Here is a 72,089-nt window from a genome sequence, read left to right as displayed (position 1 = left end):
GAATGCTCTTGCTCAATGCCCGGCCAGTTTATACTTTGTACCCGTATTCTTTCGTACCAATCTCTTCAGGCTTTTTCTTGTGTGTTCTATCCTCTTGCAGCATTGTATATTTTTTGTTTGGTATAACATATTTTTATGAGTACTTTATAGTACATTTATGTAATCTTGATTTATAGTATGCTTGTGTATTCGTAGAGCGGACCACGTCACAGCATGCAGTTCATATTAAATATTTGGATCTAAGGTGCTTTGTTATTTTCCTATATGGCCCCGCATAGCATAGTGGCTAACACTCTCACCTTTGGTGCGAGCAGTCTAGGATTTAATTCTCGGTGGGGCAGTCGGTCAATTAGCTAGTCTGAGTGAGGTTTTTCCTGTATTTTCCTCATTCACATAAGGTAAATGCCAGGGTGGTACCTAGCATAATAGTCCCAGGCTACTGCCTATCTTCCCTATTCCTTTCTTCTTCTCCAATTCCCCCGGACAGCGTGTTGTCCGAGGGACGTCATTCCTCATAAGTGTGACGAGCTAACACGGTCATAGATTCCGAAAGCCCAGAAATCTAAATCCTAATCCTAATCCCGTTATTAGTATTACTTTAGATCATCATTAGTATCACTTTAATGGGTCTTATAAAGTTGTAATCTTAAGGTGGATTACCACCCGGAAGTCAGTACATATTTTAGCTCATTGCCTTAACTATTGCGCAATGAAACGTTACATACTATAAATATTGTACTGTAAGATAGAGTAATGTTTCAGCTACAGCACAAGACACTGATTCATTTGGTTGTGTCTCCTGATATTAAAAAATGAAACAAATAAAAGAAAATATTTGATTTGTTTGCAATGAGCACACAAGATGGCACTTGCTGTAAGGTCTTACTAGAAGTGCGCAGTTTTACGAAATGTTTATTTGTGTGTGCAAAGTATTTTAAAGTAACGATCTTATTACGAAAAAGATATATTGTTTGACCGTTTTTCGTGTTATGTTTCATATTTTTTTTAAATATTAATTTACCTTTAAGGAAATAGATTTTGAGACGAAACTTGTGTAGAACGCCAAAATGCGTTGTTGCCAAGTTTGTACGTTTACTGTAATAGTCACAATAACAAATTACTGGATTCTAGCGTTGCAGTTCGAGAAACGGAATTACGGTAAGGGTCGAAAACTAATTTCTCTAGTAAGTATCCAAGCAGAATTCCATGATTACTTCCTTTATTATTTGGCACCAGTAAACACTTGACACTATGTGCCAACGTCGCACTATTCAAGCACCGTTTAGCAGAGCACTAGGAACACCTAGTGATCCGCCTTAATACATACAGACAAACTCCTGGTACACCAAATTGCAACTCATAAACGAAAGTTTTTTTTTTTTTTTAATTCTGTTGTTTGTACTAGATAGCTGGAGTGATTATCTCAGCCAAATTCGTTAACGGAGATAATACGTGAAAATCTTCTTGGATAAGCGTAAGTTTAAGGTGGTTATCCATAATCCATACATTGGAATATGTGGTGAATCTGGTGATGTTAGATTTTTAAGGTTAAAAGGTAAGATATTTTTTGACGTTAAATGCGTATTTACTTTTAACATTTTTGGTAGATTAAACCTCAAAAGATATTGGTGACCTTAAAATTACACATACTCCAGGTATGAGAGGCTATATAAAGCGTAGGTTATTGTTACTGTTTAAACTGATACCAAACAGATGAGCTTCCCAGAGATTACAAGATTTTTTGATTAAAGAAAAAAAAGCATCGGTACATTCTTACATCATTATTCACTTACCTTAATCATAATCTCCGTTAGCCTAAAGGGTAAAAACGTGGGACGTTAAACTGAAAAATTTCATTTTATTTTACAAATTAATTTTGGTTAAACCTAAAAGAATATTGGTGTAGTTAAACCTTCACATACTTGTGGTATGAGATGGTATTTCATAATGACAACTTCAACTACCAGCATTACTACTATCATTTATAAATGTAATTTTCATTTCCCTTTACTAAGTTTATCATCATTCATACATCGAATAGATGGCTTCTTAGTACTTACTACCGACTGAAAGTGTGAAAGTAAACTTCCGACCAAATTATACCGGTTTAGAAGATTTCTCTACCCGGTATGGATTAGCAGAAACATATTTATTGCTTAAACTTAACATCCCTTTCAGCAGCAAGACTATATGAGACGTAAATCTACAGCTTTACGTGAGATCCGAACCGCCAAGAATCGAACCCTGGATCTCCCACTGCAGAAGCCCATACGCCTACTGCTTAGTCACGATGGAGCTCAGTAGAAATATGGCAACACTGCTTATTATTGAAGAGAGAATTATTTTAGATTGTTAACGTTAAATATGTCTAAAAATTGGTAATGTTTTTTGTTGTTGTTGTTGTTAGAAAATATGTCAGAAGGAAAATTTTGATAGTGCCCATGCATTACCATGTTGGGATGGCTTACATACTGTTACAATTTAGTTTAACGTCTCCTTTTATTTCCAGTAGTCGACACAGCTGTACACGATTATCAGACCATTTATTGAAGCTAACCTAAAGACTTAAACGGCAAAAGCGAAGAATAATAGGATTAAGTTGGGTTTCATTAAGAGGAGAGGCAGGCCCACAACCAGAGGGGGGATAGGGGGCCATTTCCCCTAAATTTATCGTGGCTCCTCCAGACCTTAATACAAAATGCTATTATTAATAGAAAAACACAACTTAGCTATTTGTAAGAGAATTTTAATGACTTGCCCCCCCCTAACATATTCATGGTCCCCCAAAACCTCTGTGGCTGGATGTGGGCCTGAGGAGAGGTGTAACTCTCATCTGTAGTTATTATGTAAGCTAATTATTGTTTTCCTTTTTCTAAGTTACATATTGAAAAATGTAATTATGGTTATTATTTTGCTCTTAAATTTACATTTTATTCAAATGCCACGGTGTAAAGTATACGCTTTGGAGGTGTTGGTGAGTTTAAGACTGAACTTTATGTGAAATACCTGTTTTTTCAGGCTGCAAGAGGAAAATTACGGTTAGATTTCGCTGTTTAATAATCGATCGACTAGTCATTTCTGGTGCTCTGTAGGAAGGTATGATCCAGTCATCTAACAAGCATACTGTTATGTTACCAGACATTATTAATCGATCACACTTCTATGGCCTTGAGTTTACTTTGCTTGCCCGCGTTGCTTTGTGCTCTTGAATATTTTATCCTAAAATAGTTTCTGTGGTAAAGCAACATACTTTTAAAAACTATGTTTTTCAATTAGAACTAAAATAGATATAGTAACTTTATTTTATGCAAAAAAAACAAAAAATGTACAGCACCAACTTTGCTGCCCAATTGTGATTAGTTATCAAATTTCGCAGTAATACCAGCAGTAAAATGTCCTTTCCAGAACATGTTGAGACGAATTACCTATATGACGTACCGCATGTTATTTACGTATTCATTTCTGAAGTGTAAACAAAATTACTAGAGGCATTTTTGATAAATTCATCAGTGCAAGACTCGCACCCACGAAAAAAAACACAGTACTTCTGGACTTTTCCAAAAGAAATATGATTTGACATGATCCGAATTTTATCGTCCCGTTCAGCAGCAAAGCTATATGAGACGTGGACCTACAGTTTAACGTGAAATCCTAGCCACATGAGTCCCAGCAGGAAATCAAATCTGTGTTTCCAATGCCAAATGTTCCCACGCTATCCAAATAGTTACAAGGTAGCTCCTAAAACAAATTAATCAAATCATGTTGTAAGGTTGTTACTGAAAATTTATTTTATGAAATAATTAATACATCGTTATTATCTTGGTTATTAAAATGATCTGAATATTTATCACCTGACAACTCTACATAGAGTTTTCCAAACACTTGAATTATGTCATTGTTTTAAGATTTTTTTGAAATGAAATATTCATTTATGAAATAGTACTAAAACAGGACGCACAATTTCGACCAGAAATTTAGAGCTACCGACCAGTGTTCGGTAGGAATCGCTCCTGTCTAAATTTACAAGACCGCACAGTTTCTATTTATCACGAAAATAATTGTCACTGCGGGAGAAAAAACAGCTCCCACGCTATCCAAATAGTTACAAGGTCGCTCACAAAACACCAAATGTGAAGTCTTCACATCGGACATCGAAAATGAAGTTTTCACAACGTAATTCGCTCTTCCTTTCCCACCCTCAATCGAAAGATATAAGATATTTTTAATATGTATATGAATTGTTCAATTCAAAATTTATTATCCTCAATCTAATTGTCTGGTTTTGAAATTATATGCCCTGAATTAATCTCTTTCTTTGTCAACCCAGAAGCAATAGGGAGGACTCGCTCATAATTTGTATGTTGATATACTGGCCACCATCATTTTTGGATTGGCGAGTGCGTCTAATTTTGAAATTTTGCGTCCTGTACTAGAATGCCTGTTCTTAGCGCGAGATGAATAAAGTTTATGGAAAATATATCATCATTTTTTCCTTTCCTGGCTTCAAAGTACTTGTTAATGCAAACTTGATGTTACTAAAGTTAGTAAACTCTTCTGCAACTACATCTAAATGACTATTTCGTTAATGTCTTTTCGCATACTGAAAAATTAGCCAAATTGACTTCTCGTTTGAGATATTTATATTCTGTGCACCAAGTATGTGGTATACAAATTTCGCGGCTGTATGCTGATTACTTCAAAAGGCATTAATAATAATAATAATAATAATAATAATAATAATAATAATAATAATAATAATAATAATAATAATAATAATAATGGGAGAGTTTTAAAGAAACGTATACATCCGTCGGAGTCAGAATAATATAAACTCAGTGTTATACATACTTTAGGATACATAGAGACTATTCTAATAAAAGGGGGCTTGGTGGCTAAGTGGTAGAGCGTTCACCTCCAGTGCTTGGTGTCCCTGGTTCGATCCCAGTTCGTGCCGTGTGGGCTTTGTGGTGGACAAACACCATGCTCGTGGGTTTTCTCGGAGCTCTACCGTTTCCTTCCACTTTCCTCATTCCACCATTTCTTTCATTTCTCATTATCACCGTCTCCTTTAGCCTGGACGTAAGATTTCATTTCATTTTTTCATTTCCTTCCACTTTTAATAGCTGAGTTCTCGAAAATGATAAAAACATGTCCTCAATTAGCTATTTCTAATGAGGGATTAGGGAATGGGATGCACGCGAGACGAGAGTCAAAATTTTTGCGAGACGCGAGACAATTCTAAACCATGCAAGACGAGACTCGGTTAAGTCTCGCACGAGAAATCTCGCGAGACTTCTCGCAGTCTCGCAACATTTATGAATTACATTTTTTGAGTTTTATAAGTTGAGCGTTAATGCCTCCAGGAACAAAAAAGTGATTGGGGCAATAGACATTTTATGAGATTTATTATTATTCAAGGTTGATTTTCAGAATTAAAGCCTTCTTTAGTTTCTAAACATCATTATAAAAGAAAAGCTTTGTAAATTGGAAATTTATAACAGCATTGATTTAGGACTTTATTTTGCGACACAAACACATACACGCGGGCGCGCACGAATACATGAACTTCTGTTTTTGGTCTGAAAAGCAAATAAGACTCCCTATTGCTTCGAAATGTGATATATCTGTTGTTTCTGTCTTTTTCACATTACTAGTAGCGATTCACATTAGTAGTAGCAATTGGGGGATGGCGGGGAAATCCCCTCTCGTCCAAGTTTATCCCCGGCCTGGCTCGCAGAAATAACATGGTATTTTTACATGGGATAAGTATTTTCTTTCTATATATCTGTTAAAAACATCCCCCTCTAGTTCGAAAGTTTAATTCAAAAACTGGTTTGGTAGGATGGCCCTATAGGTTTGGTGGGGATGGTAGGAATGGCCCTATATCTGTCAGTAATTTTATTTTCTAGATCTGGCAACACTACATAAGTTGAAAGCGAAAGGGTTGATAAAATGCGAATTCTGGCAACAGTGTGGTTAGTTCAACAGTATGATCTGGAAATTGATCCAGAAAGCTTTTTTCGTATCAAGTATAGTTTGCTGGATATTTTGATTCTCGCAATTGTTAACATATTGCGTTATCCACAAGTCCGTTGACACAAGTAATGTTATTCCTTGGTGGTTGATGTGAAAGGAGATAGGCGACAATAGATGGCAGCACTGTTCTCCTACACAAGTAACTTTTTTTTAAATATTTTCTCTGCTGCTTCCACAAATTTAATGCTAGAGAGTTTAAACTTTCTGAAAAGAAAGTTCAAACCTATTCTAAGGGAACAATCCGTGTCAATTTTGGATATTGTGACGTTAGAGCATTCCTCGTACTAGAAGCAGGCAAAGACAAGGTTGAAATCCGGTTAAATAAAGACGAAGAAATTTACATATAGATATAGAAAAAGGATCCGGGTTTAGTTCAATGAGTTCAGAAAAACATACGGAAACGTCATATTCTTTATATCCTAATTACATTAGCGACTTTTTTTTCGGGGCAAAAATGTGCCCGCATGGCATACTGGAAAATATTGCTGGAGACCTCGAAGCTGGAAAACAATGTTGGATCCAGTAACAATTTATGCTGGTTTTGCTGTAAATTATGCTACTAATTTGACGAAAATTTATGGTCCAGCAATCAAATTTCACCACAACTTTTCCTTTAATGTGGAGCGGAGGGGACACAAGTTCGGATACCATGTCGAACTCTAGGTTCCGTCTCCTTAGGATGTTATGAACGTTCATCCCATGGAAAGCAATGGCAAACCACCATGGATTCACCTTGCCAAGGGACTTTTAAGTCGAATACCTGCCTTCGGACAGAATATCACATCATCATTCATTAACAGCCATAGAATAACACATTGCAAAATTTTGTCCCAGAATATATGCGAGACTGCGAGTCCATGCGAGAAAGTCTCGCGCGAGACGCGAGATGAGACTCAAAATTTTATGCGAGACGCGAGACGAGACTTCACATTTGCGAGAGGAGACGAGACGCGAGAGAGACCAACATTTGAGGCTGCGAGACGAGACGAGACTTTTCCATTTCTCGTCTCGTCTCGTCTCGCGTGCATCCCTATGAGGGATTTATATACAAAGAGGATGGAAGGAGAGTTCAATCTTCTTAATTTAAGAAATCCGTGAGATATTAGACACGAGATACTGACCTGCGAGATTTGACCTAGCAAAATTTGAACCGCGAAGTTTTGACTAACTAGAGTTTAGCCCATGAGGTTTTAGCCAGGCAAGATTTTGTCCCACGACGTGTCATGACGAGGTTAAGGCTAGGCTAGATATGGGTTCGCAAGACTTTTGGATGGCGATATTTTGCCCTATCCAGAAAATGTCCAAATAGAAAATATCGTGGTTTTCTAGTCAACGGTTCAACAACGATTTCCTTGCTTCAACCATATTAAATTCTCCTTCCTGAATAGTATGAAATTTCCTAAATTCTTGGAAACTGACAAGGGACCATTCCGATTTGGTGAATTCAATTGCTGAAAATAAATTGCTTGCACTGGATTCAGCACCAAAAGATACAGAGAAAAAGACGGTGTTTAGTGGCAGACCATATACAGGGTGGGAGATGAATGAAGGCAAAGTGCAAAGATGGAACGTAGAAAATGTCTAGAAATGCTATGTTAATTTTGAAACGAGTAAATGGACTGAGGTCAAATGTTGAATATGAGGAATGCTGTAGAGACCCACTGATAGGCATAATGTGAACAGTGTTTTGCTGTCAACTGTATGTAGCTGGTTGTAAGAATAGTCACCAGTGTTACAACCGGCACGTTTTGTTGGTTGGGTTAATTAATATACCAGAATCCTAAATGGGACAGGTGTCTGTGCAAGGTTCAACGCCAGTATTTATCCAGCTGAGCTACTTCTTATTCCGTTACACGTTCCAAAAATTATTCTTGATGTTCTAGGGTTCAATTCTATCTCCTGCTACCCCACGTACATACAACGTGCTCATGGACCGTACTACAGCGTCTATAGTTCCTCCTTCACGCAACCTTTACGACAATATTGATACATTGCCATAGCATGGAACGCATCCTGTTACAGAGCTCTTAAACTGTATTGACCCCTATTGATTTCAATAGACGGTGTGCGTCAAGAGCCATATGTCACGGTCATATAAGAAAGTAGTTACAACGGCGTTAGACTCGTGAACTTTGCAAATATCCAAGAACCTTATCGTAAAGAGTGTAAAATTCCCTTCATCGCATCACAGATGGAAAAGCACATACTCAAGTTGATCACGTTTTACTAGATAGAAGAATTCTATCGAGAAATTTGAAGCTTAAATTATACAAATATAATCATGCCTGTTGTTCTGTATGGTTGCGAAAAACATGGTTACTTACTCTGAGGGGGGAATGTGGAATAAAAGCATTTGAGAACAAGATTATGAGACGAATATTCGGACCCAAGAGGAATAGCAAGGGGAATGGGGGAAACTTCATAACGAGGAACTACATAATTTATACGGTTTACCAAAGATTGTTAGAGTCATCAAGTATAGCAAGTTCAAATGGGCAGGTCATGGAAGAATGGAAGACAGAAGGATCGCTTTCAAAGTTTTAACTGGAAGTCCAATCAGAAAGCTACCATTAGGAAAACCTAAGCGCAGATGGGAGGACAATACTAAGATGGATGTCGCAAAAATGGGAATACAAAGTAGAAACTGGATCCAGTTAGGTAAGGACAGATGTCAATGTAGAACTTTTGCAAATGAGGCATTGAATCTACGGATTCCGGCCATAGAATTAGTTACGTAGTTAGAGTTTTATGTTTAAAACTATTAACATTTCATTAACTTGCTTAATTTTGGCAATTCTATCTTAAAAGTAATGGAGAAGGGGGAGTGTAGATATTATTATTATTACTATGACAAAAATATTCTGAAGAAAAATATACCAGTTTCAAATGAGATTCATTAAATACTTATACTTTAAAATTAGATCAATTCGCAATTATTTTAAACTTTGATATACGAAAAAATAGACGAATGTTAACCAAATACTAGTAAAAAAAAGTTTTGAAAGTAGAAAATTGTTCAACAAATATCTAGTTCAATATATTTCAGTAAAGGTTCGCAGATTCAGAACAAGACAAAGAATGATGTACATTGACAGTTGGGTTTGGGTACAAAACCTCGCGGCCAGAACCTCGCGGCGACAACCTCGCGGACCAAAACCTCGCCTGGCCAAAACCTCGCCTCCCAAAACCTCGCGGCCCAAAATCTCGCCAGGCCGAAACCTCGCCTGGCCAAAACCTCGCCGCCCAAAACCTCGCGGGACAAAATCTCGCCGGGCCAAAACCCCGCCTGGCCAAAACCTCGCCGCCCAAAACGTCGCGGGCCAAAATCTCGCGGGGCCAAAACCTCGCCTGGCCAAAACCTCGCCACCCAAAACCTCGCGGGCCAAAATCTCGCCGGGCCAAAACCTCGCGCCCCAAAATATCGCCATACCCAAAATCTCGCCTGACCAAAATGTAAATGTTCCAACAGATGATAAGGATGACGGTATAAAAGACGCTGTTTCAGAAGAAGTATCACGGGTATTTGACCAAGTCCCGCGATACCATATGAAAATTCTATTTCTGTATTAGAGGATTTCAATGTGAAGGTAGGGCGACAGGATGTTTTTAAACTGGTTATAGGGAAAGAAAGTCTGCATAAGGAAAGTAATGACAACTAACGAGGTTAGTTTCGTGAACTTTGGAACATCCAAAAACTTAAAATTTTAACAAAAATCTAATAATATTTATGAAAATATGAAACAATATATGAGTTTTTACGACGTCCTTTGATTATGTCCTATAGGTTAAAGGAGACGTAGATGACCAGGATGAAGGAAATGATCGAATAAAGAAAGTGGGAGGAAACGGGAATAACCCGAGAAAGCCCACGCACACGATGTTTTGTATATTATTATTATTATTATTATTATTATTATTATTATTATTATTATTATTATTATTATTATTATTATTATTATTATTATTATTTGTAATGTGGAATTGCATATTAGGAAACACATTGGGTAAATTTTAAAGAAAAGTTTCATTCGCTGCGAGGTTTTGGCACGGCGAGATTTTGGGCGGCGAGGTTTTGGCCCAACGAGATTTTGTCCCGCGAGGTTTTGGGCGGCGATGTTTTGGCCACGCGAGGTTTTGGGCGGCGATGTTTTGGCCACACGAGGTTTTGGCCCGGCGAGATTTTGTCCCGCGAGGTTTTGGGCGGCGAGGTTTTGGCCACGCGAGGTTTTGGCCCGGCGAGATTTTGTCCCGCGAGGTTTTGGGCGGCGAGGTTTTGGCCACGCGAGGTTTTGGCCCGGCGAGATTTTGTCCCGCGAGGTTTTGGGCGGCGAGGTTTTGGCCACGCGAGGTTTTGGACCGGCGAGATTTTGTCCCGCGAGGTTTTGGCCGGCGAGATTTTGGGCGGCGATGTTTCGGCCGCGAGATTTTGTCCGTATACCTGACAGTTGTTATACGTCTGTTCTTGATAGCATATTAAAAATCTTTTTTTAAAAAATATCAAGAGAGTTTCATTTCGCAAAGTGAAACTATGGAAGATTTCCTAAGCATTGCAATTCACTTATCAAATTTGAAGTAGTATATCTGTAACTGTTGGTTTCAATAGCTTAATACTGTAAGATCAAAGGTGAACCTGTTCCTCAGATACTGAATCCATATCAAAAAGCCATTTCTCGCTATCACCTTAATGTTTTTATTCTGTTAGGATAAAGATTGAAAGTGTAAATCGTTAATTTGAATCACTTTTTTGTTTGAATAGAGAGTGAAAGAAGAAGATTAAATCTATTCTTGGGATTGCCGAATAGATTGCAGAAAACCGCATACTAATATCTCTTACAGTTCTTGCTCTACGGAAATCAGTATTGAAACCGAAACTAGTAGTAAATTTCAATACTTCCGGTTTCGGTATAGTATTACAGGTTGTAATGATATGTTTGCTTGATACCCTAAATCGACTGCAGAAAACCGATTGCCGATATCTATTACCATTTTCGTTCTATGGTGATAAATGTTAAAGCATACTGAGAAAAAAAGGACTAGGATTTCAGTGTGGATACATCGTATTTACGCAGGGGCGCTCCTTAAGTAATGCAATTTCATGTATAAAAGTGCAGCAGGTGAGAACACCATGCCAAGTCTGGAGTTCGGCGTTGAACTAGACTCGCTGTGATTGGATAATGTTATTCATATGATTGATTTCGTGTTAAAAACTATTACTCTCGTAAGGTACTCTCGTAAACTATTACTCTAAGTCACAGATTTAGAAAGAACCAAGAGGGAACACTCGTAGGAAGGTGGTAACAACATTATATACGTAAGTTACCACCGTCGGAATGGGTATGGCGTTAATTCTAGATTTGAAATGGTAGTCCCACAATACACAATTTTCGCTGGACGGTGGTGTAGAGCGTACTACGAGTGAAACAACATTACTTAATGTGGTAACGCGCGTAACCTGGTAAAAACAGCATTTACATGCCGACTGGATTATGCATTTTTCTCCGTGCAGGAAATTCTTAATTTGAAGTGCTTCTGGTTTGAATATAATGTATACGGAGGAGTCGAAACCTACTCTTGGGAAGTTGAATCGATTACAAAAAACTGTAACTCGATAGTAAATTTTAACCACTTCTAGGTTTAGTAGAGTGTTACAAGTTGTGGTGTGTATGTTCTTTGAGACCGTAAATCAGTTGCAGAAAACTGGTTGTCGCTATCTATTATCAGTTTTATTCTATGGTGACAAATGTTGAAACCGGAAATGGTTAATTTGAATTACTTCCGGTTTGAATAGAGGGTTAACGGAGAAGATAGAACATTTTCTTTGGACGCTGAATTGATTGCAAAAAGACGCACCTCGATATCTTTTATCGTTCTCGCTCTGTGGAAATTAGTATTAAAACCAGAAATAATAGTAAATTTGAACTACTTTCGGGTTTTGGTAGTGTTGCGGATAGTCATGGTATGTTGCCTTGCACGGGCGCACCATGGGGTGTCTACGGGTCCTGACCCTTCCCCACAAACTTACTAACTTAACATACATTTGTATACTTTCTGAATAAAACTATACTTGCTTAACAGGGAAATGAATGATGTTACATAAAAAGGGTATAGCCGGATAAGGAGGAGATAAGTGCCCTAACACGGATTGCTGTGATATTTATACCAACGGTATCTCATATTCAAAGATAAATTTGGCCTGAAAATCAACTTCAAATTCCTACCAATTTGAAAGTTATTCTTGAAAATTCGAAAAAAAATTTTTTCAGATCTCGGTTATAACTTGAGTTACGACATTGAAAGAAAATTTGAATATACTATGCTTAAAGGGCCTTCCAGTAAACACGAAACAATATATTTCATCCTTCAAATTTCCAGTAAAAATCGCGTTGAAAATATTCGAATTCAAATCATTTTGCTTTATGTTTGAGTGACCATCATCTATTTTCCACCATAGAAGCAACACCAACCCAACTATAATATATTTTGATCATGGTTTTATACCTTTCGTGCAACTTGCAAGATGAAGAAAACCAAAGTCTGGACGCTGAATTGTCGCCTACATGATAGGCAACCCACGTTACGGCATGTACGCATTGGCCGACACGAATATTGTCAGAAGTCAAAGATTTTGAGTTTCTGACTTGTCATTAATGACTCTACATGGGAATATAGTTCTCATAATACCGCTTCTAGAAACCGCGTGATAGCATTGGTGCAACTAATTTTCAGTCTACCTTAGTAGGATACCAATATTTTAAATCATGATTTACAGAAAACAACATTTCTGCTTATCCTATATATAAAAGATCCCCATATATCATGTACTACATATTATAATGCACAAGATGATGATAGTTTAAAAATATGCAAAATGTGCTTCAATGTCTTTCCTGAATTAGGGAGCATTACAAGGAACATGAAGTACACGGTATCCGCCTGCAAGATTAACTATCCTTGTTAAGAAACAAACTTGTATTTAACGCTGTACGTATTGATATGAATATTGATTTCGTTATTAACATTGTAAGGACTATATATCATTTATAAAAGGATTATATCATTTATAAAAATAACATATTTTTATAATATGTAATATATTATATATTATAAAAATGATTATATCAAAATGATTATATCAATCAATGCTTCTCTCACAAACATTTATTTTAATATTTACGTTGGTCATACTCATAATTTACATAGGTAAAACGTTTATTACTAAAAACCTCAGTCCTACCAGGAGAATGTGGGGATAGTTCCTTCTGTAAGGCCGAGACCTCTGCCTTTCCATATCCTTGCTCCTCCGCTATCCCGGCCTGAGGTTTAGGTATCCAAAGGCCTAAATAAATTACATTCTCCTCATAACAAAACAACTTTACGGCGGAACAGCCCATGAAGGACAACGCTGCTTTTGTGGGAATCACAATATCAGGGTACTGCTGTTCATTGTCATTTTGAGTAGCCTTCCCGGCCAAGTGTACGCTCGGTTCTGAATTTCAGAGGATGGTGGGTTCGATCACTGGTAGGTGGAATTATAAATAAGACCTAGACCGTAATTCAAAGAGTCGGTCAGCCTGCGAATGTGTCGAATACCGTCATTTAAGGTCCTTGTAATGTTTTCTAATTCAGGAAAGACTGAAATAAACACATTTTTTGTATTATCATCATCCTGTGCATTATAACATGTAGTACATTATATATAGGTATACATTATGTATAAGGATAAGGAAAAATGTTGTTTTCTGTAAAACACGATTTTAAATATTGGTTTGGAATCTTACAAAGGCAGACTGAAAATTAGTGGCACTAGCGCTCTCACGCAGTTTCTGGAAGAAGTAAGATTATGATAGTTATGTCCCATGTAGAGCTATTCATGACAAGTCAGATACTCAAAATCTACCATCTTTGACTTGTAACAGCATTGGTGTCGGTCAGTGTATATGATGTAACGTGGGCTGCCTATCTTGTAGGCGGCATTTAGCGCCCCGACTTTAGTTTTCCTCATTTTATACCAAGTTGCACCGAAAGTATCAAATCATGAACAAGAAAAGATTATAGCTGAGTTGGCCCTGATTCTATGGTGGAAAATAGGTGTTCACTCAAACATAAAACAAAATTATATGAATTCGAACATTTTCGACGTGCTTTTCACTAAACATTTCTAAGGCGAACTACATTGTTTCCTGCTTTCTGTAAAGTCCTTCAAGCAAAGCATATTCATATCAACCTCGTAGCTCAAATCGTTTCCGAGATATGAAAAATTTGCTGTTTTCGAAATTTCAACAATAACGTCCAAATTAAAGGAATTTGAGGTTGATATTCTTGTCAAAGTTACCTTTGAATATGCAGTGCCTTTGGTATAAATATCACAGCAATCCGTATAAAAGCACTTTTTACCCCCTTACCCGGCTATACCCTTTGATCTTACACTTCATATGGATTCTTTCTCTTATAAAAACAATCTAGTTTTATCATATCTTTTCTGAAAATATAGATGGAAGTATTTTACAATTGCTTATCGTTTTTTCAGATCCAGAATAATACTCTTTAATACTACATAGACGTAATGGTTTGTAGTATTGGACAATCCCTCCCCCCCCCTGAAAGATTGGACACCTTCCAACAAATCTTTCTGGGTGTGTGCCTGTTGCCTTGAAACGCTTAATCGTTTGTAAGAAAACAGGCTCCCTCTAACTGTTACCGTTTTCTTTCCATGGCGACAAACGTTCTAACAGGAAATGGTTAGTCTGAACCACTCTTAGTTTGAATAGATGGCTAGTGGAGGACATACAACTTATTCTTGTGGTGCTGAATCGATTGCAAAAAAGTCCCATCACAATAATTCTTACCGTTTTCGATCTGGTGCCTGTTGATAGACGGGCAACTAGCAGACTTGAGCGATACTTATGCATAGCATAGTTTAAAGGTCTAAAACTGACCATGATGTAAATTATATTATATCTTCAAACATTTTAAATATATAATATAATGTTAGTATAATCAATATGGTAAGGAATTTTAATTGTAGTAATCTATTTGACACATACCTGTAAGAAAAGAATTTAAGATTTTCTTATCTACATACTCCGTGTTCTTGCAACGCATTTAGTTATTTTGCTGACATGGTGCTGTATTTGACTTATTGCTGTTCCTTGCACCACAAACAAATGATTATTAACTAACTAACTAACTCTATGACTTATGGAAACCGGAAGTTCAATACCGCGTTCACAAAAGCTCTCCATTGACTTCATTCCTTAGTCAACTGGATCCAGTTTCTATTTTGTATTGCTATTTCCGCGAGATCCATCTTAATATTGTCCTCCCATCTGCGCTTAGGTCTTACTAATGGTCGTTTTCCAATTGGACTTCCAGTTAAGACTTTGAAAGCGTTCCTACTTTCTTCCACCTGAGTCTCCAAGACTTGATGACCCTAACAATGCTAACTACATAATTTTTCGTTATGAAGTTTCCGCCATTCCCCATTCCCGTTCGTCTTGTTCGTCATGGGTGCTTATATTCGTCTCAGGATCTTGTTCTCAAACACTTTTAGTGTGCGTTCTTCCCTCAAAGTAAGCGACCATGTTTCGCAACCACACAGAACAACAGGCATGATTATCGTTTTATATATTTTAAGCTTCAAAATAATTCGACAACGAATTCACGACGACAAGAGATTTTGAGCTAAATAATAACACACATTCTCTGCTTGTGCTTACTCGTATCCTTATTATTATTATCCCTAATATAATTTTCTTTATTATTTACTTTATATTAGACATGAAACATTCAGGGAATATTGGAGTCCCTTTAGATTGGAAAGCGTGAGGATGTTTTCAAAACATTTTAATTCCCAAATTAGATGGATTTTCATTGTATCAATTCTCTTATTCACCTCATTTAAAAAATCTATATTTCAATTACCAGAATGAAAATTACTTCATATGAAGTCAGAAACTTAAAAAATAACACGATGAGTTTAGAAAAACTTTTCTTATTTCTATTATTTGATGTTATTCAATACAATATATTGCGTTTCACCGACAAGTTTTAAGTTAATATGCAAATATTTATATAATTTAGAGACCTATACATTTTATTGTGTGTGTGTGTGTGTGTTTTTTTTTTTTAATCTTAGGAAAGTGGAAAGAAAATAATACAAATGGCGGGAAGAAATCAAGTAAGACTCATGAAGATTGGTATGCATGACCTCAGCAACACGTCATTAGCACTACTTTCTGCATGAAGTGACGACATTGACTTTTCATTGGTCAACGTCGATCAACAGCGTGTGATTGGATTAAAAAGTTCCGAAAGGTTGTATTAAAATCTGTTTTAAATATACTGTATTTCCATACCACCCAAAATTTGTCCTTTTTTGTTGTTGAAAGTCCTGTGTGATCTTTTCGTTTTATTTTTGTTTGAAGTAACGAAGAGCTAAAGTAAAAAATACTTAACAAGAACTTTGATGACGCAACAAATGTATTCATCCGCCTACGGGTGTTAGACGAATAGGTTTGCATACGTCCATTGTGTACTCTTGTGCTTCGCAAAGAGTGTTACAGTTTGTACGCAGAATCAGTTGGAAAGGTAAGACAAATTAGCTATATAACTTTTTAACCAACTTTCAACAAAATTTTTGTATTTCTAAATATTTATTCTATTTTTAAATGATTAATGATTACTTTCTATCAAGAATCCTATACATCTAAGTTAAAATAAGTTTTTTTTTTTTTTTTTTTGTTAAGGAACTTGTTTGCTTTAATAATGACCGATATTAATGTTGAATCCATGGTTTTCGGGGTCGCTGAGATGAACAGTGACATTTTAGATGCCGTTTAAATCTAAACTCAGCCCCGCAACTTGGAGGAGGAGAGTGGAAGATATATATATATATAAATGATCGAAAATGACTGATATCAGAGAGTGCTTAAGTAATATTAAAAGTGACTGACTAACCGATTATGTTAATAATTTTTCTTATGTTAACCCAGCAAAGCGGGTAATTAATGCTAGTAATTGTTTAACTTCATTTTAAAATATACGGGAGTACTTCTTCCTAGGTTGTTTTATAATTCTTCTTCCACTTATCAACTGTGCTTACGTGTTTACATTTTATCTTTCGAGAGAATTTTTGTTTAAGTAAAGTTTTCTTTTCGTCAAATTTATCAATACTAGATTATATGTTAGTTATGTATATACTTTTTTTTAGATACGTCAGTATAATTAATTCTGGTCTATTGAGTCGCGTTTATGAAAGTTACTGTACTAATAGATGATTTAGTTCTATCAAAGACGGTCCAAAGCGCCAGAAATGGCGTCGTTATAGGCTAATATAGGTCTACTGCATATTAATCACTCGAGTAACCTATCTTCTCAGTGAAGTCAGCATGAAAGCAATTAGTAAAAGGACTTAAATTCTTCGTGTTAAGAACAATTCACTTTTCTGCTTCCTTCAGTTTAGGGCGTTCACACCTCATTACGAATAGATTAAATATAATGCATTCAAATAATTAGATTTGCATTAGGGTGTTCGATTTTCAGCAAAATAATTTGTGGTAAGCGGTGTACACACAAAATTTCATCAACCGGGCGGAAACATCGAGCTCCGAAGTTCAAAACGTTTCAGGAATTTGTATACATATTTTAATCTGGTATTTATTTATTTATGTATTTTTGAAGGGAGATACTTAAAACCTTGAACCTTCATTGCGTACGCTACTGTCGAAGGATATTTTACCATAAACTGCAAATCGTAGTATTGTTCATAAATTGATCCTTCTTCCTTTTTTCAGTTTGTTTTGTAGTTCCTTCCTTGGAAAAAAAAAATAATTGTCGAATTTGAGAAAGTGAAATAAGAAAAGGTAACTTTGTGTGATTTTTTGAAAATAAGTCTTGATAACTTTTCTTGGAATTCAGCTCTTCCCTCTCAATTAGCTGGCGGTGAAAATGATATCTTTGAGTTTAATATTCCACGATTATGCCTGTTAGGCTAAGAGATAACGATGATTTAGACCAGTGAACCAGTGAATGATGATGCAATAATTGGGGGGATGAAAATGTGGGAGGAAACGGAGTATCCCGAGAAAACCTACGGACATGATGTTGTCCACCACACGTTTATTTGGCCGGGATCGAACCGGGGACCCTACGCACCAGAGGTAAGAGTTGTACTACTGAGCCACTGAATTCCCCTTCTCCGGTAGCTGGCGGTGTGTAGTCGAGCGGTCTGAAGCTTCAGGCTAACGATCGTGAGGTGAAACCCACCGAGGGTTCGAATCCCTCTGAAGAGCATGAACGTTTTTCCAACTGTGCTTGAATTTTCTTTATTCGTGTCTCTGTCATATTGGATTAAGTTAAAAAATAAACAAGATAAATTATAAAACCATGGAGACAAATATTCCATTCTGGTAGATTTAATATATATATATATATATATATATATATATATATATATATATATATATATATATATATATATATATATATATATATATATATGCTAGAAGACGTGCATTTAGTGTACAGAATTCCACGTTTGATTCTCGATGGAAAAGCATAGAAATTTGAGCGCATTATGGTGGTTTGGTATCCAACATATACTCTAGGTTCACGTTTCATACAGCCTCTGTGCTAAAAAGAACGCTAAAATCCAACCCAAACTGGGGAGACAAGGTGGCTCAGTGGTAGAGCGCTTACCTCTGGTGTGTGGGGTTCCTGATTCGATTTCCTGCTAACTAAGTTCGTGGTAGACAACTGTATCCTTCGGTTTTTCTCTTTCATGAAACATAAAAAAAGTAACTTTTTGTTAAAATGTGACTTATTTTAGAAGTTTCCGTCTTTAATTAACGACAAATGTAAAATTAATATACCAATTACCAGTTATCGTGGGTAATCTTCATTGTTGTTAGAAAGAAATTTCAATTATTTTAAAATAACAAGTCAAGGGCTCACTCACGGGACGGAGGTCCACCAGAGCCGGGCCCCGTGTAACTTCCTATCTCGTTAAAATAAAATTATCTTATTTCATTCTCATTTTTTTTCCATCGAAGTTGCGGTGACTTAGTGGTAGAGTGCTCACCTCTGGTGCGTGTAGTCCTAGCTCCTACCAAGTTAGCTTCATGGTGGATAGGCACCTTGTGCGTGGGTTTCCTTGAAGTTCTTGTATTCCCTCTCATTTTCTTTATTTGACCATTTCATTAATAATCATCATATTCCTTAGCCTCGGTGCATAACGTTGGACATAAAAAAAAAAAAAAACTTTCTGATATCTAATCCAGTTGTTTTTGGGATTAAAAATGCAAGTAAGCACAGTAAGCTACAAACTTGTATTCCTCATCAAAAGAATAATTTATATACGTTTTCAGAAAACTGAATTATTTTCGTAGGTTAACTAAAAAATTCCCTAGCGTTATGGCCAAACTAGTATGGCTGGCCAGACAGCTTTTAGTTGAGTGATGAGTGGTTCACCGCTTCTGGCTTCTTGGACCAGCTGTTTCTAACTCTTCATTTAAATGAAAAGAAATCTTTGAGTTTAACGTACCAGGATTATGCCCTTTAGACCAGTGCTATTCAACCTTTTTTTTTTTTTTCGCGTACCCCTAGACACAGTTCGTCATCCAACTGTGTACCCCTGAAGGTGTATAAAAGAAATTAAATCGAAATGAACTTATTAAACTTCATACACATATTCTGTTGATTAAAAAAGGAGATCAACAGTGACCCAACCAAAGGGCAAGTAGTGTGCCAACCAAAAAGACTATTTACAGGGGAATAAAGTGCACATCCGAAAAAAATTAACGTGGGAAATTTCAAAATATAGGGACACATCCAACTCTACTGAGAGAATTTTTCCCCCAATCTCCCTGATAATTTCTACACAGGGCCAGAGGCGGATTCAGGACCGACTTCTGGTGGGACGGTGGGTTGTAATACTATTACTTAGAGCTAGTTTTAAGAGCTCCAAAATCTGGTATGGGTTTTATTTATATATACATTTTTTAAAAAGTTTTTCTTTTCGGGGGGGGGGGGGGGAGGGAGTGATCGTGGCGATCGCCTCCCTGGATCCGCCACTGGATGTTAAAAATTAAAATCTAAAAGTAACTTGTGCCAAACCTGTTAATGAGGCGACTGAGCTTGTTTTTGGGACGACAACTCCTCGATTGTTGGTCGAATCTTCGAGAGTGCGAGAATCAGAGCTGATTCTGGATTCAAACCATTTCTGTGCTTCGTTTCTATTGATGTTAACGTAGAGAATCACACAAATATGTTGATGGAAATGGAAGTTGTGAAATAGCACTCACCATTCAATAAATTCTCCAACTATGATCATTCAGTAAATATTGGAAATATGATTATTTTAGGAGTATGTATCCCCAGAAGCATCTTCGCGTACCCCCGGTTGAATAGCACTGCTTTAGACTAAGGGACACGATGATTAATACAAGTGAATGATGATGGAAGAATTGTTGTAATGAAGACGTGAGAGGAAACAGGAGTATCTCGAGAAAACCCACGAGCATGATTTTGCCCACCACAAACTTGCTTGGCCGGGAATCGAATCAGGGACCTCACGCACTAGAGGTAAGTGCTCTACCACTGAGCCACCGTGCCTGCACTGACTCTTCATTCAACTAACTACACCGAAATTACCTGGCGATTTTGGTCAACACTAAAATTTCTAAGACTTCAATGCGTATAAAATATGGGATCACGTAGGATTTAGAATTTAGATTTCTGGGCTTTCGGCATCGACGGTTATTTAGCCCGTTAAGTTTGAGGGATGACGTCCCTCGGCGAGCACACTATCCGGGGAAAGGGAAGGAAGAAAGGGTTGGAGAAGGAAGGAAGGAAGCGACCGGGGACCTATAAGTTAGGTACTACCCCGGCATTTGCCTGGTGTGAATTAGGAAAACCCAGGAAAACCTCATTAAGGATGGTTGGTCTGAAGAAGCTTTTTACTCTTTTTCGACCGACTGTCACAACCGGGAATCGAACCCGGGACCGCTCGCAACGAAGGCGAGAGCGTCAGCGACGGATACCACGATGGGATCACCTAGTATACAAAAGATGACTGGGATAACCAATGGAATCCACAGAAACAAAATATATTTGTATTTGAATAGATATTTGACTTCTTTGCTTTTTTAAGTAATTGTTCCTTACTATTGCTTCATTAATATATGACGCATCTTGTAATATTCCAAAAAGTGGGAAGAGCTAGGGTAACTCTAATTCTTTTTTTTAAATAGATTTAAAAGTTTATTTAGAGCTCCCTCGTGGCTATGTGAATAGCGTATACGCCTTTGGCGTGATAGACCTGGGTTCGATTCCCGACGGGATCTCATGTGGTCCACATTATCTCTATGTGGGCATCTCCTATAAACTCGCTGTTGAAAGGAACGCTAATTTTAAATTTAAAAAAAGTTTATGTAAAATACTACAAAAAGCATAAGTTCTGCCCTTTTGCCCTAGAAGAACCATTTAGAAGGAATAACTCAACCTTTCTTTTATTAAGCGGGGTAACTCAGTTACCTGACAAGCAGCTTTTCTGAAAATTTTAAATTAAAATATATTGGAAGAAAACAGGGTTCTCTTCTATTATGTTGTCTACTATACTAAGAATCGAATACCTTGCATGTTTACTAATATACAGCACTAATTCTTGTTTAGTTTAAACAATTTTAAAAAAACGAAACTATGTAAGAGGTAACTGTTATCCCTGTTGGTAGATTACGCATTATTTTCTTTTCAAATTATGGAGTATTGTGGAATATTATGGAGTATTGCTAATTATGAAATACTAGAGATGCCAGGGTCGTTTTTTTTTCTGCTTCGCATTTTTGCTTGGAAAATTTTGGGTTTTTTTTTTTCAAAATTCTGCTTTAAATTGACGAAGCAGACTTCGTTTCGCTTCTCTATAACACACAAAAAAAATCATTTAACTACTGGTTGATGCCGATAGTAATATAAAACCTCGAAAATAAACCATGAATTTCGAAAAGATATTTCAAACAATTTTTCTTAAACATATTTACGTTATGAATTCCAAAGGATTAACCAATGTATATAATAAGAATTTTTTAACCTCCTATATACAAAAGTAAGCAGGGTTGGCAAGAACCACAGGTGTTTCTGAAAATGTCAAAAACCCGTTTTGGGGGGGGGGGGAAAGTTTAAACCAGGTTTATTGATTTAGGTATTTTGCTTTATGTATTTATATTACATATTCACAGAAATAAGTTTGTTTAGCCTTGGTGTTATTATGCATCAACGTGGTTATAAGGAAGAGGTCCCATAAGCTTAAAGAAGTCCGGTCAGTAAATTTCTTAAATTGAGAAACTCCTGCCCTAGCCATTGGGAAAATCCCGTCATTACTTGAAATGTAAAGCAATAACGGGAAAATCCTGTTATTGCTTTGCATGTAAAATTTAAAGGTCAACGTATCATAATCAGTACGCTAAAACCGAGGTATTAAATTACAAATCTAGTATGTAGATTTCATTGAAAGTTCAATCCAAGCTAATGTTGAAAGCTACGTAGGTAATCGATAAATTTTGCCAATTTCTATCAATATATTTAAGCAACCTTGGCTTCTTTATAAGACAGCAGGCATTCAGACATGTAGAAATACAATTTGGTTTCGTTTCGTATGTTTAGGCTTAACATCCTTACGTACTATCGAGGTTATCAAGAAGACTTTCGCTTAAAGTGACATCCGAACCGCTACTTTGTTTACACATGAAAGAAGGGTTGTGGTTCTACCAAGAATTGATCATGGGGCACCTTGATTAAAAGGTGAAAAGGAAATAAAACTAATGCAGATGGTTTGATATGTTTAAACGTCACCATGAAGTTCACACGATTCGCATTTTTCGTTCTTTTTATTATTTTTTTATATTTAAACCAGTTATTTGAAAAAAAAACAGCTGGTGTAAACCAGCCAACCCTAAAAGTAAACACTTCTTTTAAAAAATACACAAATAACTAGCAAAATTGTATGTAGTATTTGTACTTCAAAATATTCCATACCCTCTTTTTGAAACAAAATAAAATTAAAACATAAGAGAAATACTTAGATTTATATGATACACTTAAAGGCTGCACATCTAGAGCTTTTGGTCTTGTATATTCTTGAAATTCTACAGTTAAGTTTTATATAACCACCATCACGGTTTACCCAATCCTTAAGTTTTCTGAATTTTTAACAAGAAGGATTCAACATATCATTACGGAACTCCCCCCCCCCCCAAAAAAAAGACTACGGAATATATTTAAGTTAAGCTAAATACAACTTCACAACAAACATGACTGAGTGGTTAGCTTTTGCGCTTCTATCGGGAAGTCCGAGATTCAACCCAGCATTCGACCACTCTGACAAAGCTTTTCTTCATTCCATCTGTGAATGTAGAAATAGTGCGTGTACTGTGAGTTGGACGACTTCCTTTCTTATTGTTTTTAAATCGTTATTATTAATAATTACCAGCAGTGACGGTTCTGCGAACGTTAGGAGGGCGGTCTTTCGGACTGAAGCCTGTTCCCCAAAGTTACGGAATTTCTAAACCAAACGAGATATCTATTAGTTACTCACAAACTTTAAGCTCCCGTCAAATAAAAATTACGAATGTTTACAAAAACTAAACATTAGTAAGAAAAACACCTCCAAAAATACTTTTCTAAATCCGCCACTGATTCTCAGTATAAAATGATCTTCAAGCTTGTATCCGAAAGATTATTGCTAAATATATAAACGAAACGAAATATTAGTTATGCCTGTACTCATAAACTTCAATCACCTCCCAAATAAAATTAGGACTTTTTAGAAAACAAAGCAATCAAAGAAACCCCTCCCAAAGTACTTTTCTAAATCCGCTGCTGATTATTTTTATAAATTGGTATTCAAAGTTATATCCGGAAACAGTATAACAGAAATGTGAAGTACGGTTTGACGTATATATCGAGAAACGTACGCTTTGACGGATATATAGAAAAACGTAAGTTTAACTTTTGCGCTAGAAGCTGGAATACTAAGCTCTTAGGAATGAAAGTCGGTTGACAAACTAAAATGATCTAGAGAAGAAAAAATGTCGATAACTCTAAAGGTAAAATAAAGTTAAATAGCCTCTAAAATTGCCCTCAAATACTACATTCTTCATGTCAGCTTTAATTCGTAAAACATGTGCTCCATCCATCTTGATGGCGAATTTCAGAGCGAAATATGGCATTTAGGTCATGGAATTCTTATCTAACTATAGAATATATTATAAGAAAGCTATTTAGATAGAAAAATCATGAAAATGAAAAAAAGCCAAAATTTCCAAAATTCTAGTTTTTTTCCCCAAAAAGCCGGTTTTTTATGTGAAGAAACCATCGATTTAAAAAAGCCGGCTTTTTTGCATCTCTATGGAATACACAGGGGCACACCCACGGGAGGCCAACAAGTTTGGAGCCCCTCAAAATTTCCTAATTCAACATACATTTGTACACTCTCAATACAACTATACTTGTCTAACAGGGGAAGTGATTGATGTAGGATGAAAATTTGATCTTACATTTCCTCTGTATTCTTTCTCTGATAAAAACAATCTAGTTCTATGATATTTGTCTGAAAATATATGTGGAAGTATTTTACAATTACTTATTGTCTTTTCGGGTGCAGAATAATATCTGTTCAATATTACATAGACGTAGAGACTTGTAGTATTGGACTCTCTTGTCCCCGAAGCTCGGACGCCCCCAATAAAAATTTCTGGATGCATATCTGTTGGTACCTTAGGGATTATATACATGTATATAGTTGAGAAAAGCACGGTAATGTGAGGATCTTGAGGGAACGACTAATAAGAACATCAGAACTAAAGAAAAAAAAATGTTGGACCTTTATTATGCTAGTATAATTCAGTCACGGTCAAATGGTGTTTGACGAACCCTGCAACTATACATTTGGCCCACAAATAAAAATGAAGAAATGTTTAATCTGTTTGTTCTATTTTTAAATCTATGCTTAACAGAAAGAGAGTAGCTGGTCATCATAATATTCGTGAATCGAGACTTAACTTTTAACTTCAAGAACATTTGAATCGGTAGTTTTGAAAAGTGATGAGTCAGAAAATTTAAATTTTACTTCAGTCCAACGTTCTATTTATTCATTTCGGAACAACAATGGCTCACAACGAGTTGTTCATTTCGTGTAATGAGATGAAAACTACTTTTTCAAACAGGGATCGAACATTTTATGTCCATCAGGATTTTTTAAAAAGTTAAACAGCTTTTTTTTTCGATCTTATAAGTTTACTTTTCTGACTCATGACGTTTTCAAAACTACTGATTCATTTCCATTAATCTTTCCGTCACCAAGCTTATTCTGCAAGGTACACTGTAATACTGTTGCTACCAGACCGATTTTAATATAAATGTAGAAATCATGAAGTTACTTTCAAATCTTTTGGTGTTCAGACCTTAATTGTCATACACGCATGAAACAGGAAACAAAATTCGCGAAACAGAATAAAGATTCAGAAAATGTAAGACTCACAGCCACTCAGTGAACCTTTGCCTTAAGGAGAGTCATGAGTGTGGAACCCCCTATCCCCCCTCCCGCAGACATGGTGCTTATTTTGTAGTGGCTCGCAGTAAATTATTAACTTACCATGATTAGCATAAATTGTGCTAGTTAAGGTGATAGAATAGGCGCGCATCCAGAAATATTTGCTTGGAGAAGCCCAAGCTTTGGAGGTTGGGGTGGGGTTGAATACTACTTCTATATAATATTGAACAGGAGGTGTAATTATGCATCCGAAAAGACGATAAGTAATTGTAAAATACTTCTACTCATATTTTCAGAAAACAATGATAGAGCTAGAGTGTATTTATAAGAGAAAGATTACAGAGGACGTGCAAGATCAAATTTTCATGTTACATCAATCATTTGTTCGTTAAACATGTATAATTCTAATGAGAAGTAAGTATGTTGAGTTAGGAAGTTTTATTGGGTCTGGATCTGGTGGCACCTCCCGTGGATGCGCCCTTAGTTTAAGTTACTTAAAAATATTTAAAAATTCCTTCCAATAAAAAAGAAGATTACCCACTTCAGCCCTTGGTAACTGGTATATTAATTTTGCAGTTGTCGCTACTTAAAGACAGAAACTAGAAAAATCACACTCATTTACACATAAAGTTACATTTATTATATGTTTCCTGAAAAAGATGTTTAAATATACGAAGTAACCCCTTTCTTTTGATAAAAATGGTAAATTTTAACAGTCGTTAAAGTGAAAGTTAAGTGTGACTAATAATTTAACGGTTCTATAGTATTATATTTGAAAATGAGATGAAAGGAAAGGAAATCTTTCAGTATAACGTACTACGATTATTCCATTTAAGCTAAGGGAGACGGATGATTAAGACAAGTCTATGATGATGGAATAATTGGTGAAACGAAATAGTGGGAGGAAACGGAAGTATCGCGAGAAAAACTCACGGACACGATGTTGTCCACCACAAATTTACTTGGCCCGGGATCGAGCAAGGAACCTCTGCACCAGAGAGGACATGAGCGCCGTTCCCTCCTAGTATTACATTTGTAAAATAACATGTGTTAAATACATCTTTTAGAAGACTCTATTGGATTGATTGATGATCTTTTAGAAGACTCTATTGGATTGATTGATGATCTTTTAGAAGACTCTATTGGATTGATTGATGATCTTTTAGAAGACTCTATTGGATTGATTGATGATCTTTTAGAAGACTCTATTGGATTGATTGATGATCTTTTAAAAGACTCTATTGGATTGATTGATGATCTTTTAGAAGACTCCATTGGATTGATTGATGATCTTTTAGAAGACTCTACTGGATTGATTGATGATCTTTTAGAAGACTCTATTGGATTGATTGATGATCTTTTAGAAGACTCTACTGGATTGATTGATGAAGTTTTAGTGGTTTGAAAGGAGACAGACTATGTTTCTTTTTAATAATTTAATTTTATATTCTACGTTATAAACATTGAGAAACAATCGGTCATACTTTCATACTCGTAATATTTAACCCTGGATTAGTTTCAATCACTCACTCGTATCTTGATTTTGAATCTATATGCGACTAGTGAAACTTAGAAATAAGTTTGGACAATTCTCACTAAGTCGAATAATCTTAAAAGAATTCTAACTTGGATAAGATTATGATGGTAATCACTCAAGCGTTTTAGATAAGTATTATTGTGTTAGATACATCACAAATATTTAATTAGTGATTTTTATTTATTTATTTATTTAGTGATTTCCGAATTTCGTTTCATGTGGATTATCCTTGAAAATATTTCCGAAGTTCGTATCGGAATGTATTTTAGTGTAGATTTAAAATAATCAAATGTTATGGATTAGTCATTTCCAACTCACTCTTGTATTACTCAGAAACACGCTTTTACAATGTGCAAAAATCGTCAAGAAATATAATGGAGAAACAACAGGTCGAGGGAGATAGGATAAGAAAACGTTGACAGTGTATGCGTATTCATGGATCCATGTATTGAGGAACGGACAGGTGAGGGAGATAAGAAAAGGAATGTTGGCAGTGTACATGTATTTATAGATCCGCACGTTGAGAAACGCACAGGTGGGGAAATAAGATGAGGATGAGTGTATGTGTATTTAGGGGTCCACGTGTAGTATGTCAGGTAAACCATTGACTACGGTATCGATGTCCTCCTCACTACTTATTGTTTTATCAACTTCAGGTTATCTGCTTTCTCCTTTCCCTCTCTGTGCAATTTTCTGAGAAAGGGAACAGCAAAGTGTGACGTCACAAACGATTCAATTAGAAAGGACTCTTGTGGATAATGAAAAGAAATTTCCACGTGAGACAAGTAGTTCAGTGGGTAATCGTTTACCTGGTACAAATATTTTTCAAGTTTCAATCTGACAATTTGCTAGATTTTAGTTTCCAGTGGCACTTATGAATTTTAAACTATGTTCGTTTAGTTTGCTTATTTGCGTTTTAAAATAGAATTTGAACCAAATGCCATATATTTTAGATACAAACCTGGGTCTTGCATCCGAAAGTCTATTATCGAATCTTCGTGTAGCATTCATTAATATGTACTATAACCAAACTTACACCAACTTTAACAGAACGACGTGTAAGGTCCTCAGCTGTAACAGAATCTATGAAATACTTTTTAAAAATGTACTTTAAAACTTTATTTGTTTGTTTGTATAATTTTTAATTCAATTCAATTAAAAGTCTTAAAAATCTGTCTTCAAAATCTGGGACCTTGAACAAAGAGTTGAGAAAATCAGTAAATGAAATCTTTAAGTTTTACGTCCCACGGTTATTCCGGCTACGCTGAAGGAGACACTGATGATGAGAAATGAATGAAATGATCGAATGAAGAAAGGGAAGAGCCCTGAGAAAACCCACGAACACGGTGTTTGTCTACCACAAAGTTCACTTAGCTAGGATCGAATCAAGTACCCCATGCACCAAGGTGAACGCTCTACCACTGAGCCACGGCGGCCCAGATGAGAAAAAGACTCCTAAAATGCTTCTTGTGGAGTATCGTATTGTGTGGTACAGAAACATGACACTACCCAAAACTTATTAAAGACGACTGGAAGTTTTCGAAATGTGGATATGGAGAAGAATAGAAAGAATTAGCTGGGTCAAAAAGAAAACGAATAAAAATGTTAGAAACAGCGAGGGAGAAAAAACAATTTTAATATTATTGATTAAAAACAGGAAGAGAAAATGGTTGTGACATTGACTAAGAAGGAACTGTATTATGAGGGTCGTTATAGAGGATATGGTGGAAGGAAAGAAAGGGGGGGGACGAAGCAGGGTACAGTTGATGAACGATATTAAAACAAAAAAAATCATACATGCAGACGAAGAGGTTAGCAGAAGACAATGGAGCATAAAAACTTCTCAGTTGAGACAAGTGTCCTGCCAATAATAGCAGAATACCTATGATGACGATGATTTTCAATAATGTGATTAAATGAGACGAAACCTCAAATTTAACATTGAATCTGAGCCATATATGGAGTAAGAGGTATCGAATATTAGACCAGTGCACAGAAAGCCTAGTAAGTGCGACGTAACCTGTTATACCGGGGACATCAATTGAGGAAAAAATGTATTTTAATAGTTAGTAGAGATTTACTTGAAGTTTTAAAGAATAAATATTTGTTTAATGTAACAATCGTTGATATCCTACTCTGGTTTCTTTAGTTTTACATATTATGATTATGTTCCGAATGCTAAGGGAGATGATGATGACGAGATGGATGATAGTAGTGGAATGAAGAAAGTGGAAGGAAACGGAGGAATCCCTGAAAACCACGCACAAGATGCTCGTCCACCTCTAAGTTCAATTGGAGCACCCTGAGATCAAACAGGGACCCCACGCACCAAAGATGAGTACTCTACCCCTGAGTAACTGTGGTCCCCCCTTCTTACTGTATACCGTTGTATGCGCTTTCCTTTTATTCAAGTTCCGACCGTTGTATTATTATCTTTTATAATCACATCCGCTTGCTTGTTGTTTAATTGAATTAAACGTACCTTTTGTGAGATAGAGTCATTCTTGTTGTCTGGCCTCAGTCATAACTAAAACCTTTTGTTCTTATTCATGCAGATTCACACCCTCGAAACTAGATGGAATTAGGAAAGGTATGGCCATCTTTTACAAAACTCATTCATTTTTCATCTCATATTACCGTACCAATTCTCAGTGTAACATTCACTAATTTCTCTTCATTCTCGTTTTCCCTCAATCACATCTCCTCACGCTCCTTGACTTCACATCTATTAATTAAATATAAAAGACAGTGTGTGTGTGTGTGTGTGTGATCAAATTTTTCGGCCCTGAGCTATCAAATATTGTACACATGTAGAACTTTACCATACCTAATCGTATACGAGACCGTTTCTTCGCTTTTTGACTTAGAGAAAGACGGGGAGTCAAAATTTATAGATAGCATATGTAGAGTACACCATGATATAGGGAATGTAGGCAACCCACACTGCACGGTTGTATTGCAGGTTGCATGGTTCAAAAATCGATAGGCAATGCCTTGCTCATCGTTATATAATATATTTCATGCATTTCTTTACTTTTAAAAAAAAAGTGCTTAAACATTGTTCTTCCTGTGTTTAGAAGGTCATTTCTGCTAGTATTGAATAATATTGGTATGTAATCTCACAATGATGTCTATATTTGTAGTAGAAATAATTCGCATGAAACTATGTACTTATTTGAATTCTATTTTAATAACAATCCCGGGAATAGTTTATTCTCCGGAGACCTGACATTTCTAGTAGTCCTATATACAGTAGATAATATACACATCAATCGATTCAGGACAACGGAAGAATCAGATTGACACCAATCTTAGCCACTTCCAGAAAATAGCTTTCGATTCAGAGTCACAATTTATTTTCTACACTGGGAATGTTCTATTAACCGTGTATATGTAATATGCATATCAGTCGATTAAGGATGACGAAAGAAATCGAATGATATTAATTTTGACTATTGACGGAAAGTCATTTCCTGCTTAGAGTCACAATTTACTTTCTGTGGTCCGGGCATTTGTAGTGATCCTACATAGACGATATACATATTAATCGATTCAGGACAAAGATGGAAATCGATCCACACCTATTCTGGTCACTTCCGGTTTAGAATCACATTTTTTCCAATACATAGACCTTCTAGTGACCCTGTATACACAATATAGACAATTGATTCAGGGTGACGAATGCAAATCGTTAACACCAATGTTGACCACTTCCGGAAAGTCACTATCGGTTTAAAGTGAAAATTTAGTTTCTAGATCTCGTTCATTTATAGTTGTCTAACATATACAATATACGCATCAATCCATTCAGAACAATGAAGAAAATTGATTGACATCTATTTTGGCCACTTCGTAAAGTATTTTCCGGTTCAGAGTTATAATTTTCTTTTGGGAGCCGAGAATATTTTTAATGACCTAATATTAAAAGAAATATGCTCAGCAGTTTATTTACGGTGACGAAAGAAACGGATTGACACCACCTCTACTACTTCCGGATAGTTACTCCCGGTTTTGAATCGCAATTTCCTTTCCAGGGCCTGGAATTTTCCAGTGAATGTTTATATATAATATTATATGAAACGTATCAGAGTGACGAAAGAGGACGATTTAGACTATCTTAACCATTTCCCTAAAGTCATTCTGGCTTGGAGTCATAATTACATTCCGATGCTTGAACACTTCCAGTGTTTCTGTATACGATATGCTCAAGGTGATAAAGGGTGATAAAGCAAATCGAGTGTCAACAAGTCTGACAAATTCAGAAAAATCACTTCCGGCTTAGAGTCTCAACCTACTTTCTATCTAGGACTACTGGAAATCAATTAATGGTAGAGTACTTACTTCTGATGCGTGGGGTCCTTGGTTGGATCCCTGACTAAGTAAGTTTGTGGTGGACAACATCGTGTTCTTGGGTTTTCTCGAGATACTGCCAGTACCTCCTACATTTTCATTCTACCATCATCATTCACTTGCTTCAATCATCGTCTTCCTTAGCCTAAAGGACATGAAATAGTGGGATGTTAAATTAGAACATTTAATTTCATTTTTCTTTCAATTTTCTCAATAACTACGCATGAGTTTACAGAGGCATCAGTTTTGTTCAGCTAAATAAGATATATCGATCGATATCGATATTTATATCGATAATCTTTGGGAAAAATCTTTAAACGAAAATAATATTCCATAATTTATACATACTTCATGTCAAATTACAAGATGAATTTCACATTTGTTCTGATTGCAAAATAGTATCTACCAGATAGACCAAAGAGGTTTTATATGTGAGGAGCTTGGGATATGTGAGAATGAGTTCTAAATGTTTAAAGGTAACCGAGAAAGTTCTGTCGCTTTTTCACCCACCACCTTCGAACATTGACGTGCTACCTAAGAGTAACCTGGAAGATCAAAAATACTCCCTATCAGCATCGACGACCTTCTGCCAACGTTCTGGATGGCCATGGATTCCATCGCCGTAGAACTTGATGGGCCGTGAAGAGAAGAAGTTATCAAGTGCATTTGGCACATCTACTAGGGATTTGAACTGGCGTCCTCTAAGGTGATTCTCCAAAGAATGGAACAGGTGATAATCGGACGGTGCAATGTCCAGGGAGAATGACGGATGCAATAGTGTTTCCCATCCAAGGCATAGAATGCTGTCCCGGGGGCTTAGACTTGTTCTTTAACAGGCGAACCCCTTTGCGATTCAGAAGTAATGGCTCCAGAGTTTTGAGTTTTTCTTGAACACTTCCCAACTGCTGACTGTACACAATTGCATTGGTGCTCTGGCCAGCTGGTAGCAATTCCAGAAGCACGATGTCACAAGCAGTCCACCAAACACAGAGGAGGACCTTCGTCTGGTGCAGTGCTGGTTTTGGATGTTTTGTGAACCGGTTTATGGGATGCTAACCAATGACGACGGGGCCGTGGAACTTGGTATAGGACCCCTTTCTCATCACATGTCAGTACCCCGTTCAGAAATGTCTCCTTCCTCAGACGAGACCGCTAAGAAACACAGGTGTCTGCTCGCGTTGCCTTCTGGCCCGGAGTCAAATCATGTGGGACCCATCGACCCAACTTGTAGTGCTTCCCAAGTTGATGGTGGTGCTGCCGAATGGTTTCGTCACTCACAGGATACTGTTCGCCTCAATTGCTGCCTGAAGATCTTCATTGTGTACATGTGATAGTCTTCCGGCATCTGGTGCATCTTCGAGTGTTTTTGTCACCATTCTTTAACTTTTTAAACCACCACTGCACTGTCCGCGTTGTCACGACACCCTCACCATAGGTCTGGCATATTTTACGCCTCGCTTCAGCGGCGTTTGACCCCAGTTTGAATCGTACAGAATACACGCACTTATGACGCTCTGTGGAGGTCCCATGTTCACTCTGTCCTTACTCAAGTTCACGGTGTAACTGAACTGCCACAACCAGGTTGTAGTTGGATATACCCACACCAAAACTGACCTTCGCCTTATCTCCATTCGCATTCAACTCACGGTGTAAGGGTCAATGGAACACAGACCTCCACAAAAACCGATAGAACTTTCTTGGTTACCTTTATAATAAAGTTTCGTTCATATTCTACATTATTTTCATTTATCTAAAAACAAATTGTCCAAATATGAATTATATATATCAAACCAATACATTTCTTTGAACTGAACAAAGCTATATGAGTCTATGGAAAAGTTCATGTGTAGTTTTCGAAAAATAAAGAAGAAGTAATTTCTTTGTAAATCTTTAAAAATAATCACTCTGTACGAAAATCATGCCAGTTATTGAGATTAAACTAACAAGAAAACATTATCTAGTAAGGCTAATAAGATATAACTCAAAACTATAACGAACTCTTTTTGTGCACAAATGAGACACACAATAGGTTGTCTAAAAATATTGAGTCTATGGAGGTCAAAATTGAAAGTACATATTTATTGTTATTGTAAAACAACATTATGAAAGCGCGCATGTAACATCTTGTTCCATGATCTTCAGTTATTTCTCCGGCAATAGAACAAGCCAATTGTTATAGAACTTCTCTTGTTTAAAAAAAAAACAAAAAAAAAAACGGTTTTCACAAAACCTGTTTTGAAATTAAGTTAACACCAAACAAATGACACCTGTAATCGGACCAATCAGATAGGACTATACGGTGAATATATTGAAGCCTTGCAGCCAAGTTCTCTCGATTTCTAACAGGTCATTAAAAGCATATGTGGTCTAGTGTTATTACCCGTGGTATATAACACCCTTTCAGTTGACAAGTCTCCGCCATTTCTTTTGAATTTCAAACTGCGCAGCAATTTCGGCGACAGCAGCTCGTGATACATAATGACCTTCAAATCCCACGAAACGCACAGCATATCATTCCTAGACATATTGAGACTGTGGTGTTTCTCCTCGCTTCGACCACGAGTTTTTTTCTCACTATGCAGCCCGTTAATTTATCCAATTTTCATCACCTATCATCAACAGTTTCAAAAATGGCTTTATATATATATATATATATATATATATATATATATATATATATATATATATATATATATATATATATATATATATATATATATATATATATATATATATACGTTTGAATATGGATTAGCAAGATAGCAATTCGATAGAATAAATGTTTTTGACTCAGAACATGTGGCACATAAATGTTGAGCTTCCTTCTGTAGCCATCTTACTCCAAATGGTTTAACACTGTTCACTGATAGATTACTTAGGTCATTGGCGATATCATGACTTCTTACATGCCAATCTTGATTGACTTTTACCGAAATCTCATCTACTTCTATTGTGATTGGTCACCCACTACGGCTGCATCTTGAATATCGAAAATTCCAAAATGAATGGGACTGAATAATCTTTTGGCTGTTACCTTTGATAACATACCGTATAAATTCTTTCTCCGGTCTATGTAGCATTTGCATCTTTATGGAAATAAAATTCTCAAATGTAGGGCAGATTTGCGGAAAGTTTATTCATCTTCACTGTGCAATATGTTACGTAGATATGAAGACTGGGGTAAATACTCGTGAAGGCCAAAAAGTGAAAGTCGAAAGGAGATAGATTCACAAGGATTTCTCGTCATCTAATTTTCTTTAAAGTTGTCACATATATACTACACCAAAAATAAATCGACACGTACGAGGGGTATTCAATAAGTAAAGAGACAAATTGCTATAGCTCAATAAAGATTTATTTTGTTTCTTTCGGTTAAGGGGGACAAAGGGCTCCTTTTCAAAAAAGTGTCCCCGTGATTAAAAGAGTGACTTTAAAGAAACGAAATTCTGCCGATGCAAAGATGACTTCAAAGTAGGAAATACCGGTTTTGTCGTTTTTGCGAGAAACGGGTTGCAGGGGGAAATGGTTTTCCATCGAAACGACAAAGGACACCGCACAATCCTTACGGAAATTGGATTTCGGTGGAATTGCTTGAAATCGTGGTATGTTGTAGATATTGTGTTCCTAAGAAAAAGTCTTAATAGACACACAACAGCAAATCACTGACCGTTTGGTCACTACAAGGCCACTTTTTTGAAAGCAGCCGAAAATAGTGATATTCTGGATTTCGATGAAAATTACTGAAATTGTGATATATTGTAGATGTTGTGATCAGTATATCTTCCAGAGAAGTTTTTGGGGGTGCAGTGCCCCCTCCAGAGCTCTGAGATTGCACCAGCGGAGGAGACCAAAAATATATCTATAATATAATAATAAATAGAAAGGTACCAGCAGTGCCCCCTCCCGAATACTAAGTGTGCCCCCTGGAACATTTTTTGCTGAAATAAACACTGGTTGAGATCCTGAGAAAAAGTCTAAATGGGCATAATCACCAATTACTGTCCGTTTGATCACTACAGAGTCGCTTTTATGGAAACAGAAGGTAACGGTATTCTGGATTTCTGTGGAATTGCTTGAGACCGTGATATGTTGTAGATATTGTGATCCTGAGAAAAAGTCTTAATGGACACAACTACCACTCACTGATCGTTTGGCCACTACGAGGCCACGTTTTTGAAAGCAACCGAGCCGAAGAAAATGCTGGATTTCGGTCAAAATGACAGAAACCGTGATATGTTATAGATATTGACATCCTGAGAAAAAATCTCAATGGACACAACCACAAATCACTAATCATTTGGTCACTACAGGACTACTTTCTTGAAAACAGCCGAGTATAACGATGTTCTGGACTTCGGTAAGATTGAGTAAAACTAAGTTATGTTGAAGATCTTCTCATTTTGAGAAAAAGTCTTAATGGACACAGCCATCGAATTATGAAAGTTTGGCCACCACAGATCCAGATTTTTAAAAGACAGTCGGTTTTAACGATATCTTTTATTTCCGTGTAAATAAATGAAACTGTGATTTGTTTTAAATGTCCTGAGAAAAATCGTCTAGGGCTTTCCAGGATCTTCGTTTGCCTCCCAAGATGAACATCTGAATATTGTCTATGCTTTAATAATGTTGGCCGCTACTTTTCCCATCCCTTTTCCGGGTTTTGTGATAACATTTTTTTAGGCTTTTATGCAATTCTACAGAAATCCAAGGTAAACTTACCTTCCGCTGTTTTAAAAAATGTTGCCCCGTAGTTGCCACATGGTCACTAATTTGTAGTTGTATCCATTGAGACTTTTTCTCAGAATAATATGTACAACATATCACGGTTTCAAGCAATTCCACCGAAATCCAAAATATCGTTACCTTCAGCTCTTTTTTTTTTTTTTTTTTTAATAAAAGTGGTCCTGTAGTGGCCAAACGGTCAGTGATGGTTGCGCAAATTGAGACTTTTTCTCAGAATCACAATATGTACAACAAACGAGGGTCACTACGAAAGTTTTGAGATGTGAAATAACTTACATAATTAAAATCAATTTAACACATATTTTCTCAAAGTATTCACCATTACACTGTACACATTTTTGCATTCTCGAAAACCACTTTTGGAAGCAGTGTTGCCAGTCTTTTTCTTCAAGTGTTGAAAGTTCATTCTCGTAAGCCACTACAGGTTCTCCAGGGCTGCGAAATCTCTTCCCATGCATGCGATCTTTGATCCTGGAGAACAGAAAAAATCACACGGGGCCAGGTCAGGGCTATACGGCGGATGAGTCATAAGTTTGACATCAGTAGATTCTAAAAACTGAATTGTAATGTTGGCCGTGTGTGCGGACGCGTTGTCATGATGAAGCATAATCCACGCAATCCAGTTCTTGAACGCCGTTCCCGAAGCTTCTGGAACACTTTTGTTAGGCAAACAGTGGTGTACCACTGAGCAGTAACAGTCCTTTGTTCTTCAAGTGGAACAGTTGCAACATGGCCAGATTTGGAGAAGAAAGTTGCGACCATCTTCTTCCCCACTCTTCGCGGACGCTTCACTTTCGTGGGTGGATTTTCGTCTGGAAAGATCCAAACTGTAGACTGGCGTTTATTTTCAGGGTCAAATTGATAGATCCAAGTCTCATCACCAGTAACAATGTCAGAGACGCGTCGAGAATTGCCTCCATCAAATCTTGAAAGCATTTCTTCGCACCATTCCACACGCATGCGCTTCTGCTGTTCAGTCAAAGTGTGAGGCATCCAACGAGATGAAACCTTCCTGAGCTGAAGATGATCATGAAGAATTTTTGTTACTGCTGGCGATCCAATGTTCACTGTAGATTCAATGTCCTTGAAAGTTGTTCGAGGATTTTCTCGAATCATTTGTTCCACAGCGGCAATGTTTTCATCTGACACAGCTGTTGCCGGACGTTCAGCTTTCTGAATTCACCAAATCACCGAAAAAGTGTAGCACGGGAAGTAGCAAGCTCCCCAAATGACCTCTGCAAACGGTCATGGCTTTGTGTCTCGTTCAAACCACTTTTGAAATCGTAAAGGATCATTGTCCGAAAATGTTCCCTAATATCTCTAATTTGAGAGATTCCGAGATATAAGCAATAAGCATCTAATTATAATAATTGTAATCTCCATCCATTTTTCCTTTTCACACTCTTTTCTTCCCTTTTAGGACACATTTAAAAAAATAGAAACTCGTGTTTATTTATTTTAAATCAGAAGTTCAATTTCCAAATTTCGTGTTTCTAACCTTCAGAGATACCAAGATATGGACATTTTACTATAATAATTGCCACCCCTATTCGCCCCCTCCCTCGAGGAATTATCAAAAATTATTTCTTAGTTGTACCTTACGTCAAAAATTCTACACATGAAGGCTCACTAACCTCTGACGTGTAGGATCAAAGGTTTAATTCCCAGCCAAGTAAGCTTGTGATGAAAAAAACATTGTGTATATTGGTTTTCACGGGATGCTCCCATTTGCTCCTAGATTTTCATTTCACCGATTCTTCCATCACCCTTTACTTGTCTTAATCATCCGTTACCCTTAGTTTAAAGAACATAATCGTGGGATATTAAAGTGGAAGATTTCATTTTAATTTTCATACAAATCCTGTACACTGTTCAAATTTCAAGTTTTCTTAGCTTACGGAGTTTGGCCTGAGCTTTGATTGGTGAGTCAGTCAGTCATTCAAGACAACTTTTTTACATATAAACTTTTATGCAAAAACTTTGAAAGTATTTCTGTGGAAATAACATAAACAGACAAAACAGACGAAACAGACGAAACATGGAAACCAAGAAAGATTAAAATCACATCAATGAGTGTTTGTCATATATTCTACATATATTATGTACCAACTTCACTATACTACAAAGGCTATACTAATTCATCATAATTGACCTTGCAGTGTACTTCGCGTAAGAAGTTTGTTTAGCTAGTAAATTAACTATTATACACGTTACAAAATTTTCTTTTCTATTTTCTTGTGCAATGTGAGAAACCTAAACTTACTTTTGTGTTCTTAAGAATTTCAACTTTAAGACGCCTAATCACTGCGAAATTATAATACCGCTAATTTCACAGTAACTACGTGATATCTTCAAATAGATAAAAGATAATCGAATTGTGGAACAAGAGCACCCTTGGCAATATTATTTTGCATAAGGTACCGTTATCACGAGTCATCTAGTAGTTTTCCATTTGCAGTCATTTATAAACGCGAAAATAAATGCCGATTTTCTAAATGGCTGGAAATCGAAAGCACATAAGTGAGTCGATAAGCGATAACGGTATCTCATGTAAAATAGCATTGTCTAGCGAGCTCTTGATCCACTTTTCGATTATCTTTTATTTTTGTGAAGATATCACATAAGTACTGTAAAATTAGCGGTATTTTAATTTCGCAGTGATGGGGCCTCTTAATATGGCAGCAAATTGAACTTTTGTATTCTTATAATTTATTTTTTCTTTCCTTTTTTTTTAAGAAAAGAAGAAATCCAGGATGGCAAAAGATGCAGTTCGTCGGTACATTAGGAACAAGCTTTACAAGTTGAAGAATGCGATGCGTCGAGATGCCTTCAAAGATGCCTTCATCAAAAAGTTGGTATTGAAATTACATTTCAGATATACAACTACACTTCTTATCTTCTTCTCCATCTTTGTGGCCTGTTTCCAATATCTTGGGAACCCAATTCACTGCAACATGAAAGACAATTTAACGATGTCTCAAGTATTACTAGATAAGCAATGTTGGATCACGCCATCCTTTCAACTCCCAAACAAGTACATAAATATGAACCACGAGATATCATACAGGGTCTTCTACCGTTTGCTTCCACAGTTCTTCTTGATTGGAGCCATTTTGTCCTGCTTGCCTTACTGTATATTTGCATCCAAACGGGAAGGCGAGACACCAGTTCAAGATGTATTAGATTCTAGACGACGAAGCGTGATGAACGATCTCCTTGACCCATACGGATCAAGCACAATATATTTCAAGAGTCCTCGTCGACTTGTACTTTGTCAGATCCACAATATGGCAAATTGTGTATTCTTCCTCTGCATGATCAACTGGTTCCTGGACTTTGCTTTTACACGCTATGGATTTGGGTTTCTGAGTTTTCCAATTATACCACCATGGAACAGAAGTGACGTTATAGTCCAGGTTCTCCCACACGCAATTAACTGCACTCTAATTAATTACAGTGTCACAGCAGAGTGCGAAATTCCTATCAATATTTTCAACGAGATCATAATCATCACTTTGTGGGTCTGGTTCTTCGATTTGGCTTTGATTACTGCTGCTGAGATGCTATATAGCATAGTGGTTATGATCTGGTTACAAGATCGTCAGGGAAATGTAAGGTTCAGGTATCGTTTTGCACCACACAGAAGTCCAGATGTAATCATGATGAATACGCTGTCAGAAGCCAATTCTGAAGTTGATAACTCTGAAGGCAACGAGAACCAGGATTTGGACGAAGAAGAATTTGTAGACAGATCCGGGATAAACGACTTCGTGCGTTTATATTCTAATTTCAACACCGTTGATGAATTGGAGCAAGATTACGCTAAACACGAAGAAGAAACACCTAAGAAAGAAGATGAGAATGATGAAACAAAGGAGGAAAAGAAGAAAGATGAGAAACAGGAACAGTCCGTCCCACTTATCGAGGAACCATAAGAAGGTTACATTTTACATTTCCTGTTAACAGCAGTTTCTCTTATTTTATTAGTTTTACTTTGGTAATATTGTCTTTCAAGCTCATGGGTGTTCATAGCGAAGAAACTGTACTAAAATATAAATAACGTTCACGTATATTGTAACGATACAAAACAACATATAATTTGAGTGGCATATTCTTTGCCATTAAATTTCGTTTGTTATTTTACTAAGTAGTTTTAGTGGCATTTGTGCCAATGAACTTCCTTTATTATTATAGTGATTAATGTTCTTAGTTGCACTACTGTAATTTCTTATCATTATATGTAAAAGGATATTATAATCTCTTATCATTATTATTCCAGAATACCATTTTCATATAAAAGGTCCCCATTATTGTCAAACGATAATGCACAATTTCAGATGTATCGTGGCTACATTAATTATTCTTTGAAGAACTGTATAAGAATATATAGCTTATTAAAATTGTGTGAACAGAATTTCGATAAATCATTTCCAAAATTGTATTCTGAATCAAACTTTAAATAGTTGGTTAGTAGCACAAAAGTCAGGTGTAATGATTCATATGTTTATTAAAAATTGTGTAAACAGTATTTCAATAAAGAACTTCGAAAACTGTAATGTAAACCAAACATTAACTAGTTGAAAGTAATACGAAAACTAACAGTAATGATATATACAGTACAACATTCTTTGAAGAATTGTATAACTGGATATACATACCTTTAAACATGTGTGAAAAGCATCTCGATAAATAACTCCGAAAATTATATTATTAATCAAACATTAAATAGTTGAAAATAATGTAAAGCAACAAGTATCCATATCCAGAGTTATAAATATTCAGAGTATTTAAAAAAATTGTGTAAAGGGATATGCTTATTAAAAGTTCTCTGAACAGGATGTCGATCAATAATTTCGAAAATTGTATTACAAACATTACTTCTCTGAAAGTAACTCAGTAATTATTATCAGTAATGATGTACGAGTAAAATTCTATTATGTTATTTTTCTTTATATTATTATTATTATTTGGTAACATTTTCTTAAAGTAATTCAAAATTGAGTAGCGTGCATGTGTAAGAATTTAGGAAAGAATTTAGACAAAGGTTTGGTTTTAAATGTGTACAAATATTGTTAATGTTTTACAATATTTTTTTTTTTCGAAATTTTGCCTGTTTCAGTCAGTTTTGGAAAACAGAAAAGTTTTATCCGAACATCACTATATGAATTCTAAAACACTTACTAGTTAATGTTTTATCGAATTTTTTGGTATGTTATTACTTTCGTGCTAATAATAACTGTAATAAAATAATTGAATAACATTTGATAAATAACGGTATTTTTCAGATCAGCAAGAACTACTGAATTATATAGTATTTATTTCAAAAAGTTGTTGTTATTACTAAAATACAGTCAATTTAAGATCATATAATTAGTGAAAAAAATTTAAATTTATCTGTTTATAAGAGTAATTATTCTCAGGGAAAAGACATGTCACTTTGGCTTTGTAAAATAATTAAATATGTATCTTGGATAAATTGTTTTATCGATGTATTACGTTTGAAATAGGGGCAATGAAGATTAAATAAAAGTTTCTATTTTCAAATGTTATTTTCATCTTACTTAAGTGCTACTTGTTTTTCTTAGTTTAATATCCCACAAATATGCTCCAAGGTTAAAGTATACAGTGGTGATGCTAATGAACGAAATGATGGAATGAAGAAAAACAGGAAACGAAGAACCTTGAAAAAATACACATAGGGTAAGTGTCCATCACAAGCTTCACTTGGCGAGTTTTTTTCTTGTTTAGTTTAACGTCAATTTGAAACTATTTCTTCTTTGCTTTTACTACCAAATGTGTCATTTTATCATTGGTCTATGAGAAGGGTTACTCAATGATGTAGGCCTACAATTCTACTATTGAAAGTTGAGAAGAGAAGGTAGGTATGGGAAAGAAGCTGAATAAGGATAGTTTACAGTCCTCAGTACATTTAGAAATTTCAAATGCTTCATTTTTAGTTTTTCTTCTATTAAAATGTCCATATTTAGCTTGTCTTCCAAAGAAAACATTAAATAAACACTCCTAACTATGTTTTGGTCACATTTATTTGCACTTAAAGAAAAAAAAAACAATATAAGCACTTTTTGTATTTTTGTCAATGACATCACCATTTTACACTTTTTAAAACTTCTTTTTTTAAGCTCCTTTGACGCATTTTATTCGTATAATAATTAAATAAGGAACTCCAAGTTTGTGTGGTATCATACTATCTTATCTTCAATGCAGTCTCAGTAAAATCTGAAGAATAGGAAGTAAAGAGAGGTGGCAACATCAAACTGAGCAATTAAGGCGATCACCATCGGTATTGTAAAGTCAAATTTTAATAATAGAAACATTTCAATTAATGTGTAATGGTTTATAATATATTCTTTGTCAGAAAACTGATGTGCGGGATAAGTCAAAACACATGGTATAAATCAAATTTTCTTGTAAAAGCAAACACCTATTGTGAGGTATATTAGAACTTTTGTCTTAGAATATAGAAAATTGTTTGTTGTAAAGACAACATTTTATGTTAATTAGTTTTATCTGTCAATACTAGTAAAAGATCATTCATTTAACGCCTCACAAGTGTCCTCTAGGTTAAAGGAAAATGAAAGGAAATGAAATCTTTGAGTTTTACGTCCCACAGTTATGCCAGTTAGTCTAAAGGAGACGGTGATGAAGAAAAATGAATGAAATGATGGAATGAAGGAAGTAGGTGAAAACGAGAAAACTTCGAGAAAACCCACGCACGGTGTTTGTCCACCACAAAGTTCACTTGGTGCGGGCTGGGATCGAACTAAGGACACCATGTACCGCAGGTGAACGCTCTACCACTAACTCACCGCAGCTCTTTAAGCTAAAAGAGACAGATATTTAGCAGAAGTGAATTATTATGATAGGATTGTTGGAATGATAATGTGGGAGAAAGCGCGAGAGCTCCTAGAAATTCCGTTGATACTATGTTGTCCACGACAGATTTAGATGATCTAGAATCAAACCAGAATCTCTCGCACCAGACATGAGCCCTCTACCAATGAAAGGGACGTATACCGACTATTATAATCAGAGCGTTCATATTTTTTGAAAGGTCTTAATAAATCGATCATTCTATTTCTCCAGAGAACACTTCCATCTCGAGTTTTTTTCTTTTTGCGAAATTAATCTTTAATGGTTTTTCGATCTTTGGGATGAAATGTTCCACACTTGCTGATTTTATAGTAAAAATGAATGACCAACGTTGATAGATTCTTTTTGTTTTTTTATACTTCCGATTAACTTTACATTATGATTCCTACTCAAAACCTCCCCGTTTAAAGAAACCCAATCATGTTCACCCCATAGATTCAGGAATAGTTAATGGTCAATTTAGCAAAGAAAAAATCAAAAATAGAGATGAAAATGTTTCCTTTTAAGAATAAGCTCTTCATCTTTCTTCGGCATTTTTCTTTTCTTTTTTCTTTTTTTTAAATCATGTTCTCTATGTTCACACTTTTAAAATATAACTGGTATACGAAGTCTTTTTCTCATTTATTGACATATATTTCTGTTACAGATGCTTCTTTCATTGATTTTTCTTCTTCTTCTTCTTCTTTATTATTATTATTATTATTATTATTATTATTATTATTATTATTATTATTATTATTATTATTATTATTATTATTATTATTATTATTAAAAGCTTATTTCTCCCTTGTATTTCGTCTTTGTTTACTATCCTTTACTGTGTTCCTCCTCTCACACAAATAAGACAGTATCTACCCACATATGGTAGTCAAAAATAACTAATTCAACTGCATGACTGCGCGGGAGGCGCGGATTCGATTCGCAATGGAAGTTCATGTGGTTCGGATGACACATGAAATGATGTAGGTCCACGTCTCATATAGCGTCACTTCTACAGAGGACAAACTACAAGTGCAAATCAACTAACCACCCGTCCAAGTGTATGGCTAAAATTGGTAATTAATCTTTTATCCTCTGCAAACGATTAGTACATTAGGTAACTTCCCGCTGACCAATCTTAAAGTGAATTATCTGCTATACACAAATGATTCATACTTCTACGTATATCATCGCTTATAAATACGAGAATGCATCAAAAAGTAATGCCTCCTGGGGCGCACAAAGAAATGCATTAAGGAACATAATTCGCACACACGGTGGAAGAGTGTTACAACTCAAAAAATGGAAATTTTGAGTTATCATCGCTCAAAAGAAAATAGAAAGAGAAAGAAATGAGCTCTACCTGGTAGTATTTTTGCAGAAATATAACTGAACAAATTGACCCTTAGATGGCAGAAATACCAGGAGCAATTTTAATAGAATAACAAACTTTATAATTGATGTTCCCACAAATGTATTTATTTTTGACTTGTAACAGTCTTCCAGCGGGTGTGAGATATAATAGCCAAATATATTGTAGATCATAGCCTGAGCTGACGTCTACAGAAAACTACCGTTCAACGTGGTCTCCATGATTTTGAAAGCATTTGCGTGATCATCGAACTCAGGCAACAAAACTATTTTGGAAATATTCAGGGGTTTGCTTCTTGGCTCAGGATTTTAAAGCAGTTTAGCAGTAAAGCAGTTTAGCACACACTTTGTGATATCACAAGTCACCAATTTGTTCCTTTCGCAGGGTCATACGGAATGTTCAATGCATCAGCAACATTCTGAGCTGTAATGCACCTGTCTTCTCAAACCAATTTATCAGCACGTTCTCGATTTGGATCTGCTACTGATATTGTCGGCCAACCGCTTCTTGGTTTATCTGCAATTTTTTATCGAACGTTGGTTGGTTCGTTCTTGGTTTATCGAACGCTGCGCATAGTTGATCTCTACTTCAATGTCCCAATAAACAATTTTTCAAGCAATTATGGATTTCTTTAGCTGGACAATCTTTTTTGGCCAGAAATTCAATGACAAATCTTCCCTTTAGCCTCAAATCCACGGTTCTAAGCAGTCAATATGAAAAAGAAAATATTACATTAGTAGAGCGAGGCTACCACAATACTAATACTAATAATTATATATATATATATATATATATATATATATATATATATATATATATATATATATATATATATATATATATATATAACAGGTAAATAGTTTTTGCTTGTCACAACTAAGAATAATAATGAAAAGCAATACAGACAGAAAGAACAATATTTAAAAAAGTAGTAATCGTCGTTCTACAGCAGTGGCTCAAATACTTGTTTACTTGACGCCCACTTTCGTAATAATAATAATAATAATAATAATAATAATAATAATAATAATAATAATAATAATAATAATTATTATTATTATTATTATTATTATTATTATTATTATTATTATTATTATTTTCCGTGTAACGTGGGTTCCTGTCACCACGGCATGGCGCGTCCTCAGGTTGCGGATCGAGGAGAAGGCCTCTAGATATAGAGGTTAGCTGCGAATATACTGAATAAGCAGTCGCGGACAGACGACTAGGAGTGGTCCTCCAGCTTGGGGGTTTGGGTAAGGCTAACACCCTCATCCTGTAAAAAAAGGTACCTGTTCAGAAACATTCACAAAAGCCTCGGACAAGGACTGATAACTTGGCACGACATCAGCAAAAGAAAATGGACATGAGATTTGGAACATGGAATATTAGAAGTCTTTATAGGGCAGGCGCGTTAAAATCTGTAACGAGTGAGTTAGAGAAATACAGGATGGACTTAGTAGGAGTTCAGGAAGTTAGGTGGGAAGGAAATGGATCTGAGAATTCCGGAAATTTTACGTTCTTTTACGGGGAAGGAAATAAAAATCACCAGTTAGGAACAGGGTTTTTCGTTCACAAACGAATATTACCAGCAATTAAACGGGTTGAATTTGTTACTGACAGACTTTCTTTTATTACTCTTAAGGGACGGTGGTGTGATATTATTGTTTTAAATGTACATGCTCCAACTGAAGATAAGGGTGACGATATAAAAGATAGTTTTTACGAAGAAGTGGAACGGATATTTGACCAACTCCCGCGATACCATATGAAGATTCTATTAGGGGATTTCAATGCGAAGGTAGGACGAGAGGATATTTTCAAACCGATTATAGGGAACGAAAGTTTGCATAAGGAAAGTAATGACAACGGTGTTAGACTCGTGAACTTTGCAACATCCAAAAACCTAATCGTGAAGAGTACAAAATTCCCACATCGCGACGTTCATAAATACACTTGGACATCACCAGACGGAAAAACACATAATCAAATTGATCACGTTTTAGTAGATAGAAGAAGACAATCTAGCATAATTGACGTCCGGTCGTTTAGAGGGGCTGATTGTGACACTGATCACTACCTGGTAGTAGCGATAATACGGGAGAGATTATCGTTGAATAAAGGTAATATTCAATGTCCGAAAACGGAGAGATTTAATTTAAAGAAATTAGAAGAGAGCCAGGTAAGAGAGAAATACCAGATTGAAGTCTCGAATAGATTCTCGGTCTTAGAAGACTCGGAGGGCACTAGTGTTGAGGATACTTGGATTGAAATTAGAAATAGCATTAAAAGTTCAGCAATAGAAAAATTGGGACACGCGGAAATACGTAGGAACAAACCATGGTTCGACCAAGAATGCATTAAACTAGCAGAGAAGAGAAAACAGGCAAAATTACGGTGGCTACAAAATCCGAATGAAATAACTACACAAAATTTCGCAGATATCAGGCGGGAAACTTCCAAAACTTTTAGAACAAAGAAACGGGATTTTTTGAAAGCTAAAATTAAGGAACTTGAAGATAATAGTAAAAATAAAAATATTCGGGACATGTATAAGGGGATCAACGATTTTAAGAAAGGCTATCAACCTCGTGCTTATATATTAAAGAAATCTGACGGAACAGTTGTCACTGATACGGATAGCATCTTAAATAGATGGAAAGATTTCTTTGACGATTTGCTTAACACGCAGCCAAAAACTAATGTGCGTGGAGAAAAGGAGATACACACCGCAGAACCGTATATTCCAGAACCCAATCGAATAGAAGTGGAAGCCGCTATAAAGAAATTAAAGAAACACAAATCTCCGGGTGTAGATGAAATTCCGGCTGAGTTAATTTTAGCTGGAGGCGAAAAATTGTGGAACAAGATACACAAACTCATTCTCCTTATCTGGAACAAGGAAGAATTGCCACAAGAGTGGAAAGAGTCAATCATTGTTCCAATTCACAAGAAAGGCGACAAAACTGACTGTAATAATTATCGAGGCATTTCTCTTCTGTCAACATCCTATAAAATCCTTTCAAATATTCTGTTAGCAAGATTGACCCCATACGCGGATGAAATTATTGGAGATTATCAGTGCGGATTTAGACGAAATCGATCAACTATCGACCAAATATTTACCATTCGCCAAATACTCGAAAAGAAGTGGGAATACAATACCCCGGTACATCAACTATTTATTGATTTTAGAAAGGCTTACGACTCGGTTAGGAGAGAAACATTATACAACGTTCTTACAGAACTTGGAATACCGAGAAAGCTAATTAGATTAATTAAGATATGTTTAAGTGAATCCCAAAGTAAAGTCCGGGTAGGAAAATTTTTGTCCACGAGCTTCCACGTCGAAAATGGCCTAAAACAAGGAGATGCGTTGTCGCCATTATTATTTAACTTTGTGCTGGAATACGCCATAAGGAAAATCAAAGATAGCAACCAGGGCTTAGAGTTGAACGGCATTCACCAGGTTATGGCATATGCTGATGATGTAAATTTAATAGGGGAGGATAGGAGAACAGTAGAAATAAATGCAGAGATCTTATTAAACGCTTGCAGGGACATAGGTTTAGAAGTAAATGCAGAGAAAACTAAATACATGGAAGTACGTCGGGACCGTAATACGGCAAATTGTGGAGGCGTTAAAATATTAAATAATGCTTTTGATAAAGTGGATACTTTCAAATATTTAGGATCAATGCTAACAGACGAAAATCATATTCATGAAGAAATTAAATGTCGACTAAAAGCAGGGAATTCGTGTTACTATTAGGTTCAAAATCTATTGTCGTCGCGAATTCTGTCGAGGAATTTGAAGCTTAAAATATATAAAACGATAATCATGCCTGTTGTTCTGTATGGTTGCGAAACATGGTCGCTTACTCTGAGGGAAGAACATAGACTGAAAGTATTTGAGAACAGGATCCTGAGAAGAATATTCGGACCCAAGAGGAACGAGAATGGCGAATGGCGGAAGCTCCATAACGAGGAACTACATAGTTTATACGGTTTACCCAACATTGTTAGGGTCGTCAAGTCTAGGAGGCTTAGGTGGGCAGGTCATGTAGCTAGAATGGAAGAAAGTAGAAACGCTTTCAAAGTCTTGACTGGTAGACCCATAGGAAAACGACCATTAGGAAGACCTAGGCGCAGATGGGAGGATAATATTAAGATGAATCTCGCAGAGATAGGAATACAAAGTAGAAACTGGATGCAATTAGCTAAGGATAGAAGTCAGTGGAGAGCTTTTGTGAACGCGGTACTGAACCTCCGGGTTCCATAGGCCATAGAGTTAGTTAGTTATTATTATTATTATTATTATTATTATTATTATTATTATTATTATTATTATTATTATTATTATTATTATTATTATTATTATTATTTCACCAAGATATATTTATTTCCAGCAAGATTTCTGCAAACCTTTGTAGTGCAGTATCATTTATTTATCACCTTTATTCTTAATGGTATAACAGTTCTTGCTTAATATGCTAGTTACTTTGTGTTTGAACAATAATTAATTTAACACCTCTTTGTTAGAACATATTTTAATTAGGAATGTAAATTTATTTCTGTCAGCAGCTTGCACCCCTCTTGCTGGCTCTTCACGCCCTCTAGGTTGGGAACCACTGTTCTATAGATTGTCTTCACTGGTAACTCGTTCTGAATATGTCCGTATAGAGTTATATTATTATTATTAAATGTGGAACCCATATTACTGTCTAGAACCAAAACGTACAGACTGCATCATTGAATGTTTACGAAGGCAATAGTGATACACTTAATCCAGTAAATAACTAAACGTTTCTGTAAAAAATATACATATTATAGAACAAAACCTTTAACCCAGAGATGGCGTGGATCAATGAAAACTTGACCCATGACCCACTACCCACCTGACCCACGACACATCATTCACCTTGACCCACTCTAATCCACTACCCATCATGACCCACCACCCACCAAAACCCACCACGTCATCAACTCTGACCCATGATCCACGCCCTCCTCTCCACTGATTAAAGAGTTTACACTTGTAATAAAACAAGGCTGCGGAATTATCACTAATCGGAGTTTGAATTTCTACGGTCAATCGCTCAAACACCGCTCTGTTACAATACAAGTGGATCTGACCTTTACGATATAAAATGGTAAAGGGTTTGTTATTGGCCATATTACAATGAATTTCAATTTAATTTTCATATATAATTAATTGCTTGTGAATTACAGATACTTTTCAGTGGAAAATACGATGAAATTTGAAAGTCGCAAATCAAGGTAAAGTAGACCAATGTAAAGGAAACAAAAAGCTGTAAAATTCGATGGTGTCTCGAAAGCCAAATAGTAAATCCTATTGCTTTTTTATTACAATTACAAATATCAATATCCAAAGTGCCTGAAGTTCTTTTTTCACTTAGATGTACTCATCTCAGGTAAGTAAATAGAAACAAATGAAAAAGAAAGCAAAATAGATGCCTTCAAAGTAAAACGTAGACAAATTCACCAGTGTTCAGAAGATGCTGTCTACAATGCACTGAGCGGAGTGGGTCGAGGTACTCAGAGTGGGACATGGTGGGTCGGTGGGTTGCAGTGGGTCACGTAATGTGAACCCACAACTTACAAGTCTTGACCTACGACCCACTCCCTCTCTGCTTTAATCAACGCTACGCCATGAGCGGGTGGTTTATTGAGATCCAGCCTATGATGAAGGTTATAAGAAGAGATTGGTTTAGTAGGAATATAAGTTTAGAAAAACTTCAAGCAGTGCCTCATGGATATTAGAAACATGTATCTCTTGGGCGATGTAGCACAAATTCGTTGGTTGATTGGCTGTGTTCGCATTTAGCGTCCCGTTCAGCAAAGAGATTGTATGAGATGTAGACCTACAACTTGACATGGGAAACGAACCACATGAGTTTCCACCGGCAATAGAACCCGGGTCTCCCGCGCTGACGAATTGGTAAAAATGAAATCTCTAAGTTTTACGTCCCACGGTTATGCCGGTTAGGCTAAAGGAGACGGTGATGATGAGAAATGAGTGAAATGGTGGAATGAAGAAAGTGGGAGAACCCCGAGAAAACCCACGAGCACGGTGTTTGTCCACCACAAAGTTCACTTGGCGGGGTCTGGGATCGAACCCGGGACCCCAAGCACCAGAGGTGAACGCTCTACCACTGAGCCACCGCGCCCCCCACTGACGAATTGGTGTATGTAGTACGTAAGGCTAGGGTAAAATACATGATCTCTCCGAATTTCGAAAAGAACCTCCATGTGCGTGCTCGCTTGGTTATTATGTCAATGTGTTAAGTGTGCCAAAATCAACAGTATACATGGTGATTACAGTATCCAGAATCCGTGGCTAGACTGCAACAGAAAAGAGGAATATTGGGCAGAATAAAGTCTACGTGAGATCGATCAGAACGATTAAGGCAGCATAATAAAGACCTGAAGAGCCTATGAGCCACAACTAAGAGTTGAATTTCATAAACTTCTGGAACGATCTGTTACTTCGTATGTATCCGTAAAGTATAGTTACAACGCTTGTAGGCCGATAAGCACTGGCGCAAATCCCGGGGGATGAGGGGGACATGTCCCCTCCAATCTTGGAACTGGGAGGACTGTCCCCCAAATAATCGGATTTGAAATGTGTTTTGGGGGAGAAATGTAATGATTTGTGTCCGATTGCCGGGGAAGGGGGAATGAAATTGATGTCCCCCTTGAATAAGCCTCAAATCTGCCCACCTCTCACAGTTGAAGATGATTCTGCTCCCCTGATCCTCCACAGCATTGTTCTTCAACTTCATAAATATTTACAACATAATATTTAAGCGATGTTGAAAATATTCATGAGGTTGAGGAGCAGTGCTGTGGAGGATCGGTTAAGCGGAGTTATCTTCAACATTGAGGCTTATTCTGGGGGAGGGACATCGGTTTCATCTCGCTTTTCTTTGTGGCAATTGGACGCAAATCATCACATTTCTATATATATTATGGGAACGGTCTTATCCTCCCCCTCCCCCAATGTTGAAGATAGATTTGCCCTGTTGCCGATAGGTAATAGTTTCGGGCGTAAGTTGGATATACGGTCTTAACTGTGAGGTTTCTGTGTTCCTCTGGCAGCTGTTTTTAATTGCTGCATGATGTAAGATATTTTTACAATGGCTACACCGATTCAAAATCCCTCCATCATACGATTTCTCCAAGCACAAGGTAAGCACCAAGTAGATATTCAAAAAGCACTTGCTCCCGTTTACGGAAACATCTTTCTGGACAACATTTCCACGACAGTGAAGATATCAAGAATGAGATTGAAATATCGTTCTAGCAGGTGAAAAAATTCTGTGACTGTGGGATACAAAAGCAAGTACACCGGATTAATAAATATTTGGATAATGGCTGCAATTACATTGATAAATAACCTCTGTACCATTAAATATATAATAGAAGACATTTTGTCAAATACACTTTTTTGTGAATGAATAGCCGTTGTAAGCTTAATTTCCAGATACGCATTGTATAATCATGATCCAATGAGACCTGAATAACCTCAACATTCAAGTCTGGATTAAGATTTTGAAACTAATCACCGTCGCCAATGTAGTACCATGAAATAGTATCTAGAACATACAGCATGACCTGCGGATGATTGCAAGAGGATAATAGGATCTAACGAGCCATTTTCCATGTTGCTTCCAACAACAGCCCAGATTTACGTAATGTAGAGGACCAAACGCCATATGCTTGGGCCGCCTATTTCGTACTGTTAAATATGGTTAAGGTTTTGTTCTGATATGGTCGCAATTTGATGATAAATAGCTGGTACCATTGTTAGTATCAAAACATAAATTACTGCCAGTTATACGAGTAATATGGAAATGCTAAGTGTCGATGAGATTCTTATGGTACGGATGTTAGGGAACAACATCTGTATTCCCTAAACGATGCAGTCTTCTTCAAAATGATAACGTACACAAATCTTTTTAATTGTGCGTTGAAGAATATCTAGATCAGGCATGTCTAACTCACTAGTCAGTAACTCAATTCAATGGGACAATTAGTCGGCGTCATTAACTTGTTCCGCCACCAATGAATTCCGAGGTGGTTTCTTTTGCATCGTTTTGTGCGCGTTTTGTGCCGTTTTGTGCGCTTATTCCCACGTTTTGTGCGCCACCGGAAGTGGGTCAAAACGGGCCTACAAATATGGCGGAACAACTTAATGTTGTTCCGCCACCAACGAATTTTGAGGTCATTCCCATCACATCGTTTTGTGCGTGTTTTGTGCCGTTTTGTGCGCCTATTTCCACGTTTTGTGCGCCATCGGAAGTGGGTCAAAATGAGCCTCCAATGTAGGGCAAAAGTAACCCACTGTTCCGCCACCAATGAATTTCGAGATGGTTTCTTTGGCATCGTTTTGTGCGCGTTTTGTGCGCCTATTCCCGTTTTGTGCGCCATCGGAAGTGGGTCAAAATGGGCCTCCAAAGTGGGGCAAAGTGACCCACTGTTCCGCCACCAATGAATTTCGAGGTGGTTTCTTTTGCATCGTTTTGTGCGCGTTTTGTGCCGTTATGTGCGCCTATTCACACGTTTTGTGCGCCACCGGAAGTGGGTGAAAATGGGCCTCCAAGGTGGGGCAAAAGTGACCCACTGTTCCGCCACCAATGAATTTCGAGGTGGTTTCTTTAGCATCGTTTTGTGCGCGTTTTGTGCCGTTTGGTGCGCCTATTCACACGTTTTGTGCGCCATCGGAAGTGGGTCAAAATGGGCCTCCAATGTAGGGCAAAAGTAACCCACTGTTCCGCCACCAATGAATTTCGAGATGGTTTCTTTGGCATCGTTTTGTGCGCGTTTTGTGCGCCTATTCCCACGTTTTGTGCGCAATCGGAAGTGGGTCAAAATGGGCCTCCAAAGTGGGGCAAAACTGACCCACTGTTCCGCCACCAATGAATTTCGAGGTGGTTTCTTTTGCATCGTTTTGTGCGCGTTTTGTGCCGTTATGTGCGCCTATTCACACGTTTTGTGCGCCACCGGAAGTGGGTGAAAATGGGCCTCCAAGGTGGGGCAAAAGTGACCCACTGTTCCGCCACCAATGAATTTCGAGGTGGTTTCTTTAGCATCGTTTTGTGCGCGTTTTGTGCCGTTTGGTGCGCCTATTCACACGTTTTGTGCGCCATCGGAAGTGGGTCAAAATGGACCTCCAAGGTGGGGCAAAAGTGACCCACTGTTCCGCCACCAATGAATTTTGAGGTCATTCCCATCACATCGTTTTGTGCGTGTTTTGTGCCGTTTTGTGCACCTATTCTCACGTTTTGTGCGCCACCGGAAGTTGGTCAAAACGGGCCTAAAAATATGGCGGAACAAGTTAATGCTTTTCCGCCACCAACGAATTTTGAGGTCATTCCCATCACATCGTATTGTGCGTGTTTTGTGAAGTTTTGTGACCCACTGTTCCGCCACCAATGAATTTTGAGGTGGTTTCTTTTGCATCGTTTTGTGCGCGTTTTGTGCCGTTCTGTACGCTTATTCCAACGTTTGTGCGCCACCGGAAGTGTTTCAGAACGGGCCTACTAATATGGCGGAACAAGTTAATGCTGTTCCGCCACCAACGAATTTTGAGGTCGTTCCCATCACATCGTTTTGTGCGTGTTTTGTGCAATTTTGTGCGCCTATTTCCACGTTTTGTGCGCCATCGGAAGTGGGTCAAAATTGGCCTTCAAGCTGGGGCAAAAGTGACCCACTGTTCCGCCTCCAATGAATTTCTAGCTGGTTTCTTTTGCATCGTTTTGTGCGCCTTTTCCCGCGTTTTGTGCGCCACCGGAAGTCGGTTAAAACTGGCCTACAAATATGGCGGAACAAGTTAATGCTGTTCCGCCACCAACGAATTTTGAGGTCATTCCCATGACATCGTTTTGTGCGTGTTTTGTGCCGTTTTGTGCGCCTATTTCCACGTTTTGTGCGTCATCGGAAGTGGGTTAATATGTTACTCCATATAGAGGACAGCATTAACTTCTTTCGCCGACAATGAACGTTGATGTGTTTTTTGCATCGTTTTGTGTCTTTTGTGCCGTTTTGTGCGCCTATTTTCACGTTTGGGCGCTGCCGGAAATGGGTCAAAATGAGCCTAGAAATATGGCGGAACAAATTTTTGTTGTTCCACCACTAACGAATTTTGAGGTCGTTTTCAAGGCAATATTTTGTGCGTGTTTTGTGCCGTTTTGTGCGCTCAATTCCACATTTTGTGCACCATCGGAAGTGGCTCAACGTGAGCCTCCAAATATGGAGGACAGCATGAACTTGTTTCGCACCAACGAAATTCGAGGTGGTTTTTCTTGCATCGTTTTGTGCGTTTCGTGCCGTTTTGTACGCCCATTTCCACATTTTGTGCACCATCGGAAGTGGGTCAAAACGGGCCTACGAATATGGCGGAACATTTTAATACTGTTGCGCCACCAACGAATTTTGAGGTTGTTTCTATCACATCGTTTTGTGCGTGTTTCGTGCCGTTTGTGCGCCTATTTCGACGTTATGTGGGTCATCAAAAGTGTGTCAAAATTGTTCCTCCGTAGGGGGACGAAAGTTTCTCTCTGTAGCTTCACGAAAGAATTTCGAGGTGGTATCTTCTGCATCGTTTTGTGCGTGTTTTGTTCTGTTTGTGCGCCTATTTTACGTTTTGTGAGCCAAGGGAAGTGGGTCAAAATGGGCCACAAATGTGGCAAGAAAGCTACCTTCGGTTCCGCCAACACAAAGTTAGAGATTGATTGTTTTGCATCGTTTTGTATGTGTTTTGTGCCGCTTTTTGTGCCTATTGTCAGTTTTTGTACGCCACCGGAAGTGGGTCAAAATGGGCCTACTGATATGGCGGAACAAGTTAATGCTGTTCCGCCACCAACGATTTTTCAGGTGGTTTCTGTTACATCATTTTGTGTGTTCTTTACCGTTTTGTGCCCCTATTTCCACGTTTTGTGAGCCAAAGGAAGTGGATCAAAATGGGCCAGGAAAGTGGCAAGAAAGCTACCCACTGTCCCGCCAACAACAACGTTCAAGATGGATTGTTTTGCATCGGTATGTACGTGATTTGTGCCGCTTTGTGATCCTATTTCCACTTTTTGTACGCCACCGAAAGTGGGTCAAAATGGCCTACAAATATGGCGCAAGAAGTTACTGCTGTTTCGCCACCAACCAGTTTTGAGTTCGTTTCCATCACATCGTTTTGTGCCGTTTTGTGCTGTTTTGTGCGGAAGTGGGTCAAAATGGGCCTCCAAGGGGGACGAAAGTGACCCACTGTTCTGCCTCCAACGAATTTCGAGATGGTTTCTTTTCAATCGTTTTGTGCCCTTTTGTGGGCTTATTCCCACGTTTTGTGCGCCACCGAAAGTGGGTCAAAATGGGCCTACAATTATGGCAGAACAAGTTAATTCTGAAGTCGTTTCTATCACATCATCTTTGCGTGTTTCGTGCCGTTTTGTGGGCCTATTTTCACGTTTTGTGCGCCATCGGAAGTTTTTCAAAATGGGCCTCAAAAGTGGTAAGAAAGTGACTCACTGTCCCGCCACCAACGAATTTAGAGGTGGTCTCTTCAGTATCGTTTTGTGTGTGTTTTGTGAGGCTTTTTGCGCCTATTTCTACATTTTGTGTGCCATCGGAAGTGGGTCAAAATGGGCCTAGAAATATGGCGTAATAAGTTAATGCTGTTCCGCCAACAACGAATTTTGAAGTCGTTTCCATCACAAGGTTTTGTGCGTGTTTTGAGTCATTTCGTGCGCCTATTTTTGCGTTTTGTGCGCGAACGGAAGTGGGTCGAGATGGGCCTTCAATGTGGGAGGAAAGTGACCCACTGTTCTGCCAGCAACGAATTGCGTGGTGGTTTCTTTTACATCGTTCTGTGCGTGTTTTGTGCCGCTTTGTACGCCTATTCCCCGCTTTGTGCGTCATCGGAGTTGGTCAAAATGGGCCTTAAATGTGGAACGAAAATGACACTCTTCTGCAATATCAAATTCCCCGTTTGTTTCGTATCGTTTAGTGCTTGTTTTGTGTCTTTATGTGAGCCTATTTTCATGTGGGGCCGCGGTGACTCAGTGGTTCAGCTCGTTTTATAAAAAAAGTGGTCCTGTTGATGCCAAATGGTCAGTGATGGGTGGTTGTGTCAACGGAGACTTTTTCTCAAGATCACAATATCAATATCATATTATAGCTCCAAGTAATTCCACCGAAATACAGAACACCTCCAAAAATGTGGCTCTGTGAGTGGCCAAACAGTCAGTGACTGGTGGTTGTGCATCTTGAGACTATTTGTCGGGATCACAATATCTACAACATATCACGGTTTCAAGCAATTCCACCCGAAATCCAGATTACTGTTACCTTCTGCTGTTTCCAAAAAGTGGCCCTGTAGTGGCTGAACGCTCAGTAACTGGTGATTATGTCCATTTAGACTTTCTCTGAAGATCAAAATATCTAAAACTTATCACGGATTCAGTCATTTTTTCCGAAATCCAGAATATCTTTATCTTCGGTTTTTTTTTAAAGTGGCCCTGTAGTGACCAGACAGTCAGTGATCGGTGGTTGTGCCCATTGAGACTTTTCTCAAGAACATAATATCCACAACATATGACTGTTTCAAGCAATTCCACCGAAATCAAATTTCCGTAAAGGTTGTGCGGGTCCTTTGTCATTTCGAAGGAGCCCATTGCACCCTGCAACCCTTTTCTCGCAAAAACGACAAAACACGTATTTCCTACTATGAAGTCATCTTTGCCTGGGTAGAGTTTCTTTAATGAAGCTCTTTTAATCAAGGGGGCTCTTTTTTTGAAAAAGAAGCCCTTTGCCCTCTTAACCTATTTTCCAAAAGAACAAAAAAAATAAATGTCGTCTTATTTTCGGCCTAATATATATATATATATATATATATATATATATATATATATATATATATATATATATATATATATATATATATATATATCCCAAGTTTGAAGGAAATCGGATGACGAGAAACCCTTGTGAAACTATCTTCTTTACACTTTCAGTTTTTGGACTTGACGGACTTCAGTTTTTGCCAAAAATTCTTCAATTAAAACATACTTCCAGGTATATTTTCAGAAAAAAAGTGTAGAACTAGATTGTTTTCTTTATAAGCGAAAGAGTACCAAATTTTCATACTACTTCAATTATTTCCCTGTTAAATAAGTATAGTTTTGTTGATGATCTAGGAAGTTTTGAAAGATGCGGACCCGGTGGACCCCCCGTGGATACGCCTCTGCTTCAGCATTGGAAGATTAAACAGTACCTTGAACCTTGAATGAAAGTATAGAACAATACCTTTTACATGATATTAACACTTATTTCCGATTTAAAGTACTCGCTGAGCAAAACAATACCTTTGTTGTAAAAATTATTATAGTGTAACAGTTTCGCCAACTATTCACTTGGCTTCATCAGACATTATGAATGTACATAGATAATGATATATTTTTAGAGAAATAATCCATGAATGCTGATTGGCTACCATAAGGTACTTCAACCAATCCCCTGCATTCTATTTTTAAAAACAAAAACAAAAATCGCTAATTCCCTTTCCTCTCCTCTTGACATAATTGGAAAGTATAACAAGTATTATGCTGGAAATAAAACTTTTGTAACCAATATTCATAAAACACTCAACCACCGACTTGTCACTTATTCTGAAAAATAATTGAGACAAAGAAAAATATGTTACACTATACAAATATTATTTTTAAATTTTAGAATTTAAAGAAAATTGAGCTTAGGAAAATTCAACCCTAAGAAAGAAATGTCATTGTATTTTTAATATAGAATATTATTAATTTTTCCCTCTAAATAGTTAGAGTATGTGCATAGAACTCGAAACTTCGTATACTTGTATGTATATCTTCTCTATTCAGAATACAAACATTTCCTTCACTTACGTAATTTTTGTAAATTCCAACTTAAAAGGGAAAATTCTAAAATTGTTACCAATGTATAGTATTGTTTAAGAAAAAAGAAAAAAGAAACTAACACTCAATTCTCTCTGAAAAGCAGCGTACTCCCAAGTAAGCACTATGGTTAGGCTCATTTGACTCGAGTAATCTAATAAATTGTATGTACGGTATATTTATTAAAAGAGTTACGTGTGTCACTATTCGGAGCATGTGTTTTATTGTTAGGGTTATGCGTGTTAGTTTTATCGTGTGTTAGAGTTATGTGTGTTAGGGGTGTTAGAGTTACCAGAACACAAACAACAACAAAATCCGCTACTTAATAGTATACTTTGCCTCTGCAGTGCATAAATAGATATAGTGTATATTACAAATGGCCATCCTGATTACAAACCTGAACAAATTTCGATTATTAATGCTTCATACATGTGCAAGTGGTATCGATTGACACAGAAACTCAAAATGTTTTCTGTTTTATATTTGGTTGACAACATCACATCACATGTGCTCCAGGGGAGGATCCAGGACAGACTTCTGGGGGGGGCGGTGGGTTGTAATACTGCTACTAAGAGTTACTTTTAAGAGCTCCAAACTCTGGGATGGGTTTAATTTATATATAAACTAAAATAAAACTTTTCTCTTCTGGGGGGGGGGTGCGCAACATTGAACGAACCATTAATACAATGGTCTTTGTGTTGTGATGAGAATACAAAGATTCTGGATGGTGGTAGGTAAAGATAGCTGATAGAAGTGTTGTTTGACAAAACCACAGAGAAAAAAGTCACACGATGTGAGGTCGGGAGAACATGAAGGCTAACACAAACGTTCACTATCATTTCTACCAGCACGCCTAATTCATCTGTTTGATAGTGGCCTACGTATTTAGTTCTTGTCAGACATTTGAATGGAAAAGGAGTCATGTTGATACATCAAGCCGAGAATATCATGTGCCAATTCTGGAAGAGGCTATGTCGGTAATATTTTAAGGCACGGAGTCCTCGTTATTGTGTCCTCATGGAAGAAGAAAGGATCATACACCTTTTCATGGTTAATAGCACACCTCTGGGAAGTCGCCTTGATGCTCTAGAATTTTTCAGACTCCAGATTCTGACATTAAGTTTGTGCACATTTTGCCTGACAGAAGGCAGGTGGATTCATCGCTGAACACCAGTAAGTTCGTGAAATCATCAGTTTCCATTTCGATTCGCATGTTCTCGCAGAAAAGACTGTCTCTTGCTTATGTCGTCAAATTTCAGAGTCTGCAACAATTGCAAACAGTAAGGATGTAATTGCAAACGTTTGGGTAGAATCTACCACACAGCTGGTTGTAGGATAGCTCTGCTGGCTGCGGTGATGGATTTCACTAGACTTCGTACGAAACTCTCTCTCTCTCGCGAGCGCTTCGCAGTTGCTTCGGTTATTGGTGGACGGCCGGTTAATTTTCGGTTACAGATGCATCCATTGGCTTTAAATTCAGAATACCATTTTCGGATATTGTGCCCACTCAGGGGGTAAAAGTGGATCGGAAAAGGTAGGGGGACGGATGACGTCACGCCCTCTTCCGTGCCTATCTTTGCCCATTGTAATTGTTTAGGAAGTGGAGGGACGCCATATATATTTTTTTTGGATGTGGGGTAAGAACGTTCTCCCGCGTTCCCCCTGCATTATTGCATCTTCACTTAACTTCCTAGTTAATTACGTTGCATAGTGATAACAGATTGAGAGACATGGAATTCGACACACAAAATACTTTCATGTCTTCCTTGGCAGAAAGTTTCTCTCCTGCCACTCTAGCGGCGAAAATGATAACTTCGCGATAGCTTTACCAGCCACTGATTTTTTTTTTTTTTTCGTTTCTACTGAAACTACTTTATGTGTCTGAGTGTTTTAAAGTTAAATTTGTTCAGGTTTGTAATCGGGAAGATAATTTTTAATAACACGTATAAAATATGTTAAATGAGAATCATAACTATGAATTATTATTGAAAACGAATGACATATCTTTTTGTACCATAAAAATCCGTCTTCCTCCATTTTCTCAAAAACTACGCATTAGGATACACCTCATCTACATCATTTTGTTCAGCTCACATATCAGTGAGACCTCATAATTTATATTAGTCTCATCTTACACATTTTTGTTTTATACGCTAATGATAATGTGTAACGATTATTTAAGTTCATAGAATATTGATTTCTTCAAAATGAAACTAGCCATTCTCGCTGGTCTATAGTCAGTCCTCTTCACTAGTCTACTGGCTGGTGCATGCACCTTTGGTGTACGTGATACCGGGTTCGATTCCAGGTAGAAAAACTTATTCAGATTTATTTTTAACTATTATAGACATTTCTGTGTGTGTGTCCCTGTTGTGTTAGTAGAAAATGGAGAAAGAGTGAAATCAGAAAAATTAGGTAGATTAAGTTACTGAGAATTTGAAAACATCCTGTGGGCATTTTTGACTCTACTTAATTCACTATAGCAGGGACAAGAAAACACGAACACATAAACTTCAAGAATGCTTACAAATATCCATGCTCTTCAGTGAAACCCGAAACCCCAAAGGATTTCGTCAGCCTATAGAGCCTCAGACACCTTGATTATACTAAACTGGCACTTTTAGATTACTTCCGTTCAGATCATCCATAACAACTTAGACTGTGTAGTTCCTAATATGAGTTTTTTTCACCTCTCCTTCGTTAATTTTGTCTATTTCAAGGCATAAAAGATAACAGTTCCAATGAAAAAGCAGACAGTGAGGCTTATGCATGTGAAGTCTTAGTGAATTACAGCGGAAGCAATTGGATCAGACAGAAACGACCACAGGATATTTTTTCAAAGAGGGAAAAACGCAAGCGTAGTTGCGAATATACCAAAATTGATGCTCGTAATACTGCAAGTAAAATTGTTATCGACGCACATTGCGTAACTTCATTAACTGCAGGAAATAGGTAAATACTGTAGTGGGTGAGTATTAAATACTGTTGAGCTGTATGCTTGCGAAACATGGTCGCTTATTCTGAGAGAAGAATGCAGGCGGAAATTACTTGAGAATAAAATCCTAAGATGAATATTCGGACTCAAGATGAACGAGAATGGGGATTAGTGGAAAAATCATAGCGAGGAACTGTAGAATTTATACCGTTTACCAAACAATGTTAGGGTCATCAAATCGCTCAGGTGGCCAGGTCATGCAGCCAGAATGTAAGAAAAGTGGGAACAGTTTCACAATTTTAACTGGATATCCAATCAGAAAACGACCATTAGGAAGACCTAGGTGCAGATGGAAGGACAATATTAAGATTGATCAGGAAGAAATAGGGATACAAAGTAGAAACTAGATCCAGTTGACTAAGGACAGAAGTCAATGGAGAGCTTTTGTAACGTAGCACTGAACCTCCGGGTTCACCAGGCCATAGAGTTCGTTAGTTTGTTCGTAGGTCACTAACTAAATCTAATATGTTTTAACATGTATTTCGAAGAACCGAACCCCTACCGAAAATGGAGAAAGGCGATTACCCTCGCTTGTCCCCGCTGCGGGCGCCTATTGGATACAGGGTATAAACAGAAGGGCGGTACATGTTGCTATCAAAAACGAATTTGACATTTTACTATGCATATATTAATGCAGTGGTTAATCCACGGGGAATATAGAGGAGGCCACCGCTCCGTTCCAAAAGCTTCCTTTGTCATTTACAGTATTAATTTATTAAGGAAGAGAAATACACTCAGGGGGCAGGGTGGCTTTCGTGGTAGAGCGTTTACGTTTGGTATGTAGGATCCCTGGTTTGATCCCCATTCAAGTAAATTTCTGGTGAACAAGACCGTGTCTGTGGGTTTTTCTCGGGATACTCCCATTTCCTCCCACTTCCTCATCCCACCAATTCTTCCATCATCATTCACTTGCTTTAATCTTTGTCTCCCTTAGTCTAAAGGACATAACCGCGGGACGTTAAACTCAAAGATTTCGCTTCATTTTCGAGAGTATTTCTTCTGAGATTTTTCGTTTGGCCCATTACAGCAAGCGGTCAATTCACCAGTCGGAGAATCCAACAGCTGTGCGCTTTCTTCGACCTTTTGAACTTCCCAAGCATGCTGTTAGTGAGGATACCGAAGCTTCTGCCGAGTACACAAGCTCTAAATAAAATTCTTTTTCAAAGATTTTTCATTCCAAAAACTCGAGAATATTTCGTAAACCCAATCAAGTATTTCGTCATAAGGCGGACGGAAAGTTGGTGTATGGACTCTGTTCTGTGTCCCTTGCTAAAATGAAACGTTTCTGCCTAATTCTGCTTGATTAGTCCAGTCATTTAGTGTGAAAGTTTTCTTCTTCAGAGAATTGGCAATTGCAAAATATATTTTTGACGGATATACGAATAAGTTTTGTATATGCATTGTATGAAATTCCTTTTATGTTAAATGGTATACGTAAGATAGTCTTTTGAGCTCCCACATGGCTAATATGATTACCTTACACGACTTTGCCATGGGAGATCTGGACTCGATTCTCAATGGGAGCACCTGCGGTTCAGATCCCATGTTAAGTTATAGATCCACGTCTCCTATAGCCTCGCTGCTGAAAGAGACATTAAACTCCAAATCAATCGAGGTAGTCTTTTATTTATTTATTGGGTTAAAAATTACTATTTAGCTCCAACTTTATATGAGAAATTTCTCCAGTAGGGATAAAACCCTCCAGACCTGGACTTAAAAACATTATAGGAAGTAATCAAGATTTTTTTTCTGATAAAATTGAAATAATTGGCAGCTCTGGAACCAGACAAACAAAACGAAACTTATACATGATTTTATACGCCGTAGGGAAGAAAAGGCTTTTCGCACGTGTCTAAACATGTGATGTGTATAGTCACGTGTTTCTCTTCTGAGTGTATCAAATGCCATTTGACTGAATAACGCCATGATCATATTTTTCCTTTTTCCAAATACACGATTCCTCTTAGAAGTGTGAAAGAATCAGATGGAATTTCAGCCTATCTGCACTTAATAGAACCAAAAGATTCTGTTTTGAATTTCTTAAAACGAATCAATTTTGGGAAAGGAACCAAATCTCCCGTCACTACAGTAAGGGTATTATGTTTATCACCGTTAAGTTTGACAACATTGTAACTGACGGAAACGGAGCATGAATCCCCGCCCTTTCGTTTTCATTCTTTTTAACTTGTTGTGAAGAAAATCTTTGAGCTGCCACCTGCAAGTATTCCATATCGTTACCAAAGACACCGTCCAGTGATGTAAACTTTACATTGCAGTTGCGAAGCTAACAAAGACGACAGCGATCCGCTGTGTACGTGCTATGTCTTAAGAGGTTGTAAGAGGTTAACTACTATATTTCTGTATTTAGACAATAATAAGTAACGCCCTCTGGTCAGTAAATGAAACCACTGCGTGCATGTACTGATCACAAGACGTTTCTGTCAATTGTCAATGTGAAAAGGTCACAAGGTGGAGGCGGCAGCATTCAAAACACTTGTTCCACTCGTTCGCAGTTGGTTTTGTCAAAGCAATACCGAACAAAATAACATCCTGTTTGTACTTCACTATCCTACAAACATTATCTTATAATTTTGCAGCTCCTCATAGTAACAGAATTCTTTCATTTTACTTACTCGCGGCAGGATTTTTTTTTTTTTTTTTTTTTTAGATGCTTCTACGTATCGAATTTGTGAAGGACGGTTCAAAAAGATCACATCCTGTCTTTATTCGAAGCTTATATTCCAGGAAGCAAATAGGAAAACAAGGTCATAAAAGTCAGACATAAAAACACAGCAAATATTCCTATTAATACTGGCTGTTTCTACGCGATTCTATCTTACCATTTGTGACAAAACATACGGCAGAGCTTCGGAAGAAAACAAAAAAAGTCCTTTTGAAATAGCTACTAACCACTAACGCAAATCCCGGGGAGATCAGGGGGTCATGTCCCCCCAATAATTCGATTTGAAATGTTTTCTTTAGGGGGGAGGGGAGAAATGTGATGATTTGTGTCCGAATGTCACAAAGGAAAGTGAGATAACATTGATATCCCTTGGCTTCTTTCAGTTTAAAAAAAGAATCGTATTCTTTAATATTTCAAACTGAACTTCGTATCCTGGCACATTTAGGTCACATCAATCTGTACTTAATTCCGCTCCTGCTATTTAGACTAGAGGTCTGCAAGGACTCGGGCGGAGGCCGCAGGCTTAAGTCCGACCCGACCCGAAGGTCGGACTCGGGCCTACAAAGCATATATCACTTCGGGCCCGGGCTGTAAATTTTTAAATATGCAACCATATTTCTCGGGTCTTTTCGGGCCTAATTATGTAAGTATACTGTACAACGATATTTATTACACCGTTCCATTTGGAGAACTTTAAAGGAACAACTGCAAAATTAAACCTCTATTTGTTGTAAATAAAAATACAATTTTGCGTTAATTATTAAATTTCTCTAATTCAGGTTTATTTCGGGCTCATTTGATTATAATACGAACTCGAGTCGGGCTCGGGCCTAAATGCTAAAACATATTTCGGATTCGAGTCGGGTCTCACATTATAAATTTACGGGCAGGACCGGGCCCGGGCTAAAAACTCCAGTCCGTGCAGACCTCTAATTTAGACACAAATTGCAATAAGTACTCGTAGCAGAGGAGGATATGTCCTCCTTCTTATGATGGAAAATTGTTTCAGCTGTAGATACGGACACAAATCCCGGAGAAATGAGGAGACACGTCCTCCCAATATTGGAACGACGGGACTCCCCCCAATAGCTCAATTTGAAAATTAGTTTTTTGGGGGCAAAGTATGATGATATGTATCCGACTTCCATAAAAGAAAGTGAACTGAAATTGATTTCTCTTGGCTATTCCATTTTTTTAAAAAGAATTAAGTATTTCAAACTGAACTTCGTGTTCTGTGCGTTTAGTAGTCTCATTAATCTGTATTAATTCCATTTCCGCTACTTGCGCTCAAATTGCAATAAATGGCAGAGAAAGTTATGTTCCTCTCCTCATGCTGGAAAATTGGAAATTGGCACAAATCCCGGGAAAACGGGGGACGATGCCTATAATGCTATTGAGATCATCATCATTTTGCTCAAATAAGAATATTGTTGCGTCATACATAATTAATTTTCTTTCTTCATAGTTTTGGGGAAGTCATTATTTGTAGTAGTATAAAACAAGTGTCCTAAAATTTTAATGTGAATCATTGAGGATGTCTAAGTAGAAACATACCAATTATAAACATACATGTATTGAGATTTCAGAATATGTTCACGGCACTGATTTGTAATAGTGATATGTACCACTACTTCATCTACATCTACATATCACTACCTGATATATAATATACAACAGGTTCACCTCAGAAATCAGATTCATCTACCGTAATATGAGACTCGCTTCCTCTCTCCTCTTTCGAGAATAAGACTCAAATCTGCCCGCCACCCAATGTTGAAGACAACACTGCTCACGTGATCCTCCACAGCATTGTTTTTCAACTTCATAAATATTTTGAACATCGCTTTTTAAAAAAAATATGGGAACGGTCTTACCCGTCCACCCCGATGTTGAAGACTAATTTGCGCCGATGGTACTAACTGTATTCATATTTGCATTTTATACTTGATAGGAATAGAGAGCGTGTGCAAGTACAGAGTGTATGTGAATTTCTTTCAGACAACGTGTAAGAAAATCGATCTTTTTTCTAGTTTGATCAATATTATAATTGGTTAAAAATTACATAGTCTACATTAGTGGTAGTATACTACATTGTAAAAGAAAACATTTTTCTTTTTTTAAATTGGAGATTTCCATCGTCTTATTCTTTCACCAATTTCAATATATTTCATAATAATTAGAGATTCTTTCTTTACACGAGTCATATTATTTTTAAATAGGGGTGGGGTGAATTTGTTCCTTCATTATGGTCTGATTTCAATCTTAAGTAATATAATAGTGAAGAAAGTATCATAGAACATAAACACCACATTCTATCACCATCATAGGTATTCTGCCATTATTGGCAGGTCACTTGCTGCAGCTGTAGGGATGCGCACGAGACGAGTCGAGACAGGATTTTCCTGACAAAATTTGAGTCGAGACACGGCTCTTCCAATAGAGAAATATACATTTTTCGAGTCGAGACATCACTTTTACAGCACATTTTCGAGACGAGACAGCCACCAATCTTGTCTCGTGCGCATCCCTACGCAGCTGAGAAGCTTCCATGCTCCACGGTCTTTCGCTAACCTCTTCGTCTTCACGAACGATTTTTCTGTTTTGATGTAGTCTCCTTCGCTTTCTTCCTCTCTTTCCTGCCACCAAACTCTTTAGCACGTAAATCATGATACAATTCCTTCTTATCCAATGTCCCAAACAGTTTCTCTTCCTCTTCCTAATAATATCTAAAATTGTTCTTTTCTCCTCCACTATTTCTAACACCCTCTCATTCGTTTTCCGCTCGACCCAGCTAATTCTCTCCATTCTTCTCCACACCCACATTTCGAAAGCTTCCAGTCGTTTTTCATTATTTTTGTGTAATTCCCATGTTTCTGACCCATACAATACTCCACACGAAGCATTTTATGACTCTTTTTCTCAATTCTTTATTCAAAGTTCCGCAAAATAGTCTTTTCTTCCTCCTAAAGGCTTCTTTCGCCATTCCTAACCTTGTTTTTGTTTCACCTTCACAATTCATATCATAACTAATAATACTTGTAGTATTATTAAATACCTGTTCTATTTTCTCAGCTCCTACTTCTATATTCGACACCAATCGCTTCGCCCCAATTACCATGGCTTTTGTCTTTCTAACATTTATTTTCATCCCACATTCTTCACAGCCCTATCTCAAGTTTTCTAACATCTTATTGATTTTCTCTTCAGATTCCGCAACAAGCGCCATTTCATCTGCAAATCGTATCCACCTAATCATTGTATCTACTACTGAAATGCCGTTAACATATTCTATCAAAATCGTATAATTTACGAATGATGTCTTGGGACATATTTTATAAATCGCAGAGGGAAGGAAGGACGTTAAATTCACTCCTTTATTCTGTACTGACTCTAAATACAAGCATAGAGATGGTTGGGAAGTCTCAGAACATATATCCCATATTCTACCAAAATTGATATATTTAACCCTTTATTAGGCAGTGTTGCTCTCAAGCAACATCGCATTCTATTGCGTTATCCGCACGAATTATAACTTCAGTGATCATTTAATTGGCTTTCATGTAATATTCATATACATGATTTGCGGGCCGCTTCTCTAAATATTTCTAATCTTCGTCAACAGGGGACAGTCAAATTTAGTATTGTAGAAGGTTTATCTCCTACGTTCCGCGAAAGTTCGTTATATATATATATATATATATATATATATATATATATATATGTGTGTGTGTGTGTGTGTGTGTGTGTGTGTGTGTGTGGTTTCTTGCTCTGTAGGAAAATATTTCAACGAAACTGTTGGTAATTACTAAGAATATTCTTATGATATTTTACCATAATAGAGCAATGCTGCTCAGTAGCTACACATAAGATCTATTTTATGGCAATGTTGCATTGAAATAAACATCCTGTATTTTGTAACCAAAGTACAAAAATACTTTACAAATTACGAAATTATGATCAGGAAGACATGGTTCAACCATAAAAGCAAACTAAATATTTTACTGGTAATGCTATCAATGCTTGCCAATTAAAGGGTTAAAGGGAGTTATTCTGGAACATTTAGAAACAATGGAGAAATTCTTCTTATTCTTCATTCATTTTAACTCTACTCAAGGTAAATCATAGAAAAGCCTCAACGGAAATATGCACGATATTGCTTCAATTTATTTAAAAAAAAATATATTGTCTTGGAACATAATTTTTTAATGAAGTCTCGAGTAACCCTTACAGTCTTGATAGACTTAAATTGGAAATAGGGGGGTTATTGGACAAAGGCACACTCACGGGAGGTTCACTGGGTTCAGATCCTCCCAAACTTGGTAACACTATATACAGTATATGTGCACACCTCCATAATAAAACCATACTTGTTTAGCAACGAAATGATTGATATATTCTAAAGATTTGGATCTTATACTTCGTTTGTGCTCTTTCTTTCCTTACAAAGCAATCTAGTTCTATCATTTTGCTGATAATATTTCTATAGGTGGCAATACTTGGCAATTACTTATAGTTTTTCGGGTGTGGAATAACACCAGGTAGATATTACATAGAAGTAGTGTCTTGATGTATTGGACTCACCTCCTCAAATTTGGACTCCTCTCAATAAAAGATTCTGGATACGCGCCTGTCATTGAGGGTCCCCAAAGAAAATATACGACATCTTATATCAAAATCATATATTTTTTGGTTAAAGCTATCAAAGAAAACTGTATTTTTTCTTATTATGTTTAAACAATGGAATTTCATAATTTGGAGAAAGTTGTACCGCTTTAATCTGCTTATTTTTGACTGATTTCAATAGCCATTCTCAACGTGAAAGCTCGTGCCGAAGTGTGTCCCTATGCGTTCAAACTATAGAGATCAAAAACTGAAACTCAGCACTTTTAATTTCATTAAAGAGATAAAGGAAGATGCAGTGTACCAAAGCTATAAAGGCAGGTGTAGTATACTACAACTATAAAGGTAGATGTAGCATACTAAAACTATAAAGACAGATGATGTATACTAAAACTATAAAGGTAGATGTAGCATACTAAAACTATAAAGGCAGGTGTAGTATACTAAAACTATAAAGGTAGATGTAGCATACTAAAACTATAAAGGCAGGTATAGTATACTGTAAGTATAAAAGCAGATGTAGTATTCTAAAACTATAAAGGCAGATTTAGTATACTAAAAGTATAAAGGCAGATGTTGTATAGCAAAACTATAAAGGTAGACGTAGTATACTAAAACTATAAAGGCAGATGCAGTATACTAAAACTATAAAGGCACATTAGCATACTAAAACTATAAAGGCAGATGTTGTGTATGAAAACTATAAAGCTAGATGTAGTATACCAAAACAATCAAGGCAGATGTTGTATACCAAAACTATAAAGGCACTTGAAGATTACCCTTAACTAATTGCCACTGATGTTTAATGCTTGTGGGTTTGATCTGCAAGTTTAGTTTATTTGCTGAAATGTCCGTTCTTCGACCGAGAGAAATACGTGTATGCAAACTATTTGAAAAGTATATTTAAAGGCTGTTTTGCTTCTTGGGGTGCATACTTTAAAGTGTAATGATAAAAACCCAGAAAGACCGGAGTGAAAAATTCATTCTAATCTTTTCAATCACTTCCTCATTGGCGAGTTTACATAACACCAAACGGGAAATTAAAATTTTATTGAAATTATCCCCTTCCCAAATCAGAAGTGGTAGGTACGAAAAGCTTTGGACACGATTCATTTTTTTTTTTTTTTAATGAGGGATTTCATCCTTAACTTAAAAGGGACGATAAGAAACAATTTTTGACATAAAGTTTGAAAATCCTCTGAGCTCCCTCGTGGCTAAGCCGTTAGTGTCGAGCCATTGGCGTGGGAGATCCAGGTTCGATTTCCGGGCGGGAGCTCATGTGGTTCGAATTCCACATTAATCATTAGGTCCATGTCTCATATAGCCTAACTGCTGAAAGGGGCGCTGAAACTTAAAATCTAAATTCTTTGAAAATCCTTCCCCCCCCCCCCCCTTAGAAGATGTATTTTGATGTAAGTGATATGATGAAAACCCCGTCCAAGATAGATACTGTGATCAAAATTCATTTTACACGCTTCAGTAGTGTGCATTTGCGTAACGGATTAACATAGAAAAATTCAGATTTATAGGAACGATTCTAAACTTTTGAATCGATTTAAATTCTTAGTAGTAGTGTTCTACATTTCCTTGCTAGTAGTGTATGAATAAGGGGTTTTCCGGCTCATTTCATAATTTTTTATTGAAGTCTCGTTTCGTTTCGATTCTCGGAAATCTTCTCTCGTCTCGTTTTATAAATTTATGATCTGATTTTTCTTTTTTTAATTTTAGCAAGAAGTTTTCAGAATTTTTCCGCGTCACGGAAGGTCCACGAAACCATTTAGATCAGGGATGCAAATAAGCAACGAAATTTTACTCGCCCAAGAGAAAAGATACTAGCTCACATCCCACAATAGAAATCATTTACTTACCTTTGAAATAAATAATAGTGATATCAAAATAACTCGCCCGCACCGATAAACCACTCGCCCCGGGCGAGTGGGCGACTGGTTATTTGCATCCCTGATTTAGATCATATTTATGATTGGAGTATATTGTGTAATGTCCTTAAGTGTTGATAAGTCATATTTATTGTTATTATTATTATTATTATTATTATTATTATTATTATTATTATTATTATTAATGATTATTATTATTATTATTATTATTATTATTATTATTATTATTATTATTATTATTATTATTATTAATAATAATAATTATTATTGAGTATTCTGCCTTTCGGCAGGTCCTGCTATTAATGAGTTTTGTTTTCAATTTAAGGTTTGGGCCTGGAAATGTTTCTTCCACGTTTCTTGGTCTTCAGCTTCTAGGGATGCATTCGAGTCGAGTCGAGTCGAGATTTAAGCCTGTCTCGACTCGTCTCGAAAAAATGTTGTCTCGACTCGTGTCTCGACTCGAAAATATGTTTCTGTCTCGACTCGTGTCTCGACTCGACAGTCTCTGTCTCGACTCGACTCGAATTCGAGTCGAGACGTCTCGAAATTCGAGTCGAGACAAAATGTACGAGTTAAAATATACGCACACATCAGCCAGACCATCATGACTACTTACCTAATTGTCAGTATGTCGACTTTTGGCATGGATAAAAACGGCGACACGTCTTGGCATACACGCAATGATCCTTGATAGGTCGCTGGAGAGAGCTGGCACCACATGTGCTCACTCAGGTCACCTAATTCCCGTAAATTCCGGGAAGGGGGGCGATGTGTTCTGACGTCACGTTCAATCACATCCCACAAGGAACATCACTCAAATGTCCGGCTCCAATTTCAATGAAACTTTTTTTGCTGATAGAAGGCATGCATGCATCATTACTTGTGATGACAAATTTTTGCCATGGTGCATGTTTTCTATTTTTTTTTTTTTTAATAACTTTTAAGAGTTGTGATGTGGTTATTAGAGATTACTACAGAAGTCCCTTACTACCCTTTGTAAACGGAGCGTTAATGAAGAAAAGTGAAGAAAAACCATGTGGATACATATAAGTCCTGGGGGGAAGTCGTATGGTAGATATGACCTTGATGGCAGCCATCTTGAAATCCGCCATTTTGAATTAAGGTCAAGTTTTCAAAATGGGAATAGGGTAATATGATACATAATTTCGGGCTAGAATTTAATTAGAAAAATAATGGCGAGGTTAATTTTAAGATACACCCATTTGGGGGAAAGTTACAGGCATATTAATTGTTTTTACTTACTGTGTGCGTAAGTCCCTTCTTACTTTCGTCTCAAGACCTGTAAATCGATCGCAACGGCAGAGCCCGGTTTCGCACTAGTGTTTAGAAATCTTTAAACTCACTTGAGGCAATATTTGTGGATTATTGCCTCACACACACACACACAGAATCAGAGTCCTCACACACCAAGGGTGAGAGCTGTGCCACTGAGTCACAGCGGCCACGGGGCTAGGTCGAGTCCACTTTACGTTCATAGTTTCTTAGTACAT

General features: G+C 37.0%; 1 protein-coding gene across 1 annotated transcript; it reads left to right on the top strand.

Moving 5' to 3' along the window:
- The first annotated feature begins 16,571 nt into the window (after nucleotides 1-16,571).
- Nucleotides 16,572-41,431, top strand: LOC145663784 (innexin inx2-like). The gene is made up of 2 exons (XM_081729868.1): nucleotides 16,572-16,623; nucleotides 38,946-41,431. Exon 2 carries the CDS (start codon nucleotides 38,963-38,965, stop codon nucleotides 40,142-40,144), a length of 1,182 nt encoding a protein of 393 aa, XP_081585994.1. The 5' UTR covers nucleotides 16,572-16,623; nucleotides 38,946-38,962; the 3' UTR covers nucleotides 40,145-41,431.
- The last annotated feature ends 30,658 nt before the right edge of the window (nucleotides 41,432-72,089 follow it).

The sequence above is a fragment of the Thermobia domestica genome, chromosome 11 (assembly GCF_964235325.1).
Source record: "Thermobia domestica chromosome 11, izTheDome1.hap1.1, whole genome shotgun sequence".
NCBI lineage: Eukaryota > Metazoa > Arthropoda > Insecta > Zygentoma > Lepismatidae > Thermobia > Thermobia domestica.
This window is presented reverse-complemented; position numbering and strand designations above follow the sequence as displayed.

What these genes read in the sequence shown, in the direction of transcription:
- LOC145663784 (XM_081729868.1), top strand. Translation starts at nt 38,963, where the DNA reads ATGGCAAAAGATGCAGTTCGTCGGTACATTAGGAACAAGCTTTACAAG.